Genomic DNA, 71,848 nt, shown 5'->3' on the forward strand with positions numbered 1-71,848 from the left:
ACATAGAGTCTACTATCCATATTGCAAAAGGGACTGAATTTTAAAAATAACATCATACCTTATTTAATTAGCAATAATTTTCCTTTTCTATAATAATAAGATGATTGGCAGTCTCATAGGACCATCGAACTCTGAAGATTAGACACTCAAAGACCAGTAGTTTCCAACAAGAAACTCACAGTCTAGTCTTTGAAGCAAAGGCTCAGGAATAAAAGGAAGGACCAAAATAGATAGGATATATTGGGGAAAACTTCTGTTTCAGAGAAGGGCAATGCGGAAGGCTTTAATTTTTTTTTTTTTTGTAAATAAAGGGAGTGAAAAGCTAGTAAATGCTAGGGAAGTAGACAAGTCACAAACTCAGGATGAAAAGAGAAAGAAAAAGCAGGAAGGGATGAAGAGAGGGGCAGGAGGAGGAGGAGGCAGGAGGGGCAGCTGGGGATTGTTTACATTGTTAAAATGAAAGGAGTAAAATGAGGCAAAAGATCAGGGACTGTGCTGCTCACTCCCCAGTTGCCTTCACATTAATGACACTGTGCTAAAATAAATCATGAGCTGATGAGAAAGCTTTCAGTCAGAAGGGGAGTGCATGGGGACCAATAATAACTCTAGGAGGGGTTGAGGCAAGAGTTTAAATATCAGGGAAGGAAAAAGTTGCATGAATGGATCAGCAGGATGGCTCAAGGGATAAATGTGCTTGCTGCCAAACCTGGGACCCATGTAGTGGAAGGGAAGAAGAAGAAAACTGACTCCCATAAATGGTCCTCTGACCCCCATACACAGACAGTGACATGTGTGCACATCCCTCCTACACTAATGTGCACACAGAAAAATAAATATAATATAATAAAATTGTAAAAGTTGCAAGAACAAAGTACTGAGGTTGCATTTGAAAGTTGTGCTCTCCGTGTGTACTTTTGGGATAGTCTTATATCCTGCAAAAATCTGTTAAAACTTGGGTGGGCTTGATCCAGGGGAACAAACAAAATACCCCTCAAAGTCGTGTCTTTACTTGGCTTTACTTGGTCTGTCTGAAGCCAAATCTACCAGAAAACAGATACTTGATCAAAACAAAGAGTCAAAAGACTAAAGTTATCTTAAGGGAAGGACCAGTAAAACACTTGAGGCATTCTCGAATGGGGGAAACATCCTTCTTTCAGTGATAGCAAAGGTGGAGGATCAAAAGGTAGAGTTAGTGATGTGGTAGGCAGCGATGCCAGCATTTAGAGCTGAAGGGCAGATCTCAGTGAAAAACCACTAAGAATGGGGAGCCACATGGCTTGTGGCCAGGGCAGTAGGGAGTTGAGGCTAGAAAGGCTGTTGGGTTTGTGCTTCTGAGACGCTTAATTATCAGGACTTGTAACCAAACACATAACTGTCAGCATTTGTCTGTGACGGACAAAGCTGATTGTCAGTCTAACTCCTATTTTATCTTCTTGAGAAGTGGGGACATCAGACATATTTGAATTTAGAACATATTCTTAATGGTGGACTTGAATAGGTATGGGATTGGCAGAGAAGGTCATTGCTTTTCCTAAGCATTTCCCAGAATAACTTGGACTTTTTTTAAATACAGGTTTATTATAAAACACAATTAAATGCGGATCTCAATGAAGTCAGAGCAAGTTTGATGAGCAGATGTTTAATAGGAAAGTACTCACAAGATGGAGTCAGTCTTGTCCAGCCAAGCAGGTCAGGGATCAGAGAGAGCCGCATGTGTGTGACCCTCATATTTAAAGTCTTGCTATGTCACTCTGACCACGCCCAAGTGTGTGTGGTCTGTGTCACCTGTGCCATCCTCCAAGTGGGCGTGGCCAACATTTCCCCTACACAGGTTGCCAGTGTTGTACTACTCAATGTTCCACATTGGCTGGTTATTTCAGAATGATGAGCTTTGATTCATGCACCTTTAATTCATAGGCTGATCCCACCCTATCCAACAAGCTAACACTAGAGGGAAATTTGCCAACATATATTGTGTTGAACTCTCTTTCCCAACTCCCTAACTCCAAGCACACTCCTAGAGTCATGTTCTTCCTTTTTGAAAACCTGTTCCATCATTCTACAACAGGAATTATTTCACTTCTATTCATTTCTGCAGTTGCCTTCCCATTTGCCATGTGTTCTGTAGCATGGATCTTACAGTATATGCCTAGCTAGATTGAACCATGGGTGAGGAAGGAATATATGACAGCCACTCACAAATCGTTGGTTCCACACTGACACCTGGGAGAGAAAGCTGCAGATTTAAAATTATTTGATGCACACAAGGAAGGGACAGAAGTTGATTTGGAAGCATCAAATTTGAAAGAAAATGTATATAATTACCTGATTCCATAACGTATCTGTTAACATCATCCATAATAATAATAAGGATATCTCTTGACAGGGAATAAAAGATTAAAAGAGCCTTCCAAATTCAGAAAACCCACTCTCTTAGACACCCATGCCAAACCTCCAACCTCCAGCATCAAGGTCAACTCCTTTTGTGGCTCTATCTGCTCTGAACAGGGCTGTGGCCAAGGCTGCTGCCAGCCCAGCTGCTGCCAGCCCAGCTGCTGTAGGACCACCTGCTGCTGGCCCAGCTGCTCTCAACCCAGCTGCTACAGGACCACTTGCTGCCAGTCTAGCTGCTGTGTGTCCACTTGCTGTAGGCCTGGCTGTTGTGTGTTCAGCTGTTATCACCCAAAATGCTGTGTGTCTAGTGGCTGCAGACCCAGCTGTTGTGTGTCCAGCCCCTGCTGTCTCAACTGTTGTCACCCCAGCAGTTGTATGTCCAGCTTCTCTGTGTCTAGTTGTCCTCCCAGATGCTGTAAACCTAGTTGCAGCTGTCCTGTCTATTGCCAGACCACCTGCTATAATCTGCTCTACCATGGATCATCTTGCTGAATTTCATTCCTGACCACGACCCTCAGGCCAACCAACGTGTTCCCAGAGTACAAAACTTCCTAATCTCCTTTGTCTACCACACTTGGTCTTGTTCTGATCTGTTACATATTCCTGTGATACAATGAATGTTAGTTTATTGTGGTAATAATTTTACTATGTATATCACGTATATTAAAATATCTCGTTAGTCATTCCTGGGAAAGTATACAGAACAAAGACTCCCACTGGTTTGTGGGAGGAGAGACTGTCCTCCAAGTCAGAAGGAACGAGTAGCATAGCGTGGTCTTGCATAGTGTCTGCAGCATAGCCAGGGGCATCCAAGCTCCATTCCTTTTGTTGATGTAGCATATATCATATTCTTTTTACTTTTTAATGTAGACATTTATTGCTTTTTTTCTCTTATGACTGCTTTCTCGGTATCCCATTAGTTTTTGTATGTCATTTTGATTTTGAAGGGTACTCTTAAAAAAAAAAAAATGAGACTCAAGGCAGCATGCCGAAACTTTCTTCTTGACTTGGTCCTTTTGCTGAGACTGTGATTGCTTCTGCACATCTGTTAATGCCCTCTTTTCCTCGTTTGTTTCTGATTCATTGAGGTTAGAAATGGGCTTGCTATGCTTTGGCTGTTTTCTTTCTTTTTTTTTTTTTCAGAATATTTCTTTATTTTTCACTAAGACTTTCCCAGAGGACATAAATAACCTTGTCACCACCCCCACCCCCCATAAAGGGTTAGTGCACTCACTGCTAAAGAGCAGATACGAACAGTTTCAAGGACTGGAACCAACCTTAAATGGCAAAAAACGCTTCCTCTCTGAATTATCATAAAAATGTTTAAGTAAAAAAAGAAAGAAAAGGAGCAAAGGGGCAATGGTGGTTTCAGAATGAAAAGATCATTCATGTTTCATGTCATACATTCAATCTTGGCTCTAGTAACAAAATGGAAACAGGATTACTATCATACAAAATGTTCACTACAGCACGCTGTATGCACCTGTTTCAAGCCCATCCCCAGCCCCTAAAGCTTCCAACTCAATTACTTCCCAGCCTGTTGGGCCTGTCGACGAAGGAGCACATAGATCTTCTCTTTGATCCAATCTTTGTTATAAGGCTGGTACGTCTGTGTATCAGCTCGGTACACAAGACAGCTGAGATCTGCCAGATCGTCAATAAAATCAAACAATTGACTAATATCGTATGTGATAGAGGGGCTGTTGGGATTCATTCTCTTCAGGTGTTCTTCATACATTTTACAAACACCTTCCATGCACTCATTCACAGACTCATAGTCAGCGTAAGTCCTGCCTTCTGGCCTCTTGGTAGGCTGTACCAGCAAAATGGTGTGAGACATCGCGCCAAACGCTTTGCTGCAGCCGCCGCTAACACCGCCGCCGCCGCACACGAGCTCAGCCGCAACGCCGCCAACAGCCAATCCCCTTGGCTGTTTTCTTTTTAAATTCTTTCTCTCTGTGTCTCCTTTGTTGCATTTTGTGTTTCTTTTTGTTTTTGTTTTGTGCTCTTTTCTTTAGGGATTTTGATAGGTGTCCATTCACCTTGATTTCTTTGGTGTAATCTCTATGGGTATTTGTTGTAGAATTATAACCATCTCCTATAACAGTGTTTCTAAGCTGATAATAATTTCCTTTGCATACTGGAACACTCTGTTCCTAGTTCCTTCTCCTACATCACGAGCCTTTTGTCCTAGTTGTTCTCTATTTCTTTGATAAAACACCATAATGAAGAAAGGGTTTGTTTCATTTTACTGTTTGTGGTCCATCCCTGAGGGAAGTCAGGGCAGGAACTCAAGGCAGGAACCTGGAGGCAGGAGCTGATGCAGAGGTCATGGAGGAGTACTGATCACGGGCTTGCTCCTTATGTCTTGCTCAGTCTGCTTTCTTAGTACCACTTAGAACCACCTGCCCAGGGATGACCCCACCCATAGGGAGCTGGGTCCTCCCACACCAATCACCAGTCAAGGAAATGTCCCACAGACTTCATGATCTGATGACAGCATTTTCTCAATTGAGGTTCCTCTCAATTTTGATAACTGTTGTGTCAAGTTGACAAAAAATACACAAGCAAACAAACCAAAACAAAGCAAAAACAAAAAAACCCAATCCCCTAAAACCAAAAACGAAGAAACAACAACAAAAACCCAGAGAATCAACTATGACACCTTTCATGTATCAATTTATAAACCTGTCAATAAACCTGTCAATGTAATTTAGTTAAGAGTTATTTGAAACACTCAGGCCTTGCAACTTTCATAATTATCTCCAGCCTGGCTTCCTTGGGTCACAGAACCTGGATGGTTCTCAATCCTTGTTCTTGTTCAAATCTCTGTCTCATTCTCAGTAGTTCCCTAGGGAATTCAAGTGTGCCAAGTACAAGATATGAGACAGAGCCTTGTCACTCAAGAAGCTGGGAAATTGGCTTCTCCCTGTGTGGTCTACCTTCCCTAATTCCCCAGAGACAATCTGGGAGCTGGTTCTTGCCCTGAACTCTCAGTACAAAGCTGGGTAGAGGATCTGTGGTATCTTCACACTGTCTTAGACCCGCCCCCTGCAACAGGATGATTTACTTTCTTACACAACCACTGAATATACTCCCATCAGCAGTCAGAGACAGGCTGCTTAGATGGTGGTGGCTGGGGTGGGTTCTATTGCTAGAGAAAGCCTGAGCAAGGGGGATTGTGGGAAATGTCTATCCACCTGCTTTTTAGGCTCTCAAAATTGTGGTAATTATCAGCTCCATCAGGCCCAAGGTTAATTAAAATCCTAACGAGTTAAGAACAGCTGGAGAATTTGGGACTTCATAGGTAATGTGAAGCCAAGACCATTCCAGTAAGCAATGGGAGCTAGTAGGTGTGCACTGAACCAGAGAAATAGACACTGCTCCTGAGCTTCCTTGAAATTGCCTCTTTGATCCCTTTGGTCCCCGAGGACTCTTGTATTTAGGAGCTAGTCCCTTTGATGGGAGCTATAAAAGTTGTAGTGCTTGATGTGTGGTCAAACTCCTTTCACGGAGAGGCTGAAGACTTGGTTTCATGGGGGTAGGGACCAGACACGTAAGTTCTACTAATTACATGTACTGCTGGTTCCCAGATGGAAGCTAGTTAAAGGCTTGACTCTAGGACATCAACTCTGAGAGAATATAGTCAAACCCCGCCATGGGGAAGCTGAGTTGAGGGAGGGGTTTTGGTGATCTGCAGCCGCAAGTGTTTACCTGCATGTTTAAAGGTGTTTCATCGTCAAAGAGGACTGATAAATACCAATCCCAGCCTTTCCCAGAGCAAGATGGCTCTGGGAGCCAGCCCCTCTGTGAGAGCTATAAATATTGAGGAATTCAACTGGTTAGACCAACTCCTTGCAGGGGAGAGCTTGGATACATGATTTTGTGAGAAAGTATCCTCATAGGCATTTGCATTTTCTGAAGCTGCATTTGTGAACTCATAGCAGCTGTGGTTGCTTGCACAAGATCAAGCCAGTCAAAATCCCAACGTGGAGTAGGGAAGGGCTCATGAACCCCTCTTTCCCAGGTGAGGAGCTGTGGTAGTTGAGGGAGAGTCAGTTTTCTTGAAGTATGTGGCTCCTATTAGGTCAACCATATTCCAGTGGATGGCCTCACACCCATGGGTATATGGGCAGTACAAATTAAACTCAGCGTCTTGGAGAAAAAGGAACATAAAATTGGGAGAGTGGTGGTGAATCCAGGAGCAGTTATGAGGAGTGGGAGATGGATATGAACAAAATACACTGTATACATGGGCACATCCTCAAAGCATCGTTCAGAAGATACTAAAAAATCTAAGTCCCTGCCCCTTTGACCACAATAGAATCCATCCCACTTTGTGACAATTTACTCATGCTCCCATCTTGAAGTTGTGTATACTCTTCAATGGTCTATTTTGGCATCTTTTTTGGGGGGTGTCGAAACTCTGGTTGTGTGGTGGGATATCACAGGACAAAAATAGAGTTACATTTTCTATACTCTTCCTGGACTTCCTGAGTCAGCCCTTCTGAGTAAGACTCTGAATTGCACTCTTCTGGTGTGCAGAGACCCCTCCTTCCCTTTGACAAGGCATTGCTTTCCAGTCTACCAGCAGGCTCACGGCATGACTTAGAAGAATGGTTGTTCAAGAAACGCACCAGTGGAGATCAAATATTATGGTAAGAGCAAGATTCAAAATATTTACAAAACAGTAAAGTGAGGTCACCAACTAATCAGCACGGACATTAGATTAGCTATAGAACTCGCCTGACCTTGAAGCCCCTATGCTGTTCTTTGCTGTCTCTTATTGGGACACAGGAATGTGGAGTTGAAAATGACTCCTGGGGAACTTGAGTCAATGGCTGCTTACCCGACAAACTTCTTCAACATCTCAACTAGTACATGTGGCTGACCATCAGGGTGGCTTGGGATATCCAAAACCCAGCCCTAGAAGGTCATAGCAAAGATTATAAAACATGATAACATTTTCTTTAATTTTTTCAGGTTAATAAAGAAAACACAGTAGTTAAAAATTGAGAGGAAAAGCAGTCAGATGAAAGTTAGACTTCTTAACAGGATAAAATGAGACATTTATAAACTATTATTATTACTTTGTATCTAACAGCTATATCAGTCTCTCCCTATACATGTTCAAAATAATCATGTTACATATTCTATTTTAAATAAATGCAAATGTAATTTATATAAATATGGATACAAATTGGTTTTAGTTATATAACCCTTGTTACTGACTCCAATGGTGATTCCAATGTCCACTCCAGAAAGATACTGACATTTTAAAATTTCTCTTTGGAAATTTCACATATGTATACAATGTATCTTCATTATACATACCCCCAGTGTCTCCCTCTAACTCTTCTTGATCCCCCAACAAATCTTCTTTTTCTTATAACCAGTTGGATTATGTACTCATGGGTGGAGGAGCATCCACTGGGTCCTGGGTAACCTAGTAGTGGTCACCCACCCTCAAAAAAAAGTGATTCTGGCTCCTCATCTGTGTCAGGGACAACAGGAACCCCTTTGTGAGTGCTCAGCTGTTGCTAGAACATCTATGCTCCTCCCACCCTCTCTGAGACCCAAGGGCCATCCTAGAAGAGTGGACAGACAGAATATATTACCTGGAGGGTGTAGAGGAACACTGGGAAATGTCAGCTTCTGGATATGATATGGCAGAAACAGCTGTGGTTATTTACAGAAGCCCTACACAAATCCTACACAAGGCCTGTGCAAATTCCAGCCTGCTAACCATACTGATTTGCCAAAACCAAAAAACTGTGAGGCTTCTTAATTTCCAGCCTGCTAAACACACTGGCTTGTCAAAACCATTAAGTGGGGTGGGAATAGTGTGAGCACTATGGCATTTTTCTATTGTTGAGCACTATTTTTGGTTATAACGGGCCACACTGTGTGGATTTTGCCTTGCTTTCCATTGCTAAATTTGATGCTTTTGTGATTCAGAGAATCTTATTGGATCTATTAAGTCTCTTAAACCACAGTCAGGGAAGAGCAACACCTGGACTGAATGTCAACCTCTACACAACCGTCCTCTGTAGAAGAAACTGAAGGAATGAGAACAAGGAAGGGAAAATAAAATGATTGGAGGGGGGAGTGAATATCAGCACCCTTAGTTTGGATCCTTAGTATCTGAACTATGATGCTTGTGCTCAGTGTGTATCAGGAAATTGATGGGATAGTGTTTCCCATCAAATGTAGAAAGCATAGCTGTCCAATGTAATGATTATTTACTTACTATGGTTAACACTGAAAAGGAAATGCACATCCAGCAGGGTATAAAAGAGAACACAGGAGATGCCCAGATTCAAGTCATACATTCATTTGGAAATCCATTTCCAATATCCACCTTTGACACCATGGTCAGCTCTTGTGTGGCTATCTCTGCTCTGAGGATGGCTGTGGCCATGGCTGCAGCCAGCCCAGCTACAGCCAGTCCACTTGCTGCTGCCCCAGCTATTGTGTGTCCAGCTGTTGCCGCCCCAGCTGCTGTGTGTCCAGCTGTTGCAGACCTAGCTGCTGCCAGTCTGTATACTGCAGGCCCACCTGCTGCTGCCCCAGCTGCTGTGGTGGTTCAGTTGCTGAGTGCCTGACCTGGATCAGCTCTCTTTCTCATCTTAAAGCTACACTCTAGATATCTATTCAGCAGGACATGTGACATACTGATGTCATACACAGATAGACTCATGGAATGATTTGGAAAAGCCCAGTGTCTGTTACTATTTCTTCTCTCTTAAAAATCATTTTTGATAAGAGTACATCAGATTTATAATCAACTTATTCTTCAAATTGTTTTAGAGTACATGTTTCAAATTGCATGTTGTTTAATGTTTTACTTCTAGATTTTTTTCTTCTGAATGCCTCCCCACTGTGGAATTTATTTTCATTCAGGTTGCTTGGTATTTCCCAATTAAACTTTTAGCCTTCAAGGGCATTAAATGTGCTCATCTCTCATTCTTATTTACATTTATCGGTGAGCATTCATTATGTGTATTGCTAAGTTTCAGAGAGACAATCTCTTTCAAGTACATCATACATATTCGCCATATTTCTCTCCATCCCCTCAACCACCTCCTACCTCCTTTCCCTTTGCGCTCATCTTCTGTTTTCATGTCAAATGCATATAATACATTTATTTATCTATCTATATAGTCTAGGACTACAGATGAGAGAAAATATGCAGTCTTTTTCTTTTTGAGCTGGATTTATTTTACTTAATGTGGCTATTTCCTAGCCAATGGCATAGTTCATTCTTTCATTACAACAAATAAAACTCTGTTGTGTTTACATACCACATTTTCCTTATTTGTGCATCTGCTGATGGGTTTCTGGTCTGATTAACAACTTGGTCATTGTGAATAGCACTGCAGGTGGTATGGATGTATGCATCTGTGTGATGTGCTAACTTAGCACCATCTGTGTACACACCAGAACTGGATAGCTGAGTTACATGGTGGGTCTGCTTTTAGTCCTGAGGCATCTCCATACTGATTTCCATAGGGGTTGGACCAATTTATATTCCCCATCAGCAGTGTCCAAGGCTTCCCTTTCCTCGTGTCTTCATCAGCACTATTGATTGTGTGCTTTCTGTTCCTTTTTGTCTGCTAGTCTTCCTCCCTTCCTTCCTCCCCGTCCCTCTCTCCTTACCCACCAGCCCTCTGTCACCTCACCCCCTCATCCACTCCTCTTCTGTTTCTGTTCAGAAAGGGACAGGTCTCCCATGGATATTAACAAAGCATGGCATATCAATTTGCAGCAAGACTAAGCACCTCCCCTTATATTAAGGCTGGTTAAGACAACCCAGTATGAGGAATGCCAGCCAAAATATTAGGGACAGCCCCTGCTCCCATTGTTGGGAGTCCTACAAATAGACCAAGCTGTACAACTGAAATATATATAGCCTAGATTGGTCCTATGCAGGCTTTCTGGTTGTTGGTTCAGACTCTGTTAGTTCCTATGAGCCAGGTTAGTTATTTCTGTGGGTTTTCTTGTGATGTCTTTGACTCCTCTGGTACAATCCTTCCTCCTTCTCTTCAGCAGGATTCCTAATGTTTGGCTATGGGTCCCTGCATCTGTTTTCATCAGTTACTGGATGAATGCTCTCTGATGACAATTGGGGTAGTCACAAATCTGATCACAGGAGACAGCCAGTTCAGGCTATGTATGCAATATTGCTAGGAGTCTTACTTGGGATCATCTTTGTAGATTCATGGGAGTTTCCTTTGTACCAGGTTTCTACCTGACCCTGAAATGCCTTTCCTTTCTAGTCATCAAGTGTAAATAAGATTTTTATTCATACTGGAATCTAGTCTCACAGAAGAGGGAAGGATGGAGGAGATTTTCATCTGAAAAAGGATTATTACCCAGATTGCATAGTGAACTAAAAATATACCATCAAAAGAACAAATGGTCCAATAATATATGGACAAATGAACTGAACGGACACATCTTAAAAGAAGTGTAAATGGCTAACTAATATGGGTTTAAAATATGCAATATCTTTATCCATCAGGGAAATGTAAATCAAAACTATGCCAGTCAGATTCCTCACGCCAGTCAGAAGGGCGGCCATGGAGAATACAAGCAACAAGGGCTGGTGAGGATATGGGCAGGTAAGGGGCAGAGGCGGCAGGGCCATTTGCTGTAGCTGAGAAGGTAATTTAATGGAGCCATTATGGAAATCAGCATAGAGGACTTACCAAGAACTAAAAATAGAAAACCATATAATCCTGTTATGTTACTCTAGTACTTATCTGAAGGGAACTGAGTCAGTATGCATAAGAGATATCTGCATATGCATAATTATTGTAGTGCTCATTGGCTAACATATTGGAATCTTCCTAGGTTGATCAACAGATGCATACATACAGATATTATGATATACACACACACACACACACACACACACACACACACACAGAGTAAGTCAGTATGATAGTTAATATTGGTTGTCAACTTGACACACCTTGGGACAGAGAACCTTAGCTGATGAATTGCCTCCCTTGGATTGGACTGTGGGTCTGTCTGTGTGACACAAACTCAATTGTTGATTGAAGCCACTGTAGGCTGGGCCTCCCCTCTGTAGTTGATCTTAGGAGATATAAGAAAGGCAACTGAATGTGACATGGAAGTAAGCCAGTGAGTAATTTTCCTCTGTGGCTTCTTCTTGAGCTTTTGCTTTGAGATTCTGCCTTTGATGGTGGACTATAAGTAAGCCAAAATAAACCATTTCCTTCTGAAGTTGTTTCCGGTCATGGAGTCATAGCAACAGAAAGCAAACCAGATCTGTCACTCATGTTCAGGGGAGTATGCCTGGTAGTCCTAATCCTAGGATAAGTCAATGGTTCTCTCAAGTTTAAATGCAATGTGGAGATTTAATGTGACAATAACTCCTCCTGCATGGCAGACCAGCAATGGAGATAGAATCTATTTTGTCCCTCCCCACATGGCAGAGGGTCATCAGCCATGGTCTTGGGAGGGGCCTACTTTCTATTTGAGACTGAGCTACTCTGGGAATCTACAAAGAAGGAACAATCATGTGTTAGGGAGCCTGAGGATGTCCTGCCACAGTGTCCAGGTATGAAATGGTCACAAGAGATGGCCATATAGAGGGGCAGGGTCAGATCTGGACGTGATAAGTTTAGGCATCAGAATAGTTGGTGGTTGGCAACACGAATGAAAATTTCAAGCAGGAAACTCATATCTGGGACAGGGGACCAAACAGAAATGTTAGAACTAATCTGTTCTCCACTGAGTCGTGTGGTGTAGCCACTAATCATCAGGGCTGTTTGAGGGCCATTCTTCCCCTAAAACACAAGAGCTTCTGGGGATATTAGACTGCCCCTTGGGTACTGTAATGGTGGGGTTGCCAGGGTCTTTGCCCCACAACAGCTGGGAGAGTTCTTTTATTCCCTCTCTCTCTATGACAAAAGAAAACATACAAGACTTTCCTAAGTTGTTTCTACTTCAATCTTGAATCTTCCTCAGCAATAACACATACTTAGGTCTTTCTACTGACTACCTCAGGGCAACCCATTCCACAAGCCAATCTCATGGGGCTAGTCACATGTTTTTCTTGGAGATGTCCACTTCCCTTCTATCAATACCAAGACCCTCACACAGGGTGCTTCGGCTATATGCCATGGATTTACTCTAGTTTCCCTTCTTGGGGCTGGGTTTTCAAAGTTTCCCACTTGTGGCTCGTTAGTCACGATGCATTATTACATTAACTTTACTCTACATATAACACATTTGTTTCCATTGTTCTGGTTTGTAGAGTTAAACACACTTTGTGGGTAGATTCTGACTGCTTGGAGAAGAGGAGAATTATTTCCTCTCCTTCATAAATACCACACTTCTAAGAATGCATGGGTGTTGGAGCACAGGAGCTTTATGTCTGCAAATGGTTGGCTGTGTGAACTAACACTGAACTCACTATGGGGTGAAACACCTGAGAATTTGTTATTATAAACCACACCAATTTCTTAGAAATGTGCAGTGGTTATTTCTACATCAATAGGTCTCAAACATTTTTCTTTTCTGAGATGGGATTCTTTCTATGAAGCTCAGGTTAGTCACAAATTCATGATGTAGCCTAGGCTGACCTCAAACTCATAGATGTCTTTCAGCCTTGTAAGCACTGAGATTCACAGTTGTGCACTACTACGCCCAGTTTCACCCTACTTTTCCACTCAAGTCCAAGAGTAACATGCTAATTTGATCAAAATATTATGCTTGGTCAGGTTAAAAGTTGATAAAGGTTAGGCACAGCCTCAGGGATTGCAGGTTATTTTAAAAAATTCCTAAGAAATTTAGAAGCATTCACTCCTTTTGTAATGTTCACTTGTATGGTTAGTAACTGGTTATTTATTTGTCCTGGTTACTTAGGGTTTTTTGTTTGTTTTGTTTTGTCTTTTTGTTTTTTGATTTGACATTGCCTCTGAAGTTTCTCCTTGTTAGTGTTTTCTCTCATACAAGCATGGTTAAAGCATTTGGAACATGATTCTGCCATTCAGCACAATTCCTCTTTCCTAACTTTACAATCCCCAGACACCCAGAACAGGTTTATGGGAAGACTGACAACAGGCTGGAGATTATACATGAGTGTTCTCAGAGAGACCAGCCTAACACAGGCATTGCCCAGAGTACCTGAAAGTGGAATGCAGCTTGAACCTGGAAGATCAGGACACAAAGCCAGGATCTCCTTCCTCAGGTCCCCTTGACTTCAGGGATGAAGGAGCATAAGGGCCTGGTGCAATCCTTGTTTTCCAAAGAGCCATCAGCTGGAAGTTGAATTAAGCATGTTTTATTCAGCCGTTAAGTATGAACTATGTTTTCACAGTAAAAACACAGGCAGAAGTCATGAGTTAGAAATCAACACCCTATCATCTCCTGCTTGAAGAACCCATGGCAGACAATCCAGGTGAAGCAGGAAAGCATTGGGCATTAAAAGCCCAATAACACAACATGGCAGGCTCCAAGTTAGAGCACCAGGCAAGCCCCAGTGAACTATCATGTGTGGGTAGGCAAGTGTATCTTACAAAGGGAAATAGGCCAATGTCTCCCACTGAATCCAGAAAGACAGTAAATCAATAACAAAAGTCAGCTCCACAACAGCAAGCTGAGGGACCTGAATCTCATGCTGTAGATGGACTTGACAACCAACTTCCCTGAGATGCCCTAAGTATAAGTTTGGAGTGTTTGTGTTTGGCAAAAAGTAAACATCAAAATTTCACGTCTTACTATTGTGTCAGAAAATAGCGCAACAGTCAGAAAATGAGCAATATGAGTGTACCAGGAATTTACTCCCCTGAATGACAAGAAACAATTATATGTCACACCAGAATGGACAGGCTATGCCTTTTGAACTGAGACTGAAGTGTGTAATACCAAGGGGCAAAATGCCATGTGACAGTGCCCTTTGATGTTAAGTTAGAACAGTAATTCAGGAAGTGCTGACAGACAAATTATAACACATCAGGAAGAGAAACTGTGCTTCCTACCCAACCTGGAAATCTAACCAGGAAAGCAATATTGCTTAATTTCATAATCATCTGTTTATTAACATAAACAATAACAAGGAAAGAATGCTGCATGTGAGGACAGCAGCCCCTCAGCAGGGTATAAAAGGGGATGTGGGCAGGGAGACTCTCACTTCCAAATCTTTCAACCCAACTCCTTGTAAACCCATCCAGAACCTCCATCTCTGACACCATGGTCAACTCCTGTGGCTCTGTCTGCTCTGAGGAGGGCTGTGGCCAAGGCTGCTGCCAGCCCACTTGCTGCCAGGCCACCTGCTGCAGGACCACCTGCTGCCGCCCCAGCTGTTGCATCTCCAGCTGCTGCCAGCCCTGCTGCCAGCCCTGCTGCCAGCCCAGCTGTTGTGTGTCCAGCTGCTGCAGGCCATCTTGCTGCATTTCTAGCTGCTGCAGGCCCTCCTGCTGCCGCCCTAGCTGCTGTGTGTCCAGCTGTTGCAGACCCAGTTGCTGCAGGCCTTCCTGTTGCCGCCCCTGCTGTAGCAGTTCCAGCTGTTGTGGATCCAGCTGCTGCCGCCCCAGCTGCTGCATTTCTAGCTGCTGCAGGCCTTCCTGCTGCCGCCCTAGCTGCTGCATGTCCAGCTGTTGCAGACCCAGCTGCTGCAGGCCTTCCTGCTGCCGCCCCTGCTGTAGCAGTTCCAGCTGTTGTGGATCCAGCTGCTGCCGCCCCAGCTGCTGCATTTCTAGCTGCTGCAGCCCCTCCTGCTGTCGCCCTAGCTGCTGTGTGTCCAGCTGTTGCAGACCCAGCTGCTGTGTGTCCAGCTGCTGCAGGCCCATCTGTTGCCAGACAGCCTGCTGTCGCCCAGCATGTTCTAGTGGTTCTTGCTGCTGAGAATTCTCACTCAAAGTCTCCCCTTCTTCACCAACTAACATTCCTGATGTAGACTACTTGTGAGCTGAATCCTGCGATGCCAGCTACAAGCCCTTAACTCCAGTTGATTAATATTCTGTTTTTGCCTACAAATATACCCGGTATCTCACAATAGCATTCTCTCTTTCCTATATGGACAGAACTTTGAATTCCCTTTAGATTCCTTGAAACTATTATGTGACCTCTCATAGATACGCTGTTCTCTGCCCTATCCCTAAAATGGAGTCATTCCTACAACTTAAATAAAGGTGGATTTTGCAGCCATATAAATATAAAAGCATTTTGTCTTCTTTTCCCTACCTGTTGTCACACTATCAGCTTTTCTGTAGTCTATCTCCAAATACGAAAAGACCATAGGACATGGTGCCATGCATGCCAGCTCTTTTCCCCCAGAAATTGTCCTTGGAAAGCATAGATATGGATGTTTGGAGCCAGTGCCTGGATCCCTCCTGTGGGCAGTCTCTTTCAAAGATCAAGCGTTAGGCAGAAGAGTTCAAGCCTCTGTCCTCCTCCATCTATTTAAGGGGATATCAGCAGGCAGCATGCTGAAGCAGGCCGTGTTTAAGGGACTGTCATATGAGGTCTGTGCTCTGTTGGGTTTGGTAAGAGTAGAACCTTACACAGGAACTTTTTGCAGGAACAATAACAAGGAAAGGCTCTCTAGCGGAACCCAGAAGAAACTTCCAGGGAGAAAAGTTTACAGTAGTAGAAACAAAGTGTGTTTTCCATGAATGCCAACCCATTAGACATCATTTGACTGGGAGGTTCTACAATTTGAGCAGGACTACAGCCCTTCCTTTCTTAGAGGCAAAGTACCTTTGCACTGCTACTCAGCTATCACCATCTTTGACAACTAAACATAGGAGAGATACGGGTAGGGTAGCTACATGTAGAGAAAGTAGCATATGTATATGAAAAAATCCCCAAAACAGTACACAGCAAATGAACAGTGTGAGCCACCTGCATTGTATGCTCACACTAGCTTAAGGAAGGGAATCATAGGATAAAGGGCACCTGTGTAGAGCATCCTTTTGTCCATTCATACCCCTTCTTCTATTTACTCCAGTTCATTAGTCAGAATAATTAGAGGAAGTTATAGTAGGCACATCGGATGCTTTCTTTGAAGAGCCACATCCTGAGAGTTCTGAGCCAGTGGCTACTATATTCTTATTTAACTACAGCTGTTATTCTTTTCCATTTACATTTAACACTCAAGTCAAAATTTCCAGGACTGCACAGTGGATCATCAGTGCCAAATACACTGTTCATCAGGGTCCCTACTTCACCATGGTGGAGCAGTCACTCACTGGGAGTCAATATCAGGGATTCAGAAGTGCCATATCCTTTCAGGCCATATTGTGACTAAGAGCAGGAGATTCAAGACACCCTGAGGTTAAGACAGCGAATTTATATTTCTGTTGGTTCTCTGTGACCCAGCGCTGTATTCTCTTAACTTTATATCATTAGGGCTCCTTTTGCATTCCATCCCAGATAATGTGAGCTCACTTCTGCCAAGATTTTATATACCTCACCATAGCTACAATCGGATCTGTCAACTGGTCTTAGGTCTTCTACTGCCATCTGTTATGATATATTTGCTTTGTGGAGGCTTCTCCTAGTGAATGCTATGGAAATCTGATTTGATTAACTATGGTGGGATATTTGTTTACACTGTGTGAAGATGTGTCACTGTGATTGGCTTACAAAAAGCTGAATGGCCAATAGCTAGGCAGAACTTCCAGGGAGAAAGAGGAACTTGGAATGAATCTAGGAGCATGGGAGACACCAGAGAGACCCTGAGAAAGTTGGGCGTACAGTATGGAGGAGAGGTAGAGCTACATGGCAAAATGTAGATTAATAGAGACAGGTTGTAATATAAGTTATAAGAGCTAGTTTGAAATAAGCCTAAGTAAGCTAAGCCCAAACTTTCATAATTAATAATAAGTCTCCATGTCATTATTTGGGGGTTGGTGGTCCAAAGAAAGTCTGAGAGAAAGCTTGCTACATTTGGTGGCCACGTTGGGCACCAAATGGCGTTTTTGTGTCTGCTTAGCAGATGCACACGACCTTACTGATATTTTAATTATCATCTACAGATTGATGACCCCCAGTCAGCACTGCACAGGCCACTAAGGCCACAGCCTTGAGGTCCTTCTGGTCCTGCTACCCCAGCTCTTCCGTGGTCACCATATGTAGGTTTAAACAGTCTCTATCATTCTCTTTACCAACAAAGACACAGAAGTCAGATGTGGGGGTGAAAACCTGCTAGATGAGAGAAGCCAAGAAGCAACCAGCTGACCTTGCTTTTTGGCCAGAGACACAGCGAGAGAAGTTATCTTTTCACGCATTCAAAAACCAAAGGGATGTGCCTAACTCTAGGCCTGCCCTTTCCTTCCTTTTTGTCTTTTCTATCCAAATTCCTGGCTTCTCTAAGGCTGATTCTGGTTAGCTAGTCATTGGCTCTACCCCCTAATCAAGGTTATCTTTATTAATAGTCAAAGAGTGTCATAGTGCAATCAATTATCCCTCAACAATTACCTTCCATGCATGTCTCTGAAGAGGTTTTAATTTATCATTTTTATTGAGTAGCTCACATGGGAAATGGGCACAAGTATCAGGCCATTTCAGGGACTTTATACCAGTTTTTATCTCATAGCTCAAGAAAACAATGTGTTGTAGCTTATGTTTGTGAATTGGGTACATGGCCATCTGGGGCACATGTGGACTGTCCTCCTTTTCAGTTGATGGGTCATGAGTCTGAGAAGTGCATCCAGATGGAACTTGGAGGAGAAATCATGGATTTCCATTGGTGGAACTTACCTAAACACTTCCTCATTCTTAAGTTCTTTCAGGGTGCATATCTACATGTTGAAGAACACCTCACAAGATCCAATATAGGCACTGAAAGTTGTGTGCCCAACTCCACAAAACAAACACTTCTGATGCAAATGGATGGATGGATTGGTCCAGACTTAATAATAGTGGATGATTTCAATGCTACTTCTTCAGCCTATTGGTCTTCTAGATTCCTCTCTAAAAATTACCACAATGCTTTACTGCTGACCTAAACTATTAGGTCAGACAGACTGAACAGGAACCTAAGAATGTTCCGTTATACATCCTAGATGTTCTCAGAACCCTGTGAAACTTTTTTCAAATCATACTTAAGACCGTAAATCAATTCATAACAAACATAAAAATTGAAATAATTCTTATATGTTATCAGATCAGTGTGGAATGAAATCAGCAATGAAAGAGATTACAGAAACAATACTGACATAGAGAGATTATTTGAATGAACAGTCATTGGATAAATCACCGAGGAAGCTAAAAAATTCCTAAAATCAAATAAAAATGAAAACACAGCCTATCAGAACCTGTGGTCCACTGCAAAGGCAGTAAGTACTAATGTTTCTAACTCATAAGTACCTATAGTTAAAAACAAGAAATATTTTTTAAAAACTTTCCACAAAGACAGTCAGCCTCACAAAGACAATCACCATGTTTCCGTCCATATGTGGAAAAGCTATATACATGAAAATGGAAGAGGGACTTTAGGAAAGGGTGGAAGGATTATGGTAGAGATTGAGAGACAGGTACCATCAAAGTACATTATATACCTATATGGAATGTCATGATGAAATCTATTATTTTGTTTCATTGGTATGTGCTAATAAAACAAATATACATGCACATACATATGTACTGATACACATGTATCTGTAGAGCCTACAGTAACAGATATCTAAGTTTCAGTGCCCATGTCTTATAATTAAGAATACCAGGTTCTCCTTCAAAATCCACAGATTGCCGGGAGTTAGACTCTACTCCTGTCCCAGTTGCCAATCCTAGCTGGTTAACCATCCCATAATTATACCCATATTAATTTTCAGAGCCAAATGGTTCTCCCTGGATTCTTTTGTGACTTTATCATTCCCATCATTCCCATGGAGCTACATCCTGCAGCAATACTTCCTATAAAAATGAGGGTTTAGTGAATTGTCTCTACTCTGAATTTCTCCACAATGCTGGGGACCCCTTAATTGTCCCACCCTAATCATCTTAGCAAACAGAGCATCTTTTGGGCCACCAAGAAACAAAATGACTTTGTTGGGTCTACTGGCCTTAAGAAAAAGTGTATTCTAGCATATCTTCTTCTCTGTAACCTTTGATCTCTTCTTTTTCTTGGTGCTCCTTAACTAGCCACTTGTCCTTACATGGCTTCAAAACTTAGTAGCATGCAGACTGCACACTATTAACTCTGTGGGTCAGGAATCAAACAGTGTGGCTGCATTGCTGGTTTCCTAGAACTTCATAAGCTTCAGTATAGATTTTGGCTGGACCCCGGGTCTCCTCTGTGGAGCCAGTCTGAAAGAATCCAATTTGAAGCTCACTTCTGTGATAGCTGAGAATACCTTCTTCCTTGACACCACTGGGACAAGAGCCGCAGCACCTTTGTGGGTTCTGTATGAAGGTTGTCTCCTGCTTTTTGCAGCGTGAATCTCTCCTACATTGCAGCAGAATTCATCAATCCAGTGACAGAGGAAGAGCCTGCCAAAGACAGTTTGCTAGCAAGAGGAAGTGACTTTAAAAAATGAGGAGCATTTTCTTGATTATTGGTTGAGGTAGCTCACTGGTACTACTTCTGGGCCTGTGGTCCTGGACAGTGTAAGAAAATAGGCTGAGCAAGCTATGAGGAGCAAGTCAGTAAACAGCACACCTCTATGGCTTTCTGCATCAGCTCCTGCCTCAGGTTTCTGTCCTGCTTGAATTCCTGCCCTGACTTCTCTTAGTGACAGACTGTGCTATGAAAATGCAAGCTGAAACAAACCCCTTTCCTCCCCAGTTTGCTTTTGTTCATGGTGTTTTTCAAAGCAATATAAACCCTAACTAAGACAAATGTAGGGAGACACTGTAGCCCTGCCTCCTAGTAGCCTGGTCAGGTGTGCTGGGACACGCCCGTAAGGGCGTGGTGAGGGGAAGTCTAAGGTGAAAGGTTCTTAAGGGACCGCGCACACGTGGAGAGTCTCTTCTCCCTTCTCCCTTCTCTTTGGCCTGGCTGTCTTGCTGCCCCTGGCACGCTTTGGCTTGCGCTTGGCTGGTGTTATCTGAATAAAGAAACCTTAGCCATACAGACTGCGGATTGATCTCTTCAGACAAATCCTAATGGAAGGCATGACTCAGTGAGCTATGATTCTCTCCAGTGGTTCCTGCTCTCGAGGGCCCACAAAACCTCCTAATGTTGGTCCTCTGGGTACTCAGACTGTAACACATAGCATTTGGCGGATACCTTGCATAAAACACAGCATGAAGTGAGCATAACCGAGGGTGCTCTTGATGTTGTCTGTCCAAGAGAGTGTAGGACACTGAGCAAAATAATTGAAATTCTAAACACAGAATGGCATTCTGTGGCAGAGCATTCAAAAACAGGAAAACTAAACTTCATTGTTTAAAAATGCAAACCTAGGTGATTGAATTTTGAGTAAAAGAAATAAAAAAGATTATTCCAAAAATTGGGATAGTAACTCTGTGGTGGAGGGAGGAAGATATAGTCAAGACAGACGCGTGGGAACTCTACTTGATGAAGAAAAGAATCTCCACTGGGATTTGGGTGGTAGACACTGGCTTAGTAATTATTTCCTATGTTATACATGAATATTTCATATACCTTCCAGGATACTTGTGTTTTTATAATACCAAATGCAGGGTCTCTGTGAGCACCATGGCTAGCAGAATAATGATCTGTGGGAGGCAAGAAGGCAGTACAGTTCAACGTGACTAAGTAGGCAGCATTGGTTCAAACTTTGGGAGTCTGACTCTGAGGAGTTTATTTTAGGCATATTTAAGCACAGCACATGTTGGTGAAAACTTTTCTGGTAATAATTAATTTACTCCCTTGTGTACAACAAACCACACACAAATCTCTTTGAGGAACCAAGTAAGCTAAATAAAGGTTGGATGTGACTACATCAAAAACTCTTTGTAAAGTACTCGTGATACTTTCCATAAAGATGGCTTCTATAGATTGACTACATGTGACACCTTCTGTAAAAATAGGTTCTATAGATTGTCTGAGAAAAGCAAGCTTATGATAAGATTCTTGGGGAGGATCCACTGTGGTCTTGGCCACATAAACAGCAAGTAGTCACCAGGACATTAACCAGATCTGCCCCCAACCTTCTGGGTAGATAACAGGCTACACATCCTTGTCTTTGAAGGAACAACACTATGTTGCTTTGAAGGAACAACATTCCAGGTTCCCCTTATCTTTGATCTGTGAGCACAAGGGCCTTTGTGCTGCCTACAATCAAACACTCACAACCAGGTATAGATAAGTAACATGGAAAGTTTTTTATAAAAATAGGTGAAATTAAATAAAAAAATAGGTGGACATTGTTATTATTTCATAAATTGTTCTGAATGTATGTATCATTTCACAATGGGCCCAACAATATTTAATATATATTCTGAAATATGTAAGTGAAGCTTGATTTTTACTAAAAAGTAACATAGATGATTCCAAAATAAGGTTCATTTTCTCTCTGTTAAAAATAGCTATTGTATCTCTATTTAGATAAAGATGTTACTGTGAAAAAAGGCCAGAATGAAATCCACCTACTGGAAGTATACTTTAGCTACACATAGCTACATAGAATACATAGCAGGCATTTATAAAAGAGAATGGACTGTGCATTTACATGGCATAAGTGATACCTGGTAAGTAAAGTCTGGTCTGCTTATCATGCATTTAAATTACCTATCATTACCAAGCATCAGATTACTTATGTTTTCAAATGGAATTTGCAAATGTCAACCTTGGCCATTCACATCTCCACTGTGTTTATCTGAGTCCTTCCATTATGTTATCCTAAAAAGACAAAAGGGAAGAACATTGTATGACAGAAAAATTATTCACCACCTTCTACTCATTGTGATAAGAGAGGTATTTGTAAACGTGGTCGAGATGTTAAATATCAACTCTACTTAAACAGACTGTGGGTAGAACTTACCCAGTACATGGACTCATGATGTTCCCACGTCTGACTTTCCTGTGTAGTCACTTAGTGTTCTGTCTACAGAAATGTTTCACTGTACTCCAAGCTAGAGCAGTTAATAGAGTAGCTAACAACAGCAAAGTGTATTCATCAAAGCTTGAATTTCATTGTTTGCAATTTAGGGTGATTTCTCTATTATTTGCATACTACTAATTGAAATTTCATTACTTTGCAACTTATTTTCTCAATTGAAATCAATACAAATGTATGTCATATGGATAATTAAAGGAGGTGGGTCTCAAACTTCAGTGCCCATTTACAGAATCTGAGATGTTGAAAATCTTCTGAGCCCCAGGCTCCACTCCACACCAATTAAATAAGAAGCCAAGAATTGGCTAGTTTGCAACATTCTTCAGGGTGGCTCCTCCATGTAGCCAGCCATGAGAACCACTGTTTCAGGGACTGGTATTATCTACCTGTTGTCTATGACAAGAATGCACCTTGTCTTTTGGGACTAGAGAGGTGGCACAGTGACTAAGAGAACTTGCTGTACTTGTAGAGGATCAGAGTGGTTCAAGGATCAGCCATGTCAGAGGACGCACACTTGCCTTTAAGTGCAGCTCTGATGTCCTATATTAGCTTCTACAGACACTTACAAACATATGCATACATGCACACACATGTAGACCCACAGTCTCCCTGCAGATAAAAAAAATATCTTAAAGAAAACAAAGTAATTTCTCTTCCCACCACCTCTCTCTCTCTCTCTCTCTCTCTCTCTCTCTCTCTCTCTCTCTCTCGTGTGTGTGTGTGTGTGTGTGTGTGTGTGTGTGTGTGTGTGTGTATGTGTGTGTGTGTGTGTGTGTGTGTGTGTGTGTGTGTGTGTGTGTGTTACATGGGGAAATGTCTTTCTTAATCTCCTTAATTTTTTTTTCCGAGACAGGGTTTTTCTGTATTGCTTTGGAGCCTGGCCTGGAACTCGCTCTGTAGACCAGGCTGGCCTTGAACTCACAGAGATCCACCAGCCTCTGCCTCCTGAGTGCTGGGATTAAAGGCGTGTGCCACCACCTCCTGGCCTGTCCTTAAATGTATGTAGCAGCCCCAATAATTAACAAAATAACTTTCATTGAAGGTCTGTGCATATCTTTTATTAAAATACTGTATATGTATTAAGTATGAGTATGTATACATCCAGCAAAAGTTGCAGTTTCTTAGACTATAAGAGATATTTTCATAGACTTACATTACCACAACCCTGACCTAAGGGTACAGCGGGCCATACAAAATGAGAACAAAGTGAACAGAACCAAGATGCAAAATGCCAGGTGACAGCTCTCTTCAAAGAAACTGAATGAGGAAAGCCATTTGGATGGTGGCTCAGCAGCTCTGGACAATGAACATACCAGGAAAAGGAAATCGTGTTTTTCATCCACCTTGATAGTTTAGCCAGGAAAAGAAACTTGCCTAATTCGATAATCACCTATTTATTAACATAAACAATAACAAGGAAAGAATGCTGCATGTGAGGACAGCAGCCCCTCAGCAGGGTATAAAAGGGGATGTGAGCAGGGAGACTCCCACTTCCAAACCTTCCAACCCACCTTCTTGTAAACCCACTCAGAACCTCCACCTCTCACACCATGGTCAACTCCTGTTGTGGCTCTGTCTGCTCTGAGGAGGGCTGTGGCCAAGGCTGCTGTCAGCCCAGCTGCTGCCAGACCACCTGCTGCCGCCCCAGCTGCTGTGTGTCCAGCTGCTGCAGGCCATCTTGCTGCATTTCTAGCTGCTGCAGGCCTTCCTGCTGCCGCCCCAGCTGCTGTGTGTCCAGCTGTTGCAGACCCAGTTGCTGCAGGCCTTCCTGCTGCCACCCCTGCTGTAGCAGTTCCAGCTGTTGTGGATCCAGCTGCTGCCGCCCCAGCTGCTGTGTGTCCAGCTGTTGCAGACCCAGCTGCTGTGTGTCCAGCTGCTGCAGACCCAGCTGCTGCCAGTCTGTGTGCTGCCAGCCTACCTGCTGCCGCCCCAGCTGCTGCAGGCCATCTTGCTGCATTTCTAGCTGCTGCAGGCCTTCCTGCTGCCGCCCCTGCTGTAGCAGTTCCAGCTGTTGTGGATCCAGCTGCTGCCGCCCTAGCTGCTGTGTGTCCAGCTGCTGCAGACCCCAGTGCTGTATCTCCAGCTGCTGCCGCCCCACCTGTTGCCAGACCACCTGCTGCCGCCCTAGCTGCTGTGTGTCCAGCTGCTGCAGACCCCAGTGCTGCATCTCCAGCTGCTGCCGCCCCACCTGTTGCCAGACCACCTGCTGCCGCCCAGCATGTTCTAGTTGTTCCTGCTGCTGAGTGCTGTACCCATGGTCTCCTCTTCTTCACCACACATAATTCCTGATGTAGACCATCTGTGTGCTGAGTCCTGAGAGGCTTATTGCAAAGCCTCTGATACAATTGAGATTGATTGAAACACCAAATATATTGCCCAACTGCTACCTGTTTCTGTCTAAAATGCACACACATTTGAGCTTTCTTTGAACTCTGTAAACTCTTGTAATAATTTGATCTTTGCTATATTTTTAAAAATCAAGCTTCCTACATCTTAAATAATTTGAAAAAATCGAAGGTACATAAAAACATGTCTTTGTGTCTCCTTAATTTTCTTGCAAAAATTGTCCCCAATTGCCCCTTAATGCCTTGGTAAGTTGAGAGTTTACTGGATCACACAGGAACAGTCACCCCACTGGGTTTTCAGACCTCATGACTAAGAATATCCTAGTGTATCTACTTCTTCGCACCTTTTGATTCTTCCTTGCCCCTTTATGGGTGATGAGAGACCAAATGAATGGTTATGCTACACTCCCTAAACACATAGTAGCTAGGACACCACACATTTGTCTTTTTTTGTGGATCAGGAATCTGATACAGACAGACTTCATTGTCTGTGTCCTCTTGTGTCATGTCAGCTGGCACTGGGGTCTCATGTTAGGGACAACCTGGAAGAGTCCACTTCCAAATTCACTTCTGTGGTTGCTGAGAACATTTGCTTCCTTGGTAGCATTGGGTTGAGAACCTCAAATCTCCCACACAATATCTGGATTCATCAAAGCCAGTGACAGAGCGACATCTGTGTAGGAAGGTTGGTCATCAAAAGTTACAGTCTTTTGTCACTTCACCCTTGACTGTTTGTCATGTGCTGTTGGTTAGAAGTAAATGGCTCACACACAAAAAAGGAATTATACACATCCAGTAAAAAAGCAGGTAGAGAGAACTGAGGGTCACAGTAGGGGAACCCTGTCCTCGGCAGAATATAATACCAAGCAAAAGGAAAACAAGAGTTCAAATAGCGATAGTCTATGCAACATTCACAAAATTTTTGTAAAACTAAACCACACTGTTTACAGATATCTATTGACTGGCTAATGGTGTCAAGAAAAGCATAATGAAGACCACCTGGAATCCTGAGGTGTGATCTTTGGGGTTGTGTGGGTAGAGATGTGGTCAAGACAGATACAGCCATTCTTGGAGATGAAATGTCTCTTTGACTTGGCTTTAGGCTACACTACCTGAAGAGCCATTGTGATGTAGGTGTACACATACATTTCTAGTATCTGCATGTTTTCATAATAACAAAGATTATTTTCAAACAGGTGAACTGAGATGCTTAGCTAGATTTAAACTGCAGGACTAGATAAAGCAACGAAAATATGTTAAGAGCAAAGAGGAGTCAATTAATGGTTGGAGCAACATTTCCATTATTTCTAATACATAGATCACTCTCAAGACTAATAATATTGTTAAATATATATTTACTTATATATTTAATACTTTCATTCATTTAACATATGTTCATTCATTAACATTCATTCATTCTTTCAATACATATTCATTAGTACTTAATGGAGCTTCATTTTTAATTATAAGGAAGTTCATTGCATAGGAAATATGTGACTTTTCACTTGAGACACTTATTGTGCCTCTGTATAAATCATGAGGTTGTAAGTTAGACACTGTTACTCACCTAATTATCCATTTTAGTTACAAACAAGATACACACCAGGAAATTGTATATACTAACATGATGCTTGACAAGATACAATCTCAGCCTGTGCCAGGTTTCTGAATGATATCGCCTAGCTCCTGAATGCTTTTTGCAAATACAATTGTCTTTGCTCCATTCTAGCTGCACTGATGGCATTTAACTGACTCCTTTCATTTTGGTATTTTAAAAAGATCCCCCATGGGGAGGGTCTAGGCCCTGTTTCAAATGGTAAGATAGACTTTGAAGATCCCCATGGAAGGCCTCGCCCTCCCTGGGGAGTAGAAGGGGGGATGGGATGGGGGCTTGGTGGAGGTTATAGGAGAATGGGAGGGAGAGGGAACTGGGATTGATATGTAAAATAAGACTGTTTCTAATTTAAACAAAAAAATCTAGGTGAAAAAGATGAAAAGAGTAGTTTAAAGGAGAGAAATTACTGAAGAGACATTAAAACCCACCTGCACAGTGCAAGTACAGCCTAGGCAGATCACATGGTCCTGGTGCATTGCAGTGTCATCAATTATCTGTTCTGTTTGTTTGTATCTCACTGTCATCAATCATCCATTCTAGACTACCAGTAAAATTTAGGGAGGGGTATGTAGACTGATGTCTCTCAGTGTGGGGTTTCCTCTTTAATAACCCAGTGTGCCTTCTATAATGACTCCCCACTGGGCTTCGGTCCCATTCTCAGTCTACAATACTTATAGCTCAATGTTTCCAATTCAGGAAAATTTTCTCTGTGATTTAGATGGCACTGAGTGACACGTAACTGATCTACAAGCTCTCTTCTGAATGCAAACGGCCATGTGCTGTGGAAGTTTTAAGGAGAGAGATTTCAAGCTTTGTTGGGTACTGGGATAAACCATGGAATTTTATAAACCTTTGACACTCTTGATCTACTACAGACCTAATAAGTGAACTAATTATTTTGGGAAAGAGTAGGCAAAGGCAATTTTTGACATTTCCCAAATAATTCAACCATGCCTCCAACTAGCTTAGTGGCTATGATCTTATGTTTATAAATTGTTTTACAGGGGGAATTACTCTGTTCTAGTTGTAGGAGAGGGGGCTTGACTTAACTCTCATATGTAGTTTTCAGTATTGGGCTTGACCAAGGCTCTTGCCCGTGCTAGACAGTGTTCTACAGCCCCAGAGGTCTTCCTTAACTCCCCTAAATCTACAGAGAAAAATCTCATGTAATAATCAATTGTGTCTTTATCTTCTTATGGTGTTTCTATAATGTAGCAAATCTACGAATTTGACTACTACAATGGACACATCCATGTTTCAGTCTTTCACATTCTTCAACACCACAGAGAAAAGCCTAAAGTAAAAGCAAAAAACCGAAAAGTTTGCTTAGCAAGCCAAGGAGATAGAAGTCTTGCAGGGAGAGTAGTCTTTAAATTATTCTAAGGATGACATCACCCCCAGCTACTCGCGACTTCTTCAGCCTAAGGGAACAAGAGGAGGAAGCATCTGACCACCTAGCCAATGGGATGGGGATTGTGCGCCCTCGAAGTCTCTACTCTGATCACACTATAAACAGAAGCAAGCTGAAATCCTATCATTTTCTTGTTATTTTATTATTATTGAAGGAAAACCTGAATGTAGCAGACCAGCCCACCACTCAAATCATGGAGGAGGTCTGTCTACAGGGTCCAGGGCTTCAATGGACCCAGCAAAGTTGGGTAGAGGCTAGACGAGTGGTTGTCAACCTTCCTAATGCTGACCCTTTAACCCAGTTCTTCATGTTGTGGTGACCCCCAACCATAAAATTATTTTCATTGCTGCTTCATAGCTGTAATTTTGCTACACTTATGAGTTGTAGTATAAATGTCTGTGTTTTCTAATAGTCTTGGGTGACCCTGTGAAAGGTGACCTCCAAAGGAGTTGTGACCCACAGGCTGAGAACTACTGAGCTAGAGCAAAAAGCAATGACATGCTTGCTGTACAGTAGGAGTTCTGATGTCTTGAAACAGAAACAACATGGCTGGCGGGATCAGTTAAAGCCAGAAGACAGGATGGCAAAAGATTAAGACCAAGGGAACAACATAGGGACATGTGTTTTATGATGTCACTCAGCTCTGCAGCCAAAACTCTCTGAACTGATATTATAATTAGTTTTAGAGTTTTGTTTTTGGCAGAAAATAAAAAGAATAAAAAACCCAATATTTTACCATTCAGCTTATCAGCTGGAGGTTATTCCATTTCTAGATTTAAAAGATCCAGAAACTGCATCAGTCTACATGGAGAGTTGTCCGGGGTCTAACCTTATCCCATCTGAGTCATTGTAATGAGCCATCAGACAAATGCAGCTTTGTCCTCCTCGGTCACGAGAAAAGATCTGTAAGAACACTAATTGCATGGTATAGCATGAGACTGAAGGACAGAGTAATAAGACACACAGTGTCTTGTGAAAACACAATTCTAAAAGGAACTAAAGCCCATAAGACACTTCACAGATGGCTCATCAAAAACTGACAATGAGACCTAACACACCAGGAAAGGAAACTATTTTCCATTAGCCTTGATAATTTAACCAGGAAAAATAACTTGCCTAATTTGATAATCACCTATTTATCAACACAAACAATAACAAGGAAAGAATGCTGCATGTGAGGACAGCAGCCCCTCAACAGGGTATAAAAGGAGATGTGAGCAGGGAGACTCCCACTTCTAAACCTTCCAACCCACCTTCTTGTAAACCCACTCAGAACCTCCACCTCTCACACCATGGTCAACTCCTGTTGTGGCTCTGTCTGCTCTGAGGAGGGCTGTGGCCAAGGCTGCTGCCAGCCCAGCTGCTGCCAGCCCACCTGCTGCAGGACCACCTGCTGCAGGCCCAGCTGCTGTGTGTCCAGCTGCTGCCGTCCCAGCTGCTGCCAGTCTGTGTGCTGCCAGCCCACCTGCTGCCATCCCAGCTGCTGCAGGCCTTCCTGCTGCCGCCCCAGCTGCTGTGTGTCCAGCTGCTGCAGGCCCTCTTGCTGCATCTCCAGCTGCTGCCGCCCCTGCTGTAGCAGTTCCAGCTGTTGTGGATCCAGCTGCTGCCGCCCCAGCTGCTGTGTGTCCAGCTGCTGCAGGCCTTCCTGCTGCCGCCCAAGCTGCTGTGTGTCCAGCTGTTGCAGACCCAGTTGCTGCAGGCCTTCCTGCTGCCGCCCCTGTTGTAGCAGTTCCAGCTGTTGTGGATCCAGCTGCTGCCGCCCCAGCTGCTGTGTGTCCAGCTGCTGCCGCCCCAGCTGTTGCCAGACCACCTGCTGTCGCCCCAGCTGCTGTGTGTCCAGCTGCTGCAGGCCCCAGTGCTGCATCTCCAGCTGCTGCCGCCCCACCTGTTGCCAGACCACCTGCTGCCGCCCAGCATGCTCTAGTGGTTCCTGCTGCTGAGCTCTCACCAGTCTCCTATGTTATTCAGCATTTCAGATGTAGCCCCTGTGTGGGCTGAATCCCCAGAGGCACATTGTAAAGCCTCCGTCTTAACATACTGGTTTTTACCTTCCAAATACTGTACCTGTGTTTCTGTCAAATGAACAAAAGTTTGATTTTTCTATGAAATCTGTAAACTTATCCTTACGATTTTTCTCTTCTCCATTTTCAAAAACAGCTGTCTCCCCTGTATTAAATAAATCTTAGTTTTGCAAGCACACCAGTGTTCATATGTCTCCTCTGTCCTTCTTCAATTGTCATCCTCATTTGCCAATATTTTAGCTCATCTCTAGCAATGCCAGCAGATGATTTCAGGTGTGCCTGCTGTATTTCTCCCTGTATTCATCTTTCTATATAGGAAGATCTCATTGGGCAAGCACACAAGCACACCGCCTCTAATTGAAAAGTGGTCTGAGCACAGAGCTCAAACAAGGAAATGCAGTTGTGATTCCACGCTCTCCCCCACTTCCTACAAAGAGGAAGTGTGTCACTGTGGTGTTACTGAGGCCCTGGGTGTCATGAGACATAGTTGTCTCCTGTGATGCTTTGCTCATGTGGATTCTGTTGGCTTTGATGGAGTGGGTATTGGGCATGGCCTTGTTGGAGGAAGTATGCCACTGTGAGGGTAGGCTTTGAAGTATCCTATGTTCAGAAACTGCCCTCCCCAGTGTCTCAGTTAACTTCCTGTTACCTGAAAGTCAATATGTAGCCAGTACCATGTCTGTCTGCATGCTGCCATGCTCCCCACCATGATAATGGACTCTGAAGCTCTAAGTAAGCCACACCAACTTTGTAAGAATTGTTGTGGTCATGGTGTGTCTTCACTGCAATAGAAACCCCAACTAAGACAGAAGTTGGTACCAGGGAGTGGGGGTTTGCTGTGATGTTTGGATGTTTGCATGTTTTTGTTTGGAGTAATATGAACTTTGGGAGTTTGGGTTAGGAAAGCAGTAGAATGCTTTAAGTGCTGCTTAAGAGCTCTACCAGTAGGAGCATGGAAGACAGTGGTGCTGAGTGTGATTTGACAAACTGGGAATCAAGAGGTTTCAGAGGAGAAGAATTTTAGTATGTTGCTTAAAGATCATTCTTGTGATATTTTGGTAAAGAACGTGGCTGCTTTTTGCCCTTGTCTGAAAAGTCTGCCTGGATTAATTACATTGGCAGAGAAAATGTCAAAACATCTTATTATAGACTCTGTTGTGTGATTACTAGTGTTAATTCTAATGAAGAAGTATAATAGAAAGAAGCAAGCTGAGCAGGATTTTTTTTTTTTTTGATTTTTCAAAACAGGGTTTCTCTGTGGCTTTGGAGGCTGTCCTGGAACTTGCTCTTGTAGACCAGGCTGGTCTTGAACTCACAGAGATCTGACTGCCTCTGCCTCCCGAGTCCTGGGATTAAAGGTGTGTGCCACTACCACCCATCTTGGAGAACTATTTGATGAGTAAAAGAGCACCAGAAAGTGGAATGCAGCTAAGTTCTGTATTCAAGGAGACAAAGTATGGAATAAAGGGCGTGGTGACCTTAGGGCAAGATCTGACCCAGTTAAGTTTCCAGCTAGTGAAAAGGAACTAAAGAAAAGCTTAGAGCCAGGTGTGGTGGAGCAGAGCTTTAATTCCACCACTGAGAAGTCAGAGGCTAGTGGATCTTTGAGTTTGAGGCCAACCTGGTCTAGAGATCCAGTTTCAGGACAGTCAAGCTTAAGCAGTGAAGGGAAGAAAGATGGTGAAGATGTAATTGAACAAGGGGACCATGTTCCAGTCCCAGTAAGCAGCAGAACATGGCAGCTTCAGCCACATGGTTCTGGCTATAGAGTTAAGGATAGAAGAAATGGGTTATGAAATTGGCCTCCATACCTAAATAAAGCCACTAAGGCCAGTCAGGTGTCAGGGGTGCCCCTGAATGGAGGCCAAGTAGAGAGGCCATTGTATGAAGCTGTGAGGTTAAAGCCTGGATTGCCTTGGAAAATGCATGTTGGAGATGCCAAAGTTATGGAATACCTGCCCAGGAAAGCTACTAACAGGGAGTGGAACCAGCCCAAGACAAAGAAGTGTGTTACTGTCAGCAAAACTGAAGGGAATTGGAGATCTGAAGAGTGCTTTGACATCAGACATGGAGAAGCAGAATTTGGAGTTTTCCAAGCTGGTTTTGAACAAATTAAGGTCTTTGATCCATTTGAATAAATTTTTATTTAAACAATTTTGAGAATTTCATGTTTGAGTATTGCATTTCCATCATTTCTACCCCCCTTCCCCCACTCCTATGCCGCCAACTCCTTCTCAAGTTCAGAACCTCCTCTATAATTACTACTGTTTTACACACACACACACACACACACACACACACACACACACACACACACACAGAGAGAGAGAGAGAGAGAGAGAGACAGAGACAGAGACAGAGACAGAGACAGAGAGACAGAGAGAAGAAGAAGAAGAAGAAGAAGAAGAAGAAGAAGAAGAAGAAGAAGAAGAAGAAGAAGAAGAAGAAGGAAAAGAGAATTGAACCCAGTAAATGCTGTTCTTATGTACTTGTGTTTGGGGATTTTCTTTTTAAGAAAGATGTGTAGGGATCAAATTTCAGTTTTCTATATGGTTCCCTACTCTATTATGTTAGTGTCTCTATGTGTCTTGTACTGTGCCATTAGTGAGTTAGTTTTATATTTGCTCTATAATACTCATTATTGTTATTCCACCAACAAATTTAATGAGAATGATTTCAGGAAAATAATTCTAGTCACTATAGCTCCTGTCACACAAAATAGAATACCTAGAATAAATCTAGTAAAAGATGGGATAAATCTATATAGTGAAAATTATGAAATAATGAAGAAAAAAGAGTAAAGAACACATTGAAGCTGAAAAAGCATACCATGTTCATGGACTGGCAGAGTTCTGAGAAAATGGCCATATTGTCAAAGTCTAGCTAAATTGTCAATGCAATTCCTACTACAGATCCAATGACATCCTTCATGGAACTGAAAAAAAGTCCTAAATTTCATGTGAAAGCACAAAACACTAGGAATAGTCAGTACAATCTTAAGCAATAGTAGCAGCATAGTTTAATTTTTGGAAACAAGCATATTTATGGTAAAGAACTTTCAGGCTAAAGATGTTGTTTTGGGGTTTACGGTCCAAAGCTTTCACTACATATATGGCCAAGAGGCAGACACCTCCAGGTGAATGGGATCTATAGCTAAGCCCAACCATGTGAGAAACAAGACAGATGAACACTGTGAGTGTTCTGACGCTGTATTATGTACTGACGCTAGCTCAAGGATGTATGACCCGAATAGAATACCCTACTACCTACTTCACACATCTATTGCTCTTGTTCTACACTCACCAACTTGTTAGTTAAACTTGCTGCAGGAAGTTATCTTAGGAGTATTGATCAGTAGATACCTGCTATATTATGCAACCTGTCTTATAGAGCTACCGAAGAGTTCAATCTGAGAGTTCTGAGGGATTGGTTATTTTGTCCTTATTGGATTGTAGCTATTGTATTTCTCTACTATATTTCTCTATTGTATTTCTCTCTCTATTTAGTTGAAATTACAACTTAAAACACCAGACCTGCTCCAGTAGGTCATCTAACATTCAATGCATTACTCCCCACCCAACAGGTTCCCAGAGGCTTGTCTTGTAGTTGATTTCAAATCTAGTCAAGCAGACAACCAAGATTAACCATTATCATACTAGGTTACTGGGAATTGTGGTATGAATAAGGAGAAGGCAGTTACCAAGGGTTTCACATACATTTTATGATTTAGAAGCATTTATTTTATAGCTCAAGTTACCTGGGTTTCACAACAGTATATGTCTGGGACCCCGTGAAACAACCGCAAAAGTGACCTGAAACAAGACATATATCTTCCTACTGTCACTGATAGATTCTAATGGAGGCCATATAGGTATTTTCATACCTAGCTCTCAGTGTCAATTCTCATTTGCTGTCCAACATCATCCAAATACATGGACATCCCAATTTCCTCTGCATAGATACTCATATGTACCTTTAGGAAAGGACTAAGGAAATTACTGATGTATGTATGTATGTATGTATGTATGTATGTATGTATGTATGTATGTATTTGCTGTGGTCCTTCAGCCTGCAAGATCATCCTGTTTCAAATGATGGTCCAGAGATTTGAGAAATATATCAGAATTAGAATATAGAAGAAGAGTCATATTCTTCCAATCAAACAATGCATTTCAACACATGTCCTTACTCATTTATTATTTAAACTCTCTTAAAAGATAAATAGGTTTAGTTACATATACAAGCCAAACTCTAGAACCTATATCTATGGCCGTGTCAGTTTTGTGTAGCAGGCTTTCTTTTGGTCCACCAACCAGCTCCCAACTCATGACACAGAGACTTAATATTAGTTACAAATGCTCAGCTTTATCTTATGCCTGTCCCACTAACTCTTATAATTTAAATCAACCTATTTCTTTTTCATATACATTTTCCCTCCTGGATTTTACCTTTCTTTCATTTTGTATGTCCTACTCTGTGTCTGGCTGGGTGGCAGCTGCATGCCTGGCTGGTCCAGGGTATCTCCCTTTTTTCTCCCTCATTCTCTTCTCTCCCCTCTCTTGAGCCTAGATTCCTCCTCCTACATCATCATTCTGCCCGAGAGCCCCACTTATACCTCTACTGCCTAGCTATTGGCCTCCCAGCTTAATAGATCAATCAGGTGCCTTAGGCAACCAAAGCAACACATCTTTACATTGTTAAACAAACACAGCATAAACAAACATAACACATCTTTGTCCTCTTCAATCAGTATTCCACAACATATTTGAATTATGAAAAACTCCAAAGTCTCTTCACAGTTCCCACACAGCCCCATGAGTTACAGTGCTCTACACTGTCCAACATTAACTCAGATAGTTGCATGGTTCATCTGGGCTGTCTGTGATCTTATCCCTTTATTGTGGGAGAGCTACAGCCTATTATAATATTTGCTATCAAAGATCTAGTTTTATTGACATGGCTCTACTGAGTTTCTCTGTGATGCTGTTCACACCACTGCCTGCTTTTCCCGTATTACCTTAGTTAACAGCCTCCATGCCACTCAGGAAACAACCTACTAGGTCATGGGATCTTATGAATACATCTATTCCAACATATCTGTTTCTCTGTAGAGTTTCATCCCCTTCTCCCCTTTCTATGAGTTGTATAGGACCAGATATACATGGAGTAGTAATCTGAATCTGTTATATTTCCTCCTCAAAATGTAGCAACAAAACCACCACATATTCAGTATCCCACAGTTTCTGTGTACCATGAATCAGGTGCATCCAGTCTTCCTAGTATGTTACAAGGTTTCACTGAAGGTGTCAGTTGGCACTGGGGTCACCCGTGAGGAGACAACCCAGAAGAATCTGATTCCATGACCACTTCTGTGGTGGTGTGGTGGCTGAGAGTGATCTTTTGAAGCAGCTGAAGTGAGAGACTCGGTGCCTGCCAGTTATTGAACTCAGGCTGTTCTCAGTTTTGTTTTGTTTTGTTTTTTCCACATGAATCTCTCCCACTTAGTATGGGTTCATCAAAAAAAAAATGGGGGAAGAACCTGAGTGACACATCTGGCTGAGAGGAAAGGCACAATTTCCCATTAGAAGCAAGTGGCTTGAGGACAGGGAATTATATACATCTTGAATACTATAAAGATGATTAACAATTGGTGGCTGATTTCAAAGTTGTCTGCTCCAGCTAGTATAGGGTATTAGCAAAGGAGTAAAAATATACATATATAGTAAAATTATCTTTATACAACATTCACAAACTTACTATGTAATTACATAGTAATTAAACTGTGTTTGTCAGAGACATGCACTGAGGTAACATCATGGCTAAGAGAAGTTATATAAAAGCAATTGAGAATTCATAATAGTAACCACCCCCCAACCCGAAGTCAAAAGCTACACATGGTCAAGGAGAGATACAGAGAAGCCAGTGTTCCAGACAGTGATTTCAAACCAAGCTTGATTGATTCTCTGTTGTTTCATTCTAGTTGATGTTGCTCAGGTACAGTGAGTATTAGAGCAATCGGTGGTTCTAAATCCCATACTTTTTTCTATTACATAAATACCCACTATTGAATTATTATTATTATTATTATTATTATTATTATTATTATTTGCCATGCAGACAATTTAATGAGGTGATCTCAGATTTCACTCTGACCATTGGAATAATCTGAGGAGCATCATAAAATACAGACACCAAGTCAAAGCCCATGACTATTAAATGAAAAGCCTTCTACAGAGGAGCCAGACACTGTTACTTGTGTCTCCCCCTGGGGGTTCCATTTTGCAGCCATTAAGAACTGTCCTGGCTGGAGGTTTGTGATTCTGTGTACCCTGACCTGCAGTAAGAATTCACTGGGGTTTTTGTTGGTGGTGTTTCTCTCTCTCTCTCTCTCTCTCTCTCTCTCTCTCTCTCTCTCTCTCTGTGCAGGGAAAGGGCTTTATTTTTTCTTTAATTTTTTTAATTATTAATTTATTTTTTACATTCCAATCCCAGTTTCCTCCTTCCGTCTCCTACTCCTCCACCTCCTCCACCTCCTCCACCTTCTCCACCTCCCATCTCCTCCTCAGAGAGGGTAAGGCCTCCCCTAGGAAGTTTACCAATTCTGTCCCATCATCATGTTGAGGCAGGACCAAGCACCTCTTCACCACCCCCACACACACACCCCTGTTTCTAGGCTGGGCAAGGTATCTCTCCATATAGAATAGGTTCCACTAAGTCAGTTTGTGCATTAGTGTTAGATCTTGGACCCACTGCCAGTGGCCTCATTTATTGTCCCAGTCGCACCATTGTCACCTATATTAAGGGAGTCTAGTTCGGTCTTATGCAGGTTCTCCCAGAAAGGGCTTTCTTAATCTTCTTAAATAGAAACAGAAATTTTCTTACTGATAACCACAGTCTTTATCCAATACTTTTATTTCTTCCTCGGTCCCTTTTATAACAGTGAAGCCACAACAAACCTCCCACATGTAGCATTGTTTAAACTAACATATTATCTAGTTCACAACTACAAGCCAATGAAAATACAAGTAAAAACAAATGTTTGCTAAGCAAGTAAGTGTGATAAAAGTCTTGCAATGTTCTTGGTCATTAAATGGCCCTAATTATGACATTTAATGATGTCATCACATAGCTTCGGCAAGTCTCTGCCTGTTTCTTTCTATACCAACAGGCCATGAATAATGGGCTGGTATCATTCCTCATTTTTAGAAACCCTAATCACGGGGCCACTTGGGTGGGATTTTTGCACTCTTTAAGCCACTAATGTGTCCCTACTATAAATAAATATAAGCTGATATCCTTTCATGTAGATATCTGCTTTTTAAAATTACTCATTCTTTTTACATTTTTCAAAGAAGGACTTGAAGGGTGACGCCTAATCCACTTAGCCTTGTAGAGACACAGGTGAGGCATCTAGAGGAGTGAGGACCTCCACAGACACAGAAGGGACAGGGCCAAAGAGAACAGGAGTCAGGAAGTTGCTCATCTAACTGAAGTCCTGAAGGACATCTGAGGAAAGCAAGGGCCTGGGTCAGGAGTTCCTGTTAAAGCAAGAAGGACAAGCTACCAGAGACAGAAGGAAAAGAAGCCCACATAGTGGAATGGAGACACCTAGATTTTGAGGTAGAGCTGAGCTGAAACCCTTTTTCCCTAAGAGGTACTAAAACTGTTAGAGCTTTGTTTATGAAAAAAAATCATTCAGCTTTCTACCTAAGATTGTTCTGTGTTTCTCATTGAAAAACAATCTAGGAAGTGAACCATGCTCCACGTGAGGCAGGAGATATGGCTTACTAGGCTTCCTATGGGATGGGTTATTTTTTTTTTTTTTTTGTGGCCAAACCTTCTGGGCCAACCTGACCCATTATGGATGAGCCATCAGCATAAAAACGTTTATCCTCCTGGGTCACCAGAAACAATTATGGGTCTATAATACCAATGATTATCTAAGGGTGGGCAACAGGTCATCCACCATGAGACTAAACCATACAGTGCCTAGACACACAATGTCATGTGACAGTTGTTTGGAAGAAACTAAAACAAAAAAGACATTTGGGAAATGGCTCAGCAAGAACTAGTGATGAATCTTAATACAAGGAAAGGAAGCTGTGCTTTCCATCTCACTGGATAATTTAGCCGGGAGAAGAAATTGCCTAATTTGATAATCACCTATTTATCAACACAAACAATAACAAGGAAAGAATGCTGCATGTGAGGACAGCAGCCCCTCAACAGGGTATAAAAGGGGATGTGAGCAGGGAGATTCTCACTTCCAAACCTTCCAACCCACCTCCTTGTAAACCCATCCAGAACCTCCACCTCTCACACCATGGTCAACTCCTGTTGTGGCTCTGTCTGTTCTGAGGAGGGCTGTGGCCAAGGCTGCTGCCAGCCCACTTGCTGCCAGCCCACCTGCTGCAGGACCACCTGCTGCCGTCCCAGCTGCTGCATTTCTAGCTGCTGCAGGCCTTCCTGCTGCCCCGCCAGCTGCTGTGTGTCCAGCTGCTGCCGCCCCAGCTGTTGCCAGACCACCTGCTGTCGCCCCAGCTGCTGTGTGTCCAGCTGCTGCAGGCCTTCCTGCTGCCGCCCCAGCTGCTGTGTGTCCAGCTGCTGCAGGCCTTCCTGCTGCCGCCCCAGCTGCTGTGTGTCCAGCTGTTGCAGGCCTTCCTGCTGCCGCCCCTGCTGTAGCAGTTCCAGCTGTTGTGGATCCAGCTGCTGCCGCCCTAGCTGTTGTGTGTCCAGCTGCTGCCGCCCCACCTGTTGCCAGACCACCTGCTGTCGCCCTAGCTGCTGTGTGTCCAGCTGCTGCAGGCCTTCCTGTTGCCGCCCCAGCTGCTGTGTGTCCAGCTGCTGCAGGCCTTCCTGCTGCCGCCCCTGCTGTAGCAGTTCCAGCTGTTGTGGATCCAGCTGCTGCCGCCCTAGCTGCTGTGTGTCCAGCTGCTGCAGGCCCCAGTGCTGCATCTCCAGCTGCTGCCGCCCCAGCTGTTGCCAAACAACCTGCTGCCGCCCAGCATGCTCTAGTTGTTCCTGCTGCTGAGAGCTCTCACCCGCAGCCTCCTGTTCTTCATCACCCAGTATTCCTGATGTAGACCTCCTGTGAGCGGAATCCGAGAGGCCTCTGTTCCAATGGATAATGATTTTGGCCTCCAAATGTACTGTCCTTACTCCTGCCTGTTTGTTATCTTTCTTTAAAGCGACCACAAATTTTTTTTTTCTGAAATCTATAAAGTTTGACCTTATTGCCATGGAAAATTTTGTTCTTTACCATATTCTTAAAAATGGAGAGTCTCTTATATCTTAAATAAATCTGGATTTTGCAGGCATACCATATGTATCTGTCTACTTATTTTTTCTCTGGGGGTGTTTTTCGCATCTGTCAAATTCTGAAGTAAAAAAAAAAAATTTCTAAGTACAAAGACAGCACATGCCAGCTCCCTCCCCGTGACACTCCTCCTCCAATACAGAAAGATATCTTGTAGAGCAACATGGACCTCTGTGCTGAGAACTTTCTCCGGCTGAAGAAGCAGCAGTAGGTAGGAGAGTTGAAGCCCTTAGGCACAGAGTCCAGGCAGTGAGAGAGATTGGGTGAGCACAAGCCCTTGCTCCCTCAGTCAGGCAAACGTTCCCTGGGTCTTCAGTGGCTGGGAGCCCTGCTGCTTCTGGAGATGCTTTGATCACATGATTTGTGCTGACTTATGTCATTCCCTGAGTTCACCTCAATCCTTCCTCAGGTCACTTTCCTGATAAACAACTTTGTCTCAAATCTCTGTGTAAGGGCGGGTCACAGAGGACAACCTGCTTCCAACCCAGTGCCACTTCCCTCCCGCAAAAGTCTAATCTAATGCAGTGTCATGGTGTCAGCATCAAGCCTTGAATGCTGGTTCCCTGAACTGTAGATCTTCTGAACATATTGTGTATTTATTGATTATATTATTTTTTTCTCTCTTTCATATATTTTTTTAGTTTTTAAATATATTCTGTATATTAATTTCCTGGGCAATGAGTTGCTGGTAAAGATTTTTCTTTTTTCCAGCCTTTCTCTTCATTTTTTTTTTTTTTTTGTGTGTGTGTGCTTTGTTTTGTTTTGTTTTTTGCCTGTCCTGAAACTCATTCTGTAGATCAGGGCTGGTCTTGAACTCACAGAGTTCCGCCTATCTCTGCCTCCCGAGTGCTGGGGTTAAAGGCGTACACCACCACTGTCTAGTCTATTGTTTCTTTTTATATGAGATTCAGTTTGTCAATTCTTACTATCATCTTGACTGTTCTTATTATATTTTTCCTCTTGTGGTTTCAACTTTTCTAATTTCAAGTTAAAGCCTTTTATCCATTTTGAGTGAGCATTTGTCTAGTGAGACCAGCAAGGGATATCTTTCAGTTCTCTATATGTGTATCTTGTTTTCCTAATACAAGTTGCTAAAGGGGACCTCCCCAAAATATGTTCATAGAAACTTTATTAACACTTGGAAGGCCACGGTACATGGGTTTATTTCTGGATCTGTTATGTTCCATAGGTCTGCACACTCATCTATTCTTATGTTGGTACTGTCCTGTTACAGTTACCACACTTAGAGGCTGTGTGTGATGCCTCCAACAGCTAGTTCAACGAGACTGAAACCAGTAAATCAATTCCATTAGCAAAATCCCACTATCTTCCCCTGTAACAATAGCTCTTTCTGACAGCGCCTAAGTTCGGAGGCCCAAATAACACACAGAGTCTTATATTATTTACAATGCTGTTGGCTAATGACTAGGGTTTCTTATTGGCTAGCTCAGTCTTAATTATCAACCATAACTACTAATCTATATATTTTTATAAGGACCTATCTTACTGAGGATGCCAGCCTTATGCTCTGGCCTTCCAGGGATCACATGGCGACTCTTCTTTACTACATTTCACAGAATCCTCCTCGACTCCTAGCCCCACCCTATTGGCCAACAGTGCTTTATTTATCAACCAATAAGACAAACATATATACAGAGGGACCTCCCTCATCATTCCCCTCCAAATAAAACACCAAGTTCCATCTAAAATTCTATACATTTCCTTAAAATTCAATGAAGCATTCCTTGGATGCTTGTAAAACAACCCTAAAATTTGTTAAATAAAAAAGAGAAAGGGGAGGGAAGGAAGGAAGGTATAAAAAAGAAAGGAAGACAGACAGAAGGAAAGAAAGAAAGGAAGGAAGGAAGGAAGGAAGGAAGGAAGGAAGGAAGGAAGGAAGGAAGGAAGGAAATATCAGAGGTAGAAAAAGCAGTCTTGAGTGGAAAAACAATTTTTTGCTTTGTTTGGTTTTGCTTTTCTACTCTGCTGTCAGCACTTTCTTATCTATAGCCAACTGTTGGGAGAAATGGTCACAGATAGCATGTATCTGCATCAAGGAAGTTTGTATCTAAGCTGTCAGGAGATGTCACTAGATTGAATGTAAGCAAGTCAATGGCTTGGGCTACAGGATGTTGTATATAAGTGTTTACAACTTTAACTAACAAGCTGTAATAAAGTCAAATTAAAAGTGTAGCACCCAGATTTTTAAGGGGGGGTTATGCTAACAGCCACTAAAAGCAGAAAATGATGCAGGAATTTTGCTTTAAATGAAAATAGATATTTTTCATACAATGTGTTCTGATAACAGTTTCCCCTCCCCCAATTCCTCCCAGATCATCCCCAACTCCCCATCCATCAAAATCCATACCCTTTCTTTCTAATTCTCATTAGAATACAAACAGGCATTTACAAACAATATAGCTAAAAATAAAAAAAGAAAACAAACTGGAATAGAATGGTGCAAACATACAAACTTGAGAAAAACTGCCACAGAAAAAGCACAAGAAACACATATAGATGAAGAGACACACACATCTGAACACACTAAAATACCATAAATTCACACCTCCAGAAACCAAAATATATATGCCAAAGACCTGTAAAGGAAGAAAAGAAAGAAACATATTGCCCAAGCAAAGGGACCTCCAAAAATGCTATTGAGTTTGTTTAGTGTTGGCCATCTACTGCTAGGCACAGGACCAACCCTTGGGAGTGGTTTGTTTACTCAATGAACCCCATATTCAATTATGTGACCCCATATGTCACAACTCAAGTTTAGAAAACTGAGCTGTGTATAACCAAAGAGGGATAGGCATATAGCTGTCACATAATTTGTATATCTAGTCCTAATGCTAATTATCCATTTTGTTTCATAGAAGGTAAATTTTAACAAAAAGCATATAGTAATGCGTCATCTGTTTGGTGGTTTCTTCTTTGAAAATGAATCCAGTCATTGGACTCTATTCCCTACTGGTCTGTTCTGATTAATATGGGTCTGTGATGCAACTGGTATGAGACTGGCCTATGGTAATACAGAGACTTAGAATAATTTGATCCCACAGTGTTCAAAGTTACTGCTGACTATTGCAAGGGACACAAATGCAGGTAATGTGGGCAGTTAGTGCGGAACTTTCAAATCTGGAGGCTCCCTGGGATCATTTGTGGACTTCTACAAATTGCAGATGCTCAGACTGGTTAGAAGAAGACTGTCCAGGACATGAACCAGGAGTTGACAGTTTGTAATGCTCTGTGGGCTATTCTCCCACGAAGCCAGTCATGACAACCACTGGTTTAGAGAATGTACTCTGGCTATTTAAGAGAGGAATGGGTCTCATTTTATTTATTTTGTGTTGTGGCTTTGAGTCCAGTACCTTGTGTGGTGCTCAGCTAGTCTTGTACCAAAAGATCATTCTTTTTTTTTTAAAAAATATATTTTTATTGAGATTATAATACAATTACATCATTTTTTCTTTATATGTGTGTGAGCATGTGTATCTGTGTAGTGTGTGTGTGTGTGTGTGTGTGTGTGTGTGTGTGTGTGTATGTGTGTGTGGTGTACATATAAATTCCTAAATACAAAAATACAATCTTCTCAGTCTATGCAGTGTTACTTGTATGTATGTTTTCCAGAGATGACCACTTGGTATGGGTAGCCAATTGATATGTTCTTCCTAGGAGAAGACTTTCTCCCACTCTGAGTGTTCCTTAGTTGCCTGTAGTTCTTTGAGTAGGATTGAGGCCTCATGAGCTTTCCCCCTATCCACAGTAGCATGTCTATTGGTATCAGCTCTGTTCAGTTCATGTTTAGGCAGCCATGTTGGTGAGACTTTATGGGTGGGGCTACTGGCATTCCTAGGAGACACAGTCTCACAGCAAACTCCCTGATGCTCTGGCAGGGAGCATCTTTCCACTCCCTTTTCAGCAATGATCCCTGAGCTTTAGGCACAGAGTGCCTCAGAAGTTATGTTGTAGAGGTATCAGTTGGAATTGGGCTCTAGTAATCAAGAAATCTTCCTATGCTTATTCATGTGGAAGCCGAGGTGTCCTTGTTACTGCAGCAATCGAGGGGAGACTCTCTCTCAGGATATATGATTATTTAAATCCTCCGTCTTTTCAAGCTTTACAAATTTGAGCCTGGTGGGGGGGGGGAAGCCTGTAGACTAGGTGTTTGCTGAACAAATTAATTTCATAAAAATACTGCAAAAGGCTTGGCCACTAAATGGTCCTAATTAAGAAATTTAATGATGTGATCACACAGTTAACCCATCTGTTTCTCAGACGACAGAGGCCAGCAGAGGGATTGAAGCATTCCACATATTTGGAACATTAATCATCAAGGTAATTGGATGGGTGCTTTGTGCCCTTTAAGTATTTAATGTGTACCAAAGTAGGTACAGATCAATCTCCTTTTATTAACTTGTGCGATATATACATACACACATCACATATTTACACGTGATATATACATACACATATCACATATGCAAGTATATGTGATATATAATCACAAAACACACAGGTTGTGTGTATATAGACACATGTAAAATGAACATTAAGAGGGGGGTCTAATCCACCACTTGAAACACGAAACAGGAGAATCTCCTCCTCAGAAACCCAGCCCAAAGCAGGGCATTCAGGTTTAAATTAGAATAAGTGACAATACCACTTGATTATCAAATGGAGCTGCAAAGTACATCCTGGGGAAAGTCAGGATGTGGCTGCATATGTTCGGTTAAGCCAAAAAGTTAGGTTGGCAAAGAAGGGAAGTAATCCCGCAGGTCAGAGCCGAGAAACCTGAGCTTTGTGAGCCAATTGAGGTCTGTAACCCATTGTAGAGAGAGGCCCTATAAATGATTATTAAAGGGTTGTTTCTGGCAAAAAAAATAATAAAAAACGGTGAAATGATAAACATCAACATTTCCCCATCCAGGCCTCCACTATGAAACTGGTCTAGAAAATGTATGAGTCACTCAGGGAAGAACTTTCTTTGTTCATGCCAATGATCTTGATATCCAAGTTGTCAGTGCCCACCTGACCCATTGTGATGAGCCATTGGTATAATAAACCTTTATCCTCCTGGCTCACCAGGAACAATTACAGTTCTTTAAAAATCATGATTACCTAAAGGTAGACAGTAGAGCCACCCACCATGATGCTGAACCATACAATGATGAGGCACACAATATCATGTGACAACTGTTTGAAAGAAATTAAGGCAAGAAAGACACTTAGGAAATGGTTCAAGAGCTGATGATGAATGCCAACACCAGGAAACCAAACTGTTTTCCATCTACCTTGATAATTTAGCCAGGAAAAGAAACTCACCTAATTTGATAATCACCTATTTATTAACACAAACAATAACAAGGAAAGAATGCTGCATGTGAGGACAGCAGCCCCTCAGCAGGGTATAAAAGGGGATGTGGGCAGGGAGACTGCCACTTCCAAACCTTCCAACCCAGCTTCTTGTAAACCCACTCAGAACCTCCACCTCTCACTCACACCATGGTCAACTCCTGTTGTGGCTCTGTCTGCTCTGAGGAGGGCTGTGGCCAAGGCTGCTGCCAGCCCACTTGCTGCCAGACCACCTGCTGCAGGACCACCTGCTGCCGGCCCAGCTGCTGTGTGTCCAGCTGCTGCAGACCCAGCTGCTGTCAGTCTGTGTGCTGCCAGCCCACCTGCTGCCGCCCCAGCTGCTGCCGCCCCAGCTGCTGCATTTCTAGCTGCTGCAGGCCTTCCTGCTGCCGCCCCAGCTGCTGTCGCCCTAGCTGCTGTGTGTCCAGCTGCTGCAGGCCATCTTGCTGCATCTCCAGCTGCTGCCGCCCCTGCTGTAGCAGTTCCAGCTGTTGCCGCCCCAGCTGCTGCATTTCTAGCTGCTGCAGGCCTTCCTGCTGCCGCCCCAGCTGTTGCCAGACCACCTGCTGCCGCCCCAGCTGCTGTATGTCCAGCTGCTGCCGCCCCACCTGTTGCATTTCTAGCTGCTGCAGGCCTTCCTGCTGCCGCCCCAGCTGCTGTGTGTCCAGCTGCTGCAGGCCCCAGTGCTGCATCTCCAGCTGCTGCCGTCCCACCTGTTGCCAGACCACCTGCTGCCGCCCAGCATGCTCTAGTGGTTCCTGCTGCTGAGAGCTCTCACCCAGTGTCTCCTCCCAGCATTCCTGATATAGACCACCTGTGAGCTGATCCTGAGAGGCCACATTGTAACGTCTATGTTCCAAATAATAATGATTTTGGTCTCCAAATATCCTTTCACTGCTGCCGCCTGCTGCGTGTCCCTTTACAGCATGTCAACAAGTTTGTGTTCTCTCTGGAATCTGTAAGCTCTCACCTTAACCCGATAGAAATCCTTGCTGTCTGCCATATTTTTAAAAATGGAGATTTTCTTACATGTTAAATAAATTAAAAATGTTTGCATTAGAGCAAATATGAAAACGCCACGTTTCTTTGTTTCTCTTTCTCAAATGGTTGTTCCCCACCTCCAAACTTCTAGTTAGCTCATCTCTATAAAGCAAAGGAACAAGAGCAGGTGATTTCTAGTATGCCAACTCTGCTCCCTCTGCCTTCTCCTCCCGATACAGAAAGATGGTTCCATAGACCATGCACAGGCAACTCGCTTCTGGATGATTTTCTCTGACAAAGAGGAGGCTTAAGGGGGAGAGCATTTAAGTATTCTACTAGGAACACTCAAGCAGTGGGCCGGTGGGTGAGTGATGCTCTTTTTCCCCTTCCCCTTGAATAAACATGTGCCCTTCCCTTTTATTACGTCACCCTCTACCCCCGACTCTCTAAAGTCATCTGGAGGTTTGCTCTCTACTGCCACTTGTTGCTAAGGGTCAGATTTGTCCCAGTTGGTTCCATAATGGGAGGGGCATAAGTGACAGATGTCAAGGAGTTAGTGTCAGTAAACCTTTAAGCCACTAAGAGGTATACAAGGGAAGGTTCTTAGGTTAGGCTCATCTGAAGTCTGTTCTGCTTGTCCTGTAGGTAACATTTTAACATCTGAAAAATATTGTGTAGGTTCTCTTGTCAGAACTTGCATTTCTGCAAAATGTTCTCAGACTGCCCTTAATTATAAGGGAAAATGTTAGCAAACAATAAATATAAAGCTTTAAAAAAACTCATTCGAAAAGAGTAAAACTAATTTAAAAATTAAGTTCCTGCCTACAGATTTATGAATGTCTAGTGCCTATTAATTCTTAGAATATTTACATAGAGCTGTGGTATAAGAAAAAAAATCTGGCAACAGATAGCATCATTGCACAGAAAGAGTTTATAGGAGGCTTCTATGTATTAATTTAGCTTCTGCTCCTAAAGCAAAAATTAGACTCCTTGGTTAAGTAGGATAATTTGATAGCACACCTAGAATATCCCTGCCAGCTGGAGATCAAGTGTTTAAACCATAACCCTCTGGGGACATTTCCCACTCAAATAATATATTGGGTTGCATTCCAAAACATAATTTGAGGCTGGGTACAGAGATATATACAACAATAGATATGATGAGAAAAATGCCATCCACAGTACTCTCCCCCCACCCCCCCCAAAAAAAAAACAAAAACATCTAACACATAACCAATGTTTGGAAAAACTTCACAATAAAAGTATGAAATCCTGAAGAAACATAACAAAAAATACATCAGAAGTTGGATAGATTTACAAGTGATTATACATAGGCATGATTAATGTTTTGAAAATGGCCCCATCAGCTAAATCCATCTACAATAACTGCAATAACCAGAAAAGTTTACTGAGATTCTTCATAGAAGTAGGAAATAAGAGAAACCTAAAATTCATATGGAAACACTTTTGTAAAATATTTCAATTAACCAAAGCAATGTTGAACAACAACAAAAAAGCAACAGCATTTTATACTATATATTATATTATGCTTGATTATATATGTATATGCACTTATACATATTGCATAAACTTTTAATATGTAAATAGAAACTATGCCATTTTAAGTCTTTTGCTATTGTATTGATATCTAAAATACTTTTCTTAAATCCTAGATAATTTCATATAGCATGTTTTGATCATATATTCCTGCCACTCCTCCCCCAACTCCTCCTAGATCAATCTTTACCTCCCTACCTGCCTTCCCCACAACTGTGTGTCTTTTTATGTTGTTTTAAAATAACTCTTGACTCCATCATGCTGCCTATATACCCCTGAGTATGGAACTACCCACTGAAGTGTTGTTGACCTCCTAGGAGCCCCAGAAAACTGACTCTTCATGGCCCAGAAGCCCTCAACAGTCCATGGCTCTTCAGTTTGAAGTTGGGGTCTTGGGAAGCATTTCCCACACCATGCAAGAATTTTGACCAGCTTGATCTACACTTTCATGACCCTCTCCCTTTAACGATAGTCTGTTTCCTTGAGGAGTGTAGGGAAACACTCCACACTCAGTATTCTCTGCACTTTGACCAGTTCAACGTTTCTGTGTTGAGCACTGTTAACTTCACAAAGGCTCTTCTCTGATGAGAGCCGGGAGCTGCCCTAATCTGTGAACACGGAGATAACAATTTACATGGCAGTTCGACACCATGTATATTTAGCAGAATAATAGTGCTAGATTCTTTCTTCCCTGTGAGATCCCTAACCATGGATTCTTGTCCATACTTGTAGTATCAGGCGTGTGTTTCCCCATGCGGATCAGGTGTAACTCCGATCAGAAAGCAGTTGATTATATCCATTAAAATCATGCAACTACTATACATGGGGTACATCTTGCAGCCTTGGTCAAGATTTGTAGGGTGACTTCTGATGACTGTTTCTCCAAAGCAGCCTGCATTACGTATTGCAGTGCTATGGAAGACAGTCAGCAGGGAGGAAACTTCCTGTTAACAAAGAATTTGAATTATCCATACCCTGTGGTCAATGTGTGTGGTGGTGACAGCAGCAATAAAGTTTGATCATCAAGTTCCGTGAATGTTGTGGCAAAGGCTGAACATGTGTTTGGACACTGTTTTTAGGGATGCCTGGCCTCAAGTAGTCAATGGAATAATAATAATAATAATAATAATAATAATAATAATAATAATAATAATAGCTAAAAGAGTTCTGGGAGTGAGAGAATACAACCCTGACATCCATTTACAGGGAAGTTGCACAAGAGTAAGCTGTAATTTTTCAAAGAGCAACCTGAGACAGCAATTCTTGTACAATTGCTTACAAGGATGAAACTAACAATTTACTGAAGAAAGGATGCTAGAGTAGAAACACGTGAGCTAAGACTTATTCTCAGTGAACTCCATTTCATTTGACATGTGAGGACAATGCAGAGCACGTGTGAGACCACAGTTCTTCCTCTGTTGTAGCCCAAGGGTCTGGATCTTTGCAGAGCTCTCAGCTGTCACTGCTGGTAGCTCCTCAGGGAAGGAGGAATGGATGCAGAAAGGGCAGACATGTCTAGAAGAAGTAGTATCTACAGCTGATGGCAATGATCTGATCTAGAGGGCAGTATGTACAGTTTGAGCTCCCTGTCCTGTAGGCTCACACAAGCGTAAGAATGAGGAAATTTTAGGCTTTAAAGTACTGGGGTGCAGTGTCATAGAATCCATCCCACCCACCAGCTTCTCTTTATTCTGGTTACTCTGTGTGGTTCATGAACATTGCTAGAGAAAGTAACATGGATGTGCCAGTGGCCAGATATCTGCTCTTCTGGATTACTTGCCTTGAAGAGCCACTGTGATGTTTAATGTTAACTGTCAACTTGATGAGTTCTTGAGTTGCCTAGGCGATGAGCTTATCGGGATATCTAATGACGAATGACTTAGCCTCTGAGCATGCCTTGGGTTAATTGACTTGGGGAGACCCAAGTTAACTATGGGGAAGATCACTCCTCACGTAAGTATTCTGGATGGTATAATGTAAAGAAAGTAGCTGATAGCTCATCCCCATTCTGTGTTTCTGTACTGTGAACGTCATATGAAATGCCACTTCAAATTCCTGTTGCCTTAATGTCTCTCCAAATTGAAGGACAGCACTTGAATAAATCCTCTGCTCCATAAGAGATTCTGTCTGATTATTTTATTACAGCATCAGGAAAAGAAGCTAATACAGCTGCCAAGCTCATATCTGGAGACTTCTGCTCTCTTGGTTTCTAAGTTCATACTGGACTAAATGCCTTGCCACTTCCTCATGTACAATTACAAACTAACTAAAAACATCAGGACTGCAACAGTGTGTCATCTAATGCTTAATGTGGTCTCCTACCCATCATGCACAGTGGTGTTTCAACTTTCTCATGATGATGAGATCACTCACATTTGAAATAGCTCCTTTCTTTGACTGGACATGAGAACTAAAATGAGCACAACCTTTAGTCTTTCTCTGCAATCTGTAAACTCTCACCTTATGCCCATGTAACAATTTGTACTCTGAAATATTTTCAAAAGTGAAGATTTTCATATGTTGTAGGAATTCATGATAAAAGCTTCATACCTCATCATTTTGCCTTTATTGCTCACATACATAAAAATATTTAGTTCATCTCTGAAAATGAGTAGATTACAGTAGCTAATTTCTGAAATGCAGGTCTGGTGGATTGAATGAGAAAGGCCTCCATAGAACCATATATGTGAAAACTTGGTTTCCAGTTGGAATTTTTGGGAAGGATTAGTACGTGTGGCCTTAAAAGAGGGAGTGTTATTGGGGAGCGTGCTTGGAGGTTTCAAAATAAAAATGCCATTCCCAGTTAGCATTCTCTGCCTTATGGTCCTGTGTGAGCTCTCAGCTCCTGCTCTAGAGCGATACCCACTGCCTCCTGCCATGCACTCTCAACATGATGCTCATGCAGTCTAGTCCACTGAGAAGGTAAGCGACAAATACACTTACTCTATCTTCTATAAATTGTCTCAGTTGTGGTATCTATCATAGCAACAGAAAAACATGTGAAACACCATATGATTCTTCTGCACCTTTTTCCTAGCAAAAATTGACTTCAGGATCAAGCACGTAAAACCATTTCTTCATGACATTTTATGACAGCAGAGGAAACTTTATGTATTAAAGTTGACACTATTGGAACATAGAGCTCAAGGAGAGAGAGACAGACAGACAGAGAAAGACACAGAGACAGAGACAGAGAGGCAGAGACACAGAGAGAGACAGAGACAGACAGACACACACACACACACACAGAGAGAGAGAGAGAGAGAGAGAGAGAGAGAGAGAGAGAGAGAGAGAGAGAGAGAGTCCTGAGCACATACTCTCCTTTCTTTCCCTTTGAATGTAAATGTATCCTCCCAATGTACAGAGAAGCTGTGAGTGAGTGGCTTGGATCATAGTTGACCTCGGTTGTCCTAGTCTGTGTTGCACTACCTAAGGCGTCTTTCCTTGCCATTAATCACTTCTTTAGTTCCCTTCAACTCTTTCAAGTATCATTTATCACATGATTCTTTTTTTATGTCAAACCTCAGAACTATATTTCCTCCTCCTGCCGACTCAGAATCCATGATTCCAATCACCACATCTCAGTATTCGCGTCAGTCAACACATTTCCCATAACATATTGGTGTTGCTATGGTCCATTTCAAATTTTGAATTCACTGTCCACCAACCTGGTGAAATGTCACTATCCATAATTATATCTTCTACTCATGCATAATGTTGCTTCAGCTTCTTATTTTCAATGCCTTGTAGTTTTCACTTTGGAGTGATTGTATAATTTAATATTAATATTACAGAACAGTCCTTTTCATAATCACATTATTATGCTGCTATGGAAACTATTTTTGTATTTATCATTTATTTATTTATTCATTAATTTATGTGTTTATTTTGGTTTTTCGAGACAGGGTTTCTCTGTGTAACAGCCCTGCTGTCCTTGGAACTCACTTTTTAGAACAAGCTGGGCTGGAACTCATAGAGATCCACCTGCTTCTGCCTCCCAAGTGGTGGGATTAAAGGTGTGTGCCACCACCTCCTGGATTTATCCATTTATTTTAAACACTTGTCCCTCTTGTCATCAAAACCAACAAATTATGTTTTAAAAAAACCACTGTTATTACCAGACATTAACAATATCTACAGAGTCTGCTCACACCTATATTCAAGACCTCCAAATCCACAGACCCTGGATTTACATGAAAGAACACATATCTTCCATAATAGATCATGAAGAGGGCAGCTCAGAAACATTCATCTTCAAATGCTTTAGTTTTAGGTTACTGTGGGAATCACCAATAAGGAGCCAGGTAAAAATACAAAGGAATTTATTAGGGAAAAGCTTTACTTACAGAGCAAACTAGCCAGACGGCAGGGCAGCAGTAAGTACAGCAAGCTGAAGATGACACGGAAGAAGGGGCCTCACTCTTAAACCTTCCCTATGTCACTGTGACCATGCCCTTGCAGGCATGGTCAGGCACACCTGTAGCCAGCCCTTAGCAGGCGTGGTTATGGTTTCCCCTACATTAGGTATTAGTGTATTCTACTTAAGGGAGAGGAACACACCACTGTGTGTTAGTTTAGTGTGTGCTGAACCCACAACCAGTGATCTTTCTGCATCTTACATTTTTTTCATACAAAATGGGCATATGAGTATATATAAACACATTTGAAGACAGCTGCCTGGTTAGTATAAAAGGTGAGACAGCATCTGTTTCATAGGGCATTATAGGCACTTTGAGACATAGTCAAAAGTTCTGTGAGCATAACTCTGGTCCTCTGGAAGACTGAAAAAATGTTTGAAGAGCTCAGCCATCTCTCCACCCCCAAAACATGTCCATTGCCAAATGTTCATCATCACAAGCTTCAAGAAATGATAACTCAATACTGTGGTGGGGGTTGTTCTTCTGTATATATGTTCCTCTTATTGGTTAATGAATAAATCACTGTTTGGCCAATGAGGCAGGAAGACAAGTGGGACTAAGAAACAAGGAGAAATCTGGGACATGTAGGCAGAGAGGAGTTTCCATGTAGAGCCTGGGAAGAAAGGACATGCCAGGCATTCTCTGGTAAGATAATGCCATGTAGAAATACATAGATTAATAGTTATAGGTTAATAATTCAAGGAGAGCTAGGCAATAAGAAACCCAAGCCACTGACCAACAGTTTTATAACTAATATAGTGTCTGTGTTTATTTGGGACTGAAGTGGCAGAGGGACCCAGGTGGGACAAGAGAATCTCAAGTAACAAAACTGCAGTTAGCCTCTAGGTTTGGACTGCAAAGTGTGAGCTAGTATATCAGAATTCCTTTGCCACGTATATTGCCTGTAAATGAAGTCTTTCCATACCAGTTGTGTCTACTAAGGATTTCAGAACTCAAATCAGATACTCCAGAGCCTCTGTCAAATGATGCTGATTAACAGGCTTCAAAGCCAAGAAGACAGATCTTTTTTCCCAGACCTATTATCAACTCACAGAAAAACAAGTACCTGATTAGTGTTCTTCATTAATGGATATGACCTATAGGCTTTGGTGTTCACCTCTTGCTTGCAAATACTGTAGTCCACAGAGAATGTCTTGGTTTCTCTAGACTGTGCTCTTCAATGTAGAAGAGGTCAAGTGGTCCCTAGATTCTTTATTAAATTCTCCTATCATCCTACACAGCCAGTGAATGGCACATCAGACTCCAGAGTTTCCTGTCTATCATAGTGATGGAAACAACATCCTTGGAATCATGGCTCAATAGACTTCTCTTTAGAGAGCTGAAATTTGGCATCCCATTGAACTGTGCTGTGAACTAGAGGGGATGTAATGTAACTGAGCCTCGAGGAAAGTCCGCTTATACTGCCGTAGGTTCCACATGCTCTAGGTCCGCCTTTGCAATGACTACTTCAGGGGATAAAGGGTGTACTAGAGACTCCTCTCTGTGTCTCAAACTGCAGATCTGGAACTTGTACCAGTCCAGATTGGGTACCTGTCACAAGAAATCACACATTGGCTCTGTGGTCATCCACTGTAGTTTGTCATGATCTTTCTGCTTTGGGAAGAGTTCCATAATTTAAAAAGTCTTGTATATATTCTAAACTCTGGTCTCATCAATATCATTACGGTGAGGGGCGATATTGAACGCCATTTGTATTGAGAACAGCCATCCAGGAAAGAGTCAGGTCCTGAAGGCCTCTGTGTTCTCATGCCAATTACGTGTTCACAAGCACACTAATGAAAATTAACACAACCGAAGGTAGGCAAGCCATGCTACAAAACTAAGTCTGAAACAGGGTGTGAGCACACAGAATGTCAGGTGGCAGATTCTTTCTGAGGAAATGACACCTTAAAGCGCTTCACCTTGGGCTCAGCAGAGGTCCCATTGAACCCTAACAAAAGAAGTTGGGAATCATGAAACCTGACACTACTGAAGGAAGGCAAGATAGGGCACAAATTCAACTCTGAGTCACAGAATGTGAGCACACAGAACTTCAGGTGATTGCTCTCTCAGAAGAAAATGACAACTTAAATCACTTAGTGTTCAAAAGGGGTACCCATTACCATAACACATCAAGAGCCAGGAAAGCTTGTATCTTGAATATGTATAAGGCAAAGAATTTTGCCCCATTTGATGACTTGTTTAGTAGCAAACCATCACGAGGCAGGAATGCTGCTGCACGTGAGGACAGTGGCCCCTCAGCAGGGTATAAAAGCAGACCTGGCCAGAGAGGCTTTCAAACCTTCCAACCCACATTCTAGTAAACCCAGACAGACCCTCCAGCCTCTGACACAATGGAGTGCTGTTGCAACCCATGCTGTTGTCAGCCATGCTGCTGCCAGCCATGCTGCTGCCAGACCACCTGCTGCAAGACCACCTGCTGCCACCCCTGCTGCTGCCAACCCTGCTGCTGTGGCTGCAACTGCTGCTAGACCACCTGCTGGAGGAACAGCTGCCTTAGGGACACCTGCTCCTGGCCAGCATGCCCTCGTGTTTGCTTCATGCTCTTGAGCATCCTCACCCACTCTTCTCTCCTAAATCATCAAATACTCCTCATATAGATCAACCAGAAAGGTCATTCCAAATGGTCTGTTCAAATTGATACTGATTTTGCACAAGAAATATACTGTATTATACCTAAGTACCCATCTATGAATTGTAGATACCCCCAAGTGTTTCTCTGGAAACTCTGGCATCTTCTACAAGACTCACTTTTTTTTGCCATATTTTGTAATCTTGGAATAATTCCTTTCCTTAAATAAATTTGAATGTTTTAGTCATACCTAACTCAAAGTTTCATATCTCATCACTTCTCCTTCTTGACTAATGACCTTCATCTCTAAAATTGTTTAGCTCATATCTCTAAAAGTAGTAGATATAGCAACCATTTTGTTTGGTTGTTTGTTTTGTCGTCATGTCATGTCTGGAAATATAAATAATCGGGGTTTCCATTGAGTCATATATGTGAACACTGGGCATTAGACAATGATGTTGTCTTAGAGGATTAGATGGTAGGACCTTGTTGTAGGGGGTGTATTACTTGGGGCAGTTTTGAAAGTTAAGAAAACTATGTCTTTCCCTGTTAGTTCTCTCTGTCCTGTGGTTACTTCTTCAGATGTGAGCTCTCATTCCCTGCTCCAAATCCATACCTGTCTGACTGCATCCATGGCCCAATAAGATGGTTGTACACTTCAACCCCTGAAACTGTAAGCTCTTAGAAAACCCTTTCCTCCATAAATTGCCTTGATTTTTGTGTCTAATCACAGCAGTAGATCAGTATTTAAGTCACCAAATGGTTCTTCAGCATCTTTGTCCTAGAAGAGAAGGTTGACTTCAGGATGACAAACAGAAAACCAACCCTTCAGTGACATTCACTGACAGTGGAGGAAATTTTAGGGAGGACAAGTGACACTCTTAGGAGCTCAAGCTGCTGGAGGAGAAGAGTGATAACCTGCTCTTAATTCCATTTCCATGAACATAGATGCCTCCTCACACTGTCCCATGGGTTCTTAATGACTTGACATCCCCCAGGGTTGCATTGATTTTGTGTGGTACTATCTAAGGGAGTAGTTCCCCCTTGCCATCAATCACTTCTTTAGTTCCCTTCAGCCCTTCTGAGGATCATTTCCCACATAATGTACTTTCTGCCAACTCTCAACTATCTACTCCTGAGAGCTCACAATCCATGATACCCTGCTCATCATATCATAATTGGAAACTTGAAGGACATTTCACAAAAAATGGAAATAACATCGGCGTATTGCCAAATATAATTTTACTGTCCCCCACCATGATAAATTATTCCTTATCCAACCTTATGATTTCCATTTTGTGAGGAATTTGCTTCAGCAACATGTCTTCAGTTATTTGTAGATACTGCTTTGAAATCATGGTGTCTTTTAATGTTGATATTACAGAATATGTCTTTCAACATCACTTAACCACACACATATGAATGCTGCTTTGTAATTATCCTCATATTTTAAAAACTTTGCCCATTCATAATTTAAAGCCTACAGTGTAAGTTTCCAGGAAATCTTTCATTCCTGAAGAAAAAGAAGTATGTCTTAGGTATGGAACAAAACGGCATATCCACAGAACCTGGATTCATACAAAGGAGCACACATCTTCTGTTTATTTCTCCCAATAGGAAAGGATGACCTAAGGGTAAACACAGAATCACCCCTCAATGCTATTCTCTGACCACAGAGGAAAATTTAGGGAGGAGAGATCAAGCTATTAGGATGTGGAACTCAAGCTGTGAGAGGTGGAGAAGGAGCACCCACTTTTTTTCCCTTACAGCTGAATGCACTGGTGTCCCCCGACCCCATTGATCCCAAGATCCCTCTCACTGCTCTTCACATATCAGGATTGGCCTCCTCGGTGTTTCACTCTCCCGTGGAGTCCCTTCTTGCTCTCAAGTCCATCTTTATCTTGCTTCAGTGTTTCCCAAGGTCATTTCCCCAGCACAATAGACTTAATGTCAACCCTCAGTTCTATGTGTACTCCCTTGATACCATGCTCCCCTTCTTACTATGATAGCCGCTCAACAGATGATTGTTAAACTTCGGTGTGTCCCAGGTTAAGCTGCCAACTTTACATTTTCTCTCCTCCCACATTCTAGATGACCACTGGGCATGCCTATGCCCTCAAATGGAGCACAACATCACTGCTGCATTAATTTTTCATGAACTTGGTCCTTTTAATGAAAAGTAAAGATGTCATGAATGACAGAATAGGCCTTTTCACAATTAATAATCATAAAACCAATGAAGCCCTTGTGTATTTATGCACTTTTATCATTACTGTCCCTCTGAGTATCCAGTGGACTGCCAAAAAAATATCCATTTGGGAGAGAAGATACTAAATAATAGCAGAGACTGCCCACAGGGAGAACAGGAAGGCCATGTCAGAGAGCCCAGCATTGACACTGGGGAGGTTTCCTCTAGTGAATGGATCGTGGGGAGGGCTGGGGCAATGGCTCCTTATTCCCCCTTATCTTTGAACACCTCAGTGTCCTTTCCACTCTTTGTGTATTGCTATTAAGGAAGAATGGGTTTAATCAATGCATAGTGGATTAAATCATCTGCTGATCCCCTCACTTGATCCAGCCAAATATGTTGTCATATCTCCCTTCTTAAAATGTGTGTGTGTGTGTGTGTGTGTGTGTGTGTGTGTGTGTGTGTGTGTGTGTGTGTGTGCATGCAAGTGTGTGATGACTTCCATACAGTTCAGATGTGAGGGTTTAAAGAACTTGAGGGAGAGACAGAGGTAATTTGGAGTACCAGGAATTCATTCCATGAGTACAACTTGGGTGGTAGAAATCCAAATCAATTCAATTGTATCAACTGAATTTCCAGCACCTAAAGATGTCCTTTCCAACTATCCCATCACCAAGGCTCCATAGGTGATTGAGACATACATTGAATCATCATTGTTGGAATTTAGGATGTGAGGTGGTACATTGGATAACATGGTTTACTTTATTTTCCATAACTTACATCTTGTCTAGGATGAGGACTTTCCACAATGCTAGAGAGACCCTATCTAGTGATGCCTACTAACACAATCCAGAGCCCAGAACAGATCCCTCCACAGATACAGTGTCATATCCTGGAAAAGCAAGAGTCTAGGCAGTGCTCTAGAGAAAGGATGAGTCCTTGGAGTTCCAGTATTTGTTCGCTGTTTGCATATACTCCCCGGTTTCCTCAGGCCCTGTTCTTTGACATAACTTAGCTAGGGCAGTCCTCATATTCTCTCACCAGATTAACATGCCTTCTCTTCCTCAGGAAAATAATTTCCCAGTGGTGTCTAGAGTTTCTCTTTAGACAACTCATAGAAACCATGTGTTCATGGTCATTTCTTAGTTCAACACTCTTTAGGGCTGGGAAGGTGAGAGTCCTGATGAACCGTAGTTCACCTAGAGACACCAGAAGTGATGCAGGACATCCTGAATAGGACGTTGAGAATTTATGATTCTGCTAGAGAGAAACACTCTATGTGTGCCTCCACTAACCATTCATAAAGGAACATAAAGGCTCTATTTGTGATTACATATTCCATACTCCATACGGCAGACTTAAAATCTGGCCCAAGTTCATTCACATAGGTAGAGAAATGAAGGTCGGTAGTCATGAGCCCTAGCCTGTCATGATCCTCTGGCTTTGATTGGGAAGTGTTCCCGTAATTGCCATGTCTCACGTGGATTTGGTTTTTCTAAAGTCTTGTCATATCATTATTCCAGCAGAGATGCATTGCACAGCATTTGTATCAACAGCATCCATCCATGACAGGGCCAGCACTTGAAGACCTCTGTGTTCTCATGAAAATGACCTTTCACACTCATGCTCTCTGTACCTATCTGGCTCATTATGTGTGAGAATATGAGACCTGATATTCCAAAGCTAGGTAAGATATGCCACAAAACCAACTCTCAAACACAGGGTGTAAACTGAGAGAATGCCATGTGATTGCTCCCTCAGAAGCCAATGTTACCCAAAAGCACTTCCCATTATGCTCAGCAACCATCAGTTGCCATTGATGCCCACCACATGGCAAGTATGAAGGTGTGTTTTGCCATCACTGTGAATGTTGACTCAGACAAAGAATCTTGACTGATTTGACCTTTAGTTTCCTAGCAAACCATCAGGAGGTGGGAATGCTGCTGCATGTCAGGACAGCCACCTCTCAGCAGGGTATAAAAGCAGACCTGGGCATAAAGAACAACCCCTTCTTGCAAACACTTACAGACCTTCCAGCCTCTGACAGGATGCAGTGCTGTTGTAGCCCATGCTGCTGCCAACCATGCTGCTGCCAGACCACCTGCTGCAGGACCACCTGCTGCCAACCCTGCTGCTGACAAACCTGTTGTTGTGGCTACAACTGCTGCTAGACCACCTTCTGCAAGTACAACTGCATACACCTGTTCTTCACCAATATGACCTATGCCCTATGCTTCATAGATCTTGGGTGTTCTCTCCCATTCTTTTCTCCCAAAGCATGAAATACTCCTCATGTAGATCAACTGTCCCCCACACCCAAATAGGCCATTCCAAAGGGTTTGTTCACATGGATACTGGTTTTGCCCAAGAAATATGCTGTCTTGTACCTGGCAGATGATCTATGAAACGTACATATCCCAGGATGTTTCTCTGCAATTTGAAAACTTTGTCATCCTCTGTAAGACTCACTTGTTTTGTTGTTGTTGTGATTTGTTTTTTGTTTGTTTTTTGCTGTATTTTGCAATCTTGGGATAATTTCTCTCTTTTAATAAATTTGAACATTTTAGTCATACCCAACTCAAAGCTTCATGTCTCCTTGCTTCTCCTTCTTGGCTAATGACCTTCATCCCTAAAATTGTTGAGTTCATATCTCTAAAAGTGGTAGAGCATAGCAGCCTTTTTCTCATATCATGTCTAGGAATGTAAATAATCAGGGTTTCCATAGAGTCATGTATGTGAACATTGGGCCCAAGACAATGATGTTATCTTGAAGAATTAGGCGGTAGGACCTTGTTGGAGGGGGTATATCATTTAGGGAAGTCTGTTATTTCTCTTTGTCCCATGGTGACATCTTCAGATGTGAGCTCTCCTTCCCTGCTCCAAATCCATACCTGTCTGCCTGCATCCATGGCCCACTAAGATGGTTGTACACTTCAAGCCCTGAAACTGTAAGCTCTTAGAAAACCCTTTCCTCTACAAATTGAAATGGGTTTGGTGTCTAATCACAGCAGGGGATCAGTATTTAAGTCATTGAGTGATTCTTCAGCATCTTTGTCCTAGAAAAGAAGGTTGACTTCAGGATCACCAACATGAAACCAACCTTTCAGTGGAGGAAACTTTAGGGAGACCTAGCAGTTGGAGGTTATGGGTGCTCACCTGTTCTTATGTCCTTTTCCATGAATGTAGAACCCTCCTCCCACTGTCACAGGGGTTCCAAATTGCTTGACATCCCCAAGAGTTGCATTGATTTGTGTTGTACTATCTAAGGGAGCAGTAACTTCTTGCTATCAATCACTTCTTTGTTCCGTTCAACCCCTCTGAGGTTCAGTTCCCACATGATGTACTTTTTTTTTTTTTACCAACTCTCAAGTATCTACTATTCAGAGGTCACAATCAATGCTGCCCTGCTCTTCACCTCAGAATTGGAAACATCAAGGAATTTCCCAATACATGGAAGTAACTGTGGTTCATTGCCAAATATAATTTTACTGTTCCCCACCAGGTTAAATTATTCCTTACCCAACCTTATGATTTCTATTTTGTGAGGAATTTGCTTCAGCAACATGTCTTCAGTAATTTGCATATACTGTTTTGAAATCATGGTGTCTTTTAATGTTGATATTACAAAATAAGTCTTTCAACATCACCTAACCACACAACTATGAAGCTTGTTTCCTATTTATTCACATAATTTCAACAAATTGATCTCTCATAATTTAAACCTTACAGTGTAAAGTTGCTCATTCCTGCAGAAAAAAGTATGTCTTAGCTCTGGAACAAACTGCCATATCCACAGAACCTGGATTCATACAAAAGAGAACACATCTTCCTGAATGGATCAAGGAGAGGGTGGTTCAGTGACTTCACTCATCTTTTGATGCCTTGGTTTACATTGTTAGTGTATTTGAGCTATTGGAGAGGAAAGCACATCAATGCTTACTGGTATAAAGCTTATGTGTGATCCACAAAGAGTGATCACTCCACAAAGGGTACCATATCTTCTTTCATTAAAACTGGATATATGCATGTATGTACAAAGTTGAGCACAGTTTCCGGTAGGGCTCAGATGTGAAGTCAAAACTGCTTACAGGAAAGTCAAAGACAATTTAAACCCCAGATACAGGTTCTGTGAGAATGGCTTGTGTGCTCTGGAAGACCTCCAAATTTTTATTTGGGTTTAATGGGTTTAATGATCTCTCCAGCCCCAAAATAAGTCTTTCCAAGATTCCCCTCACCAAGGGTTCCAAGATGATGCCACCGCACTGTGGCATATCTGATACTGAATTACAGAATATGAGTTGATATATCAAATCCCCAGGCTACAACTTCCCTGCACACATCTTCATTGTCGATGAGGTGCATTAAAAAAACTCATTTCTATTCAAAGGATAAGTAACCCTGATTAAATATTCAAGATATGTTGCATAATTATACTTCAAAGGAAAGGAGACAGATCCTTTCTGAGATCCAGTATGAACTCACAGAGAAGCAGGTATCTGGTTAATCCACTTGAGAAAGGATTACTCCTGAGACATCAAATGCTTTCTTTTTCCTTTTTTGTAGATAATATAGAACAAAAGGAAGGTCCATTGCTTTCTGGATTGAATTCTTATATTGGAAAAGTAGGAAAGACCCTAGATTCCTGATGAGTTTGTCTTTCCTCCATAGGCATATTTTAAATTATAACATCTCTGGACCTTTTTTCTCAATTCTAACCAAAATCACATGTTCTCCATATTTAGTATAGAGGACATAGGTATTTTAAAATCGCCATGATGTTGAAATATTTTCTGAATTAAAGAAGATATAGCTCAGCACTGAGAGGAATCAGCAATGCTGTGCTTCAACACTAGGGACACACTCAAGGTGGAACACCACCCCTCATTAATCAGTGAAATTTAAGACTTTATTTGGAATTTTATTTTTCACCCTTCACAGAACAGACTGGAAATGGGTCTAAAGCCATACTGTAGATCAATCATATAGGTGGGGAATTTAAGTTCAGTAGAAATGAGGCCTAGCCTGTCATGATCCTCTGACTTTGTTAGGAATGAGTTTTCATTATTGACATAATTCAAACTCAGTTTCTCTACAGTCTTCCCATAAGCATTCCCCAGCAGAGCAACATTGCACAGCATTTGCATCTAAGCAATCCATCCAGGACCCAAGAAACTGTGTTCTCATGCCAATGTCCTTTCCCAAACACATTCTCTGTACCCATATGACCATTATGTGTGACCCATCAGACTAATGAGACATAACACTCCAAAGGGGGAATGTTTGCCACAAAACCAGCTCTGAAATATAGGATGTGAGCCTAGATAACGTCAGGTGACTGCTCTCTCAGAATCTAATGATACACACAAAAGAATCCTTCCTGGTGGGTTTAGAGGCCATCAGTTTCCAGTGATGCCTAACACATGACATGTATGATTTGCCTTCACCTTGGATATTGACTCAGAAAGAGAATGCTGTCTCATTTGTTTACTAACAAATCAAAGGACAGTGGCTACTTTGCAGGGTATAAAAGCAGACCTTGAAGGGAGGCTTCCAAATCATCCAAACTATACTCTTGAAAACCTAGACAGACCCTCCAGCCTCTGACACGATGCAGTGCTGCTGTGGCCCATGCTGCTGCCAGACCACCTGCTGCAGGACCACCTGCTGCCGCCCCTGCTGCTGCCAACCCTGCTGTTGTGGGTCCAACTGCTGCTAGATCACTTGCTGGAAGAACAGCTGCCTTAGAGACGCCTGTTCCTGGCCAGCATGCCCTTTGTGTTGGTCTTCATGTTATGAGCATCCTCAGCTACTCTTCTCTCCCAAACCACCAAATTCTCCTCATGTGGATCAACTGTCCCCACATACAGAGAAGCCATTGCAAAGAGTCTGTCTCTTGCAACAGATGCTACTTTTGTTCAACAGATAAACTATTGCAATAAATCTTTCTGCCAAAAGCCGCTGAGCCCCACCACCACGTGTGCATGTTCCGCCAGCCACCCCCTACCAAGTTAGGGCCCAAATTAATACACAGAAACTCGTATTAGGCTCAAATGCTGCTTGGACAATGACTAGGATTCTCATCTGTTAGCTCAGTCTTAATTATCATAAATCTATATATTTTATAAGACTTATCTTATCGGACATCTTCCATTGGTGTCCCTCCTTGCAGGTAGATCGCATTGTGCCACTGGAGGAAGAGCAGAGGGGAAAAGGGGAACACTTCCTATTTCTCCTTGCTTAAATGAGTCTCCTTGCTCATTCACTTCCTGCCTGGATCACCACTTCTCTACTACATTTCCCAGAATCCTCTTTGACTCCTAGTCCCGTCTAACTTACTGCCTCATTGGCCAAACAGTATTTTATTTAACAATCAATAAGATAAAGCATACACAGAAGTACTTCCCCCATCAATAAGCTGCCCCACACATTTTTTCATATCTCTGAAAGGGACATCTTCCTGAATATTGCTTTGTACTCAGCAAACTCATCTTGTAACTATGAAGCTCTGTGACTTTGCTGTGGTACTGCCAACTGTAGATTTTCCCCTCCTTGAATAAATGTGACAGTAGTACAAACACCCAACTACAAGTGTCATTGATCTTCATTGCTTCTTTATGTGAAGTCACCTTTATTTGGAAAATACTTGCATGTTCTCTCCACCATGAACAGAGTGACCATAGTGGCCTATTCAACATTACCACTCCTGTTGTTTTGAATGAACAGTGTTCCATAAACAGAGGTATATGAGAGACCTAGATCTCCCTTGGTAGAATTGTCTGGGGAGGATTAGGAGCTTGAGACATGCTCCAGTGGTGTTTGTGTGGGGAAAGCTGTGAGGTTTCACAGGCCCCTCCCTGGATGTTTTTGCACGATCCTCTGCCTCTTTGCTGTGGCTCAGGTGTGTGATCTGAGCTCTTGAACCATGGATGTTCTCAGCTGCCTGCATTCATTTCAACAGCCATGAGGTGCATGCCTTCCAGTCCTCTGAAACTCTGAGTGCCAATAAACCCATTCAACATGAGGTGCTCTAGTAGTGATCTATCAGATCAAAGTAGAAAAGTACTTGAGTTCCTAGATATTCCTATGTGTATTTCTCCCAATAGGAAAGGATGACCTGAGCGCAAGCACAGAATTGCCCCTCAGTGCTATTCTATGACCACAGAGGGAAATTTAGGGAGGAGAGGTAAAGCTATTAGGATGGGGAACTCAAGCTCTGAGAGGTGGAGAAGGAGCACCCACTTTTCTTCCCTTGTACTTGAATGCATTGGTGTGCCCCACACTGTCCCAAAGTTGTGAATTGCTATTCCTGGTCACTGCTCTTCCCATCTTGGGCTTGTCCTCCTTGGTGCTCCACTCTCCAGAGGACTCCCTTCTTGCTCTCAAGTCCTTCCTATCCTATCTGCAGCTCATCCAGGGTCATTTTCCCCATCATAATAGACTTAATGTCAACCATCAATCCTGTGTGTAATCCCCAGGAATCAAAAGCCCCTGATGCCATGCTCCTCATCTCAGTGTGGTGGCCATTCAGCAGGTCATTGTTAACCTTTGGTGTGTCCCAGTTGAGTTGACCACTTGAGTTTTCTCTCCCACTATGTGCTAGAAGAACACTGGCCATGACTGTGCCCACCAATGTGTGCATAACACTGTTTAAGCCTCTGGTGTTCATGAACTTGGTCCTTTTAAAGAAAAATAAAGTTACCATGAATATTAATATGACAGAATAGCCCTTTTCTCCATCAAATAATCATACACTGAGGAAGTCTTTGTGTATTTATGCCCTTGTTGTTATTACTCTGAGTGTTCAGTGCCTAGCAAGCAATGTAGGGTATGAGGTAGTACATCAGATACCATGGTTTGATTTATTTGCCATACTTTGCATCATGTCTATGCTGAAGTCTTTGCAGAACTGTGATCCTATGCTGGAGAGATCCTGTCTAGCGATGCTGACCAGCAGATTCCAGAGCTCAGTGGAGAGATCCTTCCATAAACACAATCACAACCTCTGGAAAAACATAGGTCTGATCAGTGCTCTAGAGAAAGTATGAGTATTTGCATTTCCAATGTTTATTCACTATTTGCAGATACTGAAATCTAGAGAATGCCCTCTTTTCCCTTAAATAGAATGTTTGACATAAAAAGGTAGGGCAGACCTACAGATTCTCTTAACAAATTTATGTACTGTCTCTTCCTCAGCAAAACATCTCCCATGGGTCTCTAGAAGTTTTCTTGAACAGAATTGATGGAAACAATGTGTTGAGTGCCATTCCTTAGTTCAATACTAATTAGGGCTGGGAACGGTAGAGTCCTGATGAACCCCAGTTCACCAAAAAGACACCAGAAATGATGTCGGACAACCTAAATAGGACATTGAAAGTCTATGATTCTGCTAGAGGGAAACACTCTATGTATGCCTCTACCAATTATTAATAAAGGACCATAAAGTCTCTATTTGTGATTGCATATTCCACATTCCATACATAAGACTTAAAATCTTGTATAAGGCCAGAAAATTGGTCATGCACTTAGGTAGAGTAATGAAGGTCAGTAGTCATGTGCCCTAGCCTGTCACAATCCTTTGGCTTTGCTTGGGATGTGTTCCCATAATTGCAAGCTCTCACATGGATTTGGAGTCTCTACAATCTTGTCATTTGCATTGTCCCAGCAGAGCTACATTGTACTGCATTTGCATCAACAGCATCCATCCAGGACAGGGCCAGGACCTGAAGACCTCTAGGTTCTCATGAAAATGTTCTTTAACACTCACACATTCTGTACCTACCTGACTCATTATGTGTGAGAATAATGGGACATGACATTCCAGAGCTAGGTGAGATATGCCACAAAACCAACTCTCAAACACAGGATGAAAACTGAGAGGATGCCATGTGATTGCTCCCTCAGAAGCCAATGTTACCCCAAAGCACTTCCCATTATGCTCAGCAACCGTCAGTTGCCATTGATGCCCAACACATGGCAAGTATGAAGGTGTGTTTTGCCATCACTGTGAATGTTGACTCAGACAGAGAATCTTGACTGATTTGACCATTAGTTTCCTGCCAAATCATCAGGATGTTGGAATGCTGCTGCACGTCAGGACAGCCACCTCTCAGCAGGGTATAAAAGCAGACATGGGCATAAAGTCCAACCCACCTTCTTGCAAACACTTACAGACCTACCAGCCTCTGACAAGATGCAGTGCTGCTGTGGCCCATGCTGCTGCCAGCCATGCTGCTGCCAGCCATGCTGCTGTCAGACCACCTGCTGCAGGAACACCTGTTGCTGCCCCTGTTGCTGTCAACCCTGCTGTAGTGGCTGCAACTGCTACTAGAACACCTGCTGGAGAAACAGCTGCCTTATGGACACCTGTTCTTCACCAATATGCCCCATGCTTCATACTCTTGGCCATTCTTTCCCATTCTTCTCTTTAAAGTATCGAATACTCTTCATGTAGAACAACTGTCTCCACACCCAGATCGGCCATTCCAAAGGGTTTGTTCACACTGATACTGCTTTTGCCCAAGAAATATGCTGTATTGTACCTGGCTGACAATTTATGAAAAGTACACACTCCAGGATGTTTCTCTGCAACTTGGAAACATTCTCATCCTCTGTAATACACACTTGGATTTTTTGCCATATTTTTAATCTTCTGGTAATTTCTTTCTTTTAATAAATTTAAATGTTTTAGTCAAACCCAAATCAAAGATTCATGTGTCCTTCCTTCTCCTTCTTTACTATTGGCCTTCATCTCTAAATTTTTTAGTTCATACCTCTAAAAGTATTAGTGAATAGTAGCTTTATTGTCATGTTATATCTGGGGATGTAAATAATCAAGGCTACCATAGAGTTATATATGTGAACATTGCACTGAAGTCAATGATGTTTCTTGGGAGGTTTGGATATTGAAAACTTGTTGGAGGGGGTGTATCACTTGGGGCAGTTTTGAAAATTAAGAAAACAATCTATTTGTCTGTTAGCACTCTCTGTCCCTTGGTGACTTCTTCAGATGTGAACTCTCCTGCAGTGTTCTAATCCACACATGCCTGGCTGCAGACACAGCCCACTAAAATGTACACTTCAACTCCTGAAACTGTAAGCTCTTAGAAAACCCTGTCCCCTATAAATTGCAATGGCTTTGGTGTCTTATCACTGCAGTATATCAGTATTTAAGATACTGAGTGGTTCTTCAGCTCTTTGTCCTAGAAGAGAAGGTTGACATCAGGACCATGAACGGAAAACAAACTTCTCACTGACATTTACTGACAATGGAGGAAACTTTAGTGATGACAATTGGAGCTCTAGCAGTGGGAGGTGAAGGGTGATCCCCTGCTCTTATTTCCTTTTCCATGAGCCACCTCCCACTGTCACAGGGTTTCTAATGACTTGACATCTGACATCCCCCAGGATTTCATGGATTTTGCATGGTACTCTCTAAGGCAATAGTTCCACAATGCCGGCAATCACTTCTTTAGTTCCCTTCAAACCTTCTGAGAATCACTTCCCACATGATGTACTTTCTGCCAACTCTCAACTATCTACTCTTGAGGGTTCACAATCCATGCTGTCCTGCTTCTTCACCTCAGAATTGGAAACTTCAAGAAATTTTCTCAATACATGGAAGTAATGGTGGTACATTGACAAATTTAATTTTACTGACCCTACCACAATTAAGTTTTTCTATCCAAGCTTACAATTTCCATTTTTTGAAGAATTTGCTTAGCAACATGTCTTCAGTAATTTGCAGATGCTGCTTTGAAATCATGGTGCATTTTAATGTTGATATTACAGAACAAGTCAACATCACTTAACCACACACCAATGTAGGCTGTTTTGTATTACCCACATACTTTCAAGACTTTCCTCCCTCATAATTTAAAGCTTACAGAGTATCTTGCCAGGAAATACTTCATTCCTGCAGAAAAAAAACTCTGTCTTACATCTATAACCCACTTCCATATCCATAGAACTGGAGCACACTTCTTCCTGAATGGATCAAGGAGAGGGTGTCTCAATGACTTCACTCATCTTTGGATGCCTTGCTTTGCACTATTAGTGTGTTTAGTTATTGGAGAGGTAAGCACATCCATGCCACCTGGCATGAAGCATATGTGCTGAACCAGAAACAGTGATTAATCCACAAAGGGTACCATCTCTTCTTTCATGAAAACTGGGAATATGTAGGTATGTAAACAGTTGAACACAGATTCCTGTAGGGCCCAAACATAAGGTCAAAATTGCTTACAGGAAAGTCAAAGACAATTTGAACCACAGATATAGGTTCTGTGAGAATGGCTTGTGTGCTCTGGAAGACCACCAAATTTTTATTTGGGTTTAATGGGTTTAATGATCTCTCCAGCCCCAAAATAAGTCTTTCCAAGATTCCCCTCATCAAGGGTTCCAAGAGTTGGTGCCATCACACTGTGGCATATCTGATACTGAATTACAGAATATAAGGTGATATATCAATACCTCAGGTTACAATTTCCCTGAACAGATCTTCAATGTCAATGAGGTGAATTTTAAAACATCACTTCTATTCAATGTGTAAAGAACCAGGATCTAGTAAACAAGATATGCTGTATAATTATGCTGATTTACATATTTCAAAGGAATGGAGGCAGATCCTTTCTGAGACCCAATATCAACTCAAAGAGAAGCAGGTATTTCGTTAATCCACTTGAGAAAGGATTGCTCCTGAGACATTAAATGCTTGTCCCCTTTTTGTAGATAATGTAGAACACAAGGAAGGTCCATCTCTTTCTAGATTGAATCTTATATTGGAGAAGTAGGGAAGATGCTACATTCCTGATGAGTTTGTCTTTCCTCCTTAGGTATATTTGAAATTATAACATCTCTGGACAAATTATCCTTCAGATCTAACCAAAATCATGTGTTCTCCATATTTAGTATAGAGGACATAGGTATTTGGAAACTACCATGACATTCCAATATATTCTGAATTAAAGAAGCTATAGGTTAGCATTGAGAGGATTCAGCAATGCTGCGCTTCTACAGTAGGGGCACACTCAAGGTAGAACACCACCACTCATTAATCAGTGAAATTGAAGACTTCATTTGGAATTTCATTTTTCACCCTTTGCAGAACACACTGAAAAATGGTTCTAAGACCACACTGTAGGTCATTCACATAGGTGGGGAATTTAAGGTCAGTAGTCATAGGCCCTAACCTGTCACAATCTTCTGGCTTTGCTAGGGATGCACTCTCATAATTGCCAGGTCTTACATGGATGAAGATTGTCTAGAATCTTGTCATTAGCATTTTCCCATTAGAGCTGCATTGCACAGCATTTGCATCGAGGCACCCATCCAGTAGAGGGCCAGGACCTGAAGAACTCTCTGTTCTCATGCCAATGTCCTCCCACAAACATTCTCTGTACCCAATGACCCATTATGTGTGAGCCAACAGATTAATGATACCTGGCATTCCAAAGGAGGCAAGATGTGCCACAAAGCCATCTCTGAAACATAGGATATGAGCCCTGAGAACTCCAGATGATGCTCTCTCAGTGATACACAAAAGCATTTCCCGGTAGGTTCAGAGGCCATCATTTACCATTGATGCCTAACGCATCACAAGTATGAAAGTATGATTTGCCTTCAAGTTGGATATTGACTCAAGCAGAGAATCTTGGCTCATTTGATCATTTGTTTACTAGAAAATCATAGGACAGTGGGCAGTCAGCAGGGTATAAAAGCAGACCTTGGGAAGGAGGCTTCCAAATCATCCAACCCACCTTATTGCAACCCCAGACAGACCCTCCAGTCTCTGTCAAGATGCAGTGCTGCTGTGGCCCATGCTGCTGCCAGCCATGCTGCTGCCAGACCACCTGCTGCAGGACCACCTGCTGCAGGACCACCTGCTGCCAACCCTGCTGTTGTGGCTGCAACTGCTGCTAGACCACCTGCTGGAGAAACAGCTGCCTTAGGGATGCCTGTTCCTGGTCAGCACGCCCTCATGTCATGCTTCATGCTCTTGAGCATCCTCACCCACTCTTCTCTCCTAAGGCACCAAATGTTCCTCATGTAGATCAACTGTCCCCATACCCAGATAGACCATTGCAAAGAGTCTGTCCCTTACAACTGATGCTGCTTTTGTCCAACAGATATGCTGCCACACACCTTCTTTCATGTTTCAAGAGGGATACATTCCTGAATATTTCTATGCACTTGGCAAACTCTCTTCTTGTAACTGAAACTCTATGACTTTTGCCATAGTATTGCCAACTGGAGTTCTTCCTCCTATACTTGAATAAATGTGACCATAATACAAACTCCCAACTACAAGTGTCATGAATCGTCATTGCTTCTGTTTGTCTAATTGCCCTCATTTTGAAAAACACTAACATCTTCTCTCCACCCTGAATAGACAGACGATAGCAGGCTCTTCAATATTACCACTCCTGTTATTTTAAATGAACAGTGATCCCTAAACAGAGGTATAAATGAAGCCTAGATCTCCCTTGGTGGAATTGTCTGGGAAGGATTATGAGGTAGGGGCTTGCTTAAGGGGAGAGTGTGTGTGGTAAGCTATGAGATCCCACTGGCCCCTCCCCATAGCTCTCACATGGTTCTCTACCTCACTCGAGCACTCCAGATGTGTGGTCTGAGCACCTGCTCCAGAGCTGTTCTCGGCTGCTGCATCCATTTCTACTTCCATGAGGAACATGCCTACCAGTCTTCTGAAACTCTGAGTGGCAATAAACTAGATCACAAGTAAAGTACTTGAGTCCTCAGATCTGTATCTATCTCCTGGTAGGAAATATATAGCTTGAGGACCAAGCACTGAATCCCCCCTAAATGCTATTCTCTCAACCTAGAGGGAAACTTAGGGAGGAGAGGTGAAGCTATTAGGACATGAAAGTCAAGTTGTGAGAGTTGGAGAAGGAGCACCCGCTTTTCTTCCCTTGAACTTGAATGCATTGCTGTCCTCCCCACTCTCACGGAGCTGTGAATTGCTTCGGCCTAGCTTACTGCTTTTCCCCACCCTTGACGTCCTGCTTGGTGTTCCACTCCCCCATGGAGTGCCTTCTTGCTCAAGTCCTTCTTTTCCTCACTTCAACCCTTTCCAACGCCTTTGCCCTACAATAGATTTAATGTTAAACCTCAGTCCTGTGTGTACTTCTAAGGATACAAAAGCCCCTGACACCATGCTCCTCGTCTAAGTATGGCGACCATTAAACAAGGGATTATTAAACTTTGGTATGTCCCAGGTTAAGTTACCAGCTTTGAATTTCCTCTTCCCCCATGTACTAGAAGATCCCCCTCCATGTTTGTGTCTTCATATGTATGCATTTCAGCCTCTTTTTTCATAAACTTGTTACTTTTAATAAAAAATAAAGTTTTCATGAATATCAATATGACAGAACAAACCTTCTCATGATCAAATAATCTTATACCTAGTCAACTATTGTTTATTAATGCACATGTTATAATGACTGTCCCTTTGAGCATCCATTGCCTAGAATGCCGAATGCCGGAAAAGCAGGGATGGAATATTCTGAAAAATAGCAGGGAGCATAGGAAGGCCATGTCTGAGAACCAGCATTGACACTGAGCAGGACACCTCTAGAGAGTGGATGGTGGGAGAATGAATGGGGGCAGTGGCTCATTAGTATTCCTCATCATTGGATACCTTAATGTCCTTTCTACTCTTGTTGTATTATTATTATGGGAGATGGATCTAATCAATGCATAGTGGTTTAAATCATCTGCTAATCCACTAACTTGATCCTGTCTCTAGGGTTTCATATCTTTTCCCCTGAGAGCCCATATGGGAGGGTCAAAAGAAGTTTCAGGCACTTTGGTGTGCAAGGCATGCATTCTGTAAGTATGACTTGGATGCTCTGGGAACCCATTATCATGATGAATGGATGCAGGTGACTCACCAGCCCTGAATGATGTCTACTCCAAGCATCCCATGGCTAAGGTCTCCAAGAGTTGATGGCAACATGCTGGGAATTTGAGATTCTTCCCCCGTGTTCATGGCCAGATTTTTCCATGCTTTCTGTCTTGTATATGTTGAGATATTTCCAGAACTGTGGTCACATCCTGGAGAGATCCTCTCTAGTGATGTTGACATGCAGACTCCTGAGCTCAGCCCAGATCATTCCACAGACACAGTGTCATCTCCTGGAAAACCAAGAGTCTGTCCAGTGATCTAGAGAAAGGATGAGTCCTTGGAGTTCCAGTGTTTGTCCACTGTTTGCAGATACTGCAGTCAGGAGAATGCCCTCATTTCCTCTGGCTGGACTCTGTCTCCTGATTCTCTCACCTGATTTATGTGCATGCTCTTCTACATCCAATATATCTCAAGGGGTCTCAAGAATTTCTCTTTTGACAGAACTGATGGAAATCATGTGCTGAGGTTCATTCAATAGTACAAGTCTCTTAAGGGATGGGAAGGATAGAGTCCTGATGAATTACAGGTCACCAAAAAACATTGCAAGTGATGTGAGTCAACCCCAAAAGGAAATAGCCAGATTATAATTTTGTAGGAGGGACGATCCTATGGAAGCCTCCACCACCTATTGAAAAAAGACCTTAAAGGCTCTATTTGCCACACACTTCATACAAGTGACTGAAACTCTAGTCTAAGGGCAGACAATATTTCATTCAAATACATAAAGAAAT

The 71,848-nt window shown here is 42.3% G+C and overlaps 4 protein-coding genes across 12 annotated transcripts; 3 read left to right on the forward strand and 1 right to left on the reverse strand.

Moving 5' to 3' along the window:
• Positions 1-3,702: 3,702 nt before the first annotated feature.
• On the reverse strand, positions 3,703-4,313 carry LOC100768642 (enhancer of rudimentary homolog). The gene has a single exon (XM_027428182.2). The coding sequence runs from the start codon at positions 4,232-4,234 to the stop codon at positions 3,920-3,922; it is 315 nt and encodes a 104-aa protein (XP_027283983.1). The 5' UTR covers positions 4,235-4,313; the 3' UTR covers positions 3,703-3,919.
• A 10,306-nt stretch (positions 4,314-14,619) lies between these two features.
• On the forward strand, positions 14,620-15,273 carry LOC107977277 (keratin-associated protein 4-3-like). 3 transcript variants are annotated; one of them, XM_027428179.1, is made up of 2 exons: positions 14,620-15,172; positions 15,233-15,273. In XM_027428179.1, exons 1-2 carry the CDS (start codon positions 14,620-14,622, stop codon positions 15,271-15,273), a joined length of 594 nt encoding a protein of 197 aa, XP_027283980.1. The 3 variants fall into 3 exon arrangements, with proteins under 3 accessions (XP_027283980.1, XP_027283981.1, XP_027283979.1); XM_027428180.1 differs by having other exon boundaries at positions 14,620-15,037; positions 15,248-15,273; XM_027428178.1 differs by having other exon boundaries at positions 14,620-15,273.
• An 8,674-nt stretch (positions 15,274-23,947) lies between these two features.
• LOC113836890 (keratin-associated protein 4-6-like) lies at positions 23,948-29,708 on the forward strand. Of its 3 annotated transcripts, XM_027427731.1 has the most exons (5): positions 23,948-24,071; positions 24,237-24,369; positions 29,153-29,218; positions 29,444-29,600; positions 29,664-29,708. In XM_027427731.1, exons 1-5 carry the CDS (start codon positions 23,948-23,950, stop codon positions 29,706-29,708), a joined length of 525 nt encoding a protein of 174 aa, XP_027283532.1. The 3 variants fall into 3 exon arrangements, with proteins under 3 accessions (XP_027283532.1, XP_027283533.1, XP_027283531.1); XM_027427732.1 differs by lacking the exons at positions 23,948-24,071; positions 24,237-24,369 and having other exon boundaries at positions 29,061-29,457; positions 29,683-29,708; XM_027427730.1 differs by lacking the exons at positions 23,948-24,071; positions 24,237-24,369 and having other exon boundaries at positions 29,061-29,708.
• Positions 29,709-38,112: 8,404 nt separating this feature from the next.
• On the forward strand, positions 38,113-45,228 carry LOC113836891 (keratin-associated protein 4-12-like). Of its 5 annotated transcripts, none has more exons than XM_027427736.1 (2): positions 38,113-38,577; positions 45,184-45,228. In XM_027427736.1, exons 1-2 carry the CDS (start codon positions 38,113-38,115, stop codon positions 45,226-45,228), a joined length of 510 nt encoding a protein of 169 aa, XP_027283537.1. The 5 variants fall into 5 exon arrangements, with proteins under 5 accessions (XP_027283537.1, XP_027283535.1, XP_027283536.1 ...); XM_027427734.1 differs by lacking the exon at positions 45,184-45,228 and adding an exon at positions 38,676-38,820 and having other exon boundaries at positions 38,113-38,579; XM_027427735.1 differs by lacking the exon at positions 38,113-38,577 and adding an exon at positions 44,611-45,122 and having other exon boundaries at positions 45,159-45,228.
• The last annotated feature ends 26,620 nt before the right edge of the window (positions 45,229-71,848 follow it).

This window comes from Cricetulus griseus, chromosome 7 (assembly GCF_003668045.3).
Source record: "Cricetulus griseus strain 17A/GY chromosome 7, alternate assembly CriGri-PICRH-1.0, whole genome shotgun sequence".
NCBI lineage: Eukaryota > Metazoa > Chordata > Mammalia > Rodentia > Cricetidae > Cricetulus > Cricetulus griseus.

Excerpts from the sequence above, each read along its gene's own strand:
- LOC100768642 (XM_027428182.2), bottom strand. The coding sequence starts at position 4,234 with ATGTCTCACACCATTTTGCTGGTACAGCCTACCAAGAGGCCAGAAGGC.
- LOC107977277 (XM_027428178.1), top strand. The coding sequence starts at position 14,620 with ATGGTCAACTCCTGTGGCTCTGTCTGCTCTGAGGAGGGCTGTGGCCAA.
- LOC113836890 (XM_027427730.1), top strand. The coding sequence starts at position 29,061 with ATGGTCAACTCCTGTTGTGGCTCTGTCTGCTCTGAGGAGGGCTGTGGC.
- LOC113836891 (XM_027427733.1), top strand. The coding sequence starts at position 44,611 with ATGGTCAACTCCTGTTGTGGCTCTGTCTGCTCTGAGGAGGGCTGTGGC.